This window comes from Hemicordylus capensis, chromosome 1, assembly GCF_027244095.1.
Source record: "Hemicordylus capensis ecotype Gifberg chromosome 1, rHemCap1.1.pri, whole genome shotgun sequence".
Classification (NCBI taxonomy): Eukaryota; Metazoa; Chordata; class Lepidosauria; order Squamata; family Cordylidae; genus Hemicordylus; species Hemicordylus capensis.
This window is the reverse complement of record NC_069657.1, coordinates 425,034,740-425,106,828: the sequence shown is the minus strand read 5'-3', so window position 1 is coordinate 425,106,828 and position 72,089 is coordinate 425,034,740. Positions and strand designations below refer to the sequence as shown.

The following is a 72,089-nucleotide window of genomic DNA, read 5'->3' as shown; positions in this document are numbered from 1 at the left end:
CACATGTGCATCAGCCATTTCTGTGGCGATGCTGACCGGGGCCACAGGGAGGCACGCTGCAGCCCACTCCCCTGCTTTTTATGAGAGCACCGGCGGGGGCAAAGTTGCAGGGGCTGGCAGGTAGGCAGCATCTCCCCTGCCCCTTAAAGAAACCCCCCGCCCTTCGAACAGCTTGAATGCTTGTTCACGGAACTGGTTTGGCGCACCTAGTATGGCGCGCCAAACAGTTCTGTGTACATCCCTACACGGGTGGGGTTGCACTCCCCTTGAAGGAGCAAGTACGCAGCTTGGGGGTACTACTGGACCCGGCTCTGCTTTTGGAAGCTCAGGTGGAGGCGGTGGCCAGGGGTGCCTTTGCACGGCTTCGGCTAGTGCGCCAACTGCGTCCCTTTCTTGAGAAGGCAGATCTGACCACGGTTACCCATGCCTTAGTCACGTCATGGCTGGATTACTGTAACGTGCTCTACGTGGGGCTGCCCTTGAAGAATATCCGGAAACTGCTAGTGCAGAATGCGGCAGCTAGGGTTTTGTTCAGAGCTGCCCAGTGGGATCACATCACACCCATCCTGAAAGAGCTGCACTGGCTGCCAGTTCATTTCCGGGTCCAATTCAAGGTGCTGGTTTTGACCTTTAAAGCCCTTAACGGTTTGGGCGGGGTATCTGAGGGACCGCCTGCTCCCAAGGGTTGCTGCCCGCTTGACAAGGTCTTCTGAGGGGGCTCTGCTCTGGGTGCCTACAATGAAGGAGGCTCGTCTGTCGTGCACTCGGGACAGGGCCTTCTCTGTTGCTGCCCCCAGACTTTGGAATGCTCTCCCAGTGGCCATTCACTCCTCAGACTCCATCACAGTTTTTAGTAAGCTACTTAAATCTTGGCTTTTTACCCAGGCTTTTACATGACCATTTCTATGCTGCTTCTATGTGTTTTTATTCTTGTGTCTATGTGTTTTTATGCTTGTATTTTATAGTTTTTAAATTAGATTTGTTTTATATTTTTAGCTTAATATTTTAATTGTCATTTTAATTGTATGTTTTTAACTTTTGTATACCGCCTTGGGGTTGTTATTAATGAAAGGCGGTATAGAAATTCAACAATAAATAAAATAAATAAATTGACAGCTGCCTCACAGGTCATTCAGAAGCTGGAGGCCCCATTCCTGGAGGAATGAGGTCTCCAGCTTCTGACTGACCCGTGAGCTGGCTGGCAAGGGGCAGCAGGAGTGGCAGCTTGGACAGCAGGAGTGGCAGTGGCAGCAAAAAATTGTGGGGCAGGCAGAGGCAGCCAGGGCAGCAGCAGGGGTGGGGTGGGGGGCTGGTATATGACAGGGCCCTGGTGGCTCCAAGGGGCCCCGACGGCCCATGTTCTGTGAACACTGATGGCTATATGCCCTTGCCTGTACTCCTAGCTGGACCTGTATTCTGTTGCTAAAAAGATCCCTTGTTGAATGGGGTATGTGGTGTGCAGCTATACATGTGAGATGTATAGCAGTGACTGAGATCCAAACCTTGAAAATTGCATATCCAGTGTATGGGGAGACTGAAGTATCCATAATACAGGGCAGGTTTCACATACTTTTATGCAACCCTATTTCTTAAGGGTGAGGAAAGAGAGGGCTTCATCCTTATGAAGCCCAAACATCAGGCAAAGGAGAGATTTGACAAAGCTATTGATGCTGCATAATGGACTACGGAAAAGGAAGATCAGCTGTGCATTTTCAAGATTTCCCCTTGCTAATTCCCAGAAGGCTAACCCTTTGCCAAGCGGTGCTTATCTTGTGCAACTCCTTTGTAACCCTCTGCTGAGTCCTGGCCCAGCCTGTGATGTTCTGATTACTGTAATTATTCTGTCTTTTTAACTTACGAGTTACATAAGATGTTTTCAAAGCATTCATCAAGAGAGAAACACAATTATGACTCGGGAGCTTAAGGCGTGCTTTTCTGGTTGGCGTAGCTGGCTGCTGTGGGGCAATTGTAACCTTCTGTTTCTGCCTAGGATGAGCACACACAGAGGATGTTTGGAGGGGAAAAATTACAGAGAATTATCCTGCACCTCCTTGGCCAACTATGCTGGAAAAAAAGAGACCTTTGTCCTGCATTCCATTATTTAATTAGGTAATGACAACATGGCGAGAGCGCGGTGTTTTACATCATTTGACCTTTTATATTCTACACAGCCCTCCACTATCATTAGAAGCCTGTTTCTGCTTCACAGGCCCAACATGTCTTTAAGCATCTGTCTAAATATCATCTCCCTCCTCAAGCTTTGGAACTAATTTAGGCACTCTCTAAAGTTTCATTGCATTTCTGCCAGAAAGATGACACAGGTTTACCACATAAACACAGTTATAAGGTTCCCTCCATGGTTCCCAGTGACCACATGCTCTCCAGATAGTGCATTTAGTTTTTCCACTTTTAGACAATTTGAGAATAAGAGTTCATGATCTATTAATTGTTCATTGCTTAATTGGAGGGCCATTTTACAGAAATCATTGCATGTAAAACATGCTGATGTTAACTGGACATACAGCTAAGGTCAGCATCCAGAATGGAAATTAATTTGGATTTTAAAAGGTGGTGGTGGGGAGAAATCTCAGGCAGAGCTTCATAACTTGCACTTGTTTGCAAACATTTGAATGTGCATCTCTTTAATTTGAATATTGACACTGCTATTTATATATCTGTTTAATTATTACATAGTACCCTGCCTCATCCAAAGAGCTCACAAAAGGATGCTGGCTGACATCTTAAAGCACCATTGGTGCAACAGGAGAAACAGTGGTGCTTCTAAAAAGTTCAACTAACTCTGCTCCACTGCGGGTTCAGTGCTGGGGGCAAATTTCAATAACCTCCCCTTCCCCATGAAGTGCTCTATGCCACTGGGGGGAAAAGGTCCCTAAGGGCCATGTAGCCCTCAGAGACATATTTTCAGGTGACACAGATGGCTTCCAGAATAAGGGGGAATTCCCTTCATTGACATTCCCTCACACACATTACACATCCTGACATTGTTAGGATGTCAGCCACTGACTTCAACCCCTCCCACTTTCTCTGAGGGATTTTCAAAAATGGGGCCCTTCCCCTTCCATGAGTAGAAACATCTTCTACTTGTGCAAGAACACCTTCATTCATTCATTCATTCATTCACTGCATTTCTACACCATGCCAACATCAGTCTCTAGGCAGTAGACCTTAAGATCCAAGCCACTGTAGATAAAGGAAAGAGCCACTGCAAATCCTCAAAGCTGTGCTCTTTTTTTAAATAGCTACAAAGACAGATGTGTGTGGTAGCAATGTGCACAAAACTGATTGTGCATTTTGTTTCAAGCTTGAATAGAACACTAGCAACCAAAACATTTCATTGAAGCAGTGTTTCTTTCTTTCTACAGAAGAAGACTCAAAATGTTTTGAGTTTTTTGGCCATAGGGCAAAAACAAAACTCGAAATACACCATTGTTCCCTAGGGACACCAAACTCCTATGGGGGTTTTGGGGAAGGGTTAACCCCCTTTAATGGGTTGGAGAGTAGGTAGCATCCATCATGCCCTTCCACCCAGCTCACTTTGGTGTCCCCAGGAGCTACCTGTGGGGAACAATCGGGTGTTTTGAGTTTCCCCATTATTCTCTGCGGCCAAAACAAGCTACAGTACACTCACAGAGTGCACTCAAGTTTTGCACTGCAATTTGCAATGCATTTTGCAACCCTGCGTTGAAAAAGAAAAACACTGAGGCGGGTCTCACAATCAAGGAGACCCGCCTCCATAGGGTTTGCGGGGAGAGCGGGCTAAGCCCGCAGATGACCAGGGATGTTACAGAGCTGGCATGGGCTGGGAGGATCGGGGGCGAGTGTGCAGGGCACACTGGAGAGACCCCCGAGCCGAGAGGCTGTTTTTAATCCTCCCGGTCAGGGGTCTCCTCATGAGTAGCAGCAGCAACTCAAGATTTCAAAACCCGGGTTTGCGGAGCGCTCGCTCCGCAAACCCGGTTTAAGCATCAGGCTACAAAAGTGGGTGACCCACTTAAGAACCACTGGGCTTGTAGCCGAGCCTGGTGGTTCTCGCGGTTGTAGAAAATTGGGCTAGCAGAGGCTAGCCCGATTTTATACAATCGTGTGAATAGCCTCACTGCATAAGCATACAGTAAAAGGGAATCTGTCCCTCACAACACAGAACACACATTGTTCTGACCCATAATTGACCTAGAATCCACTGCCAAGCACAGTGCCTGTGCTAGAGGGACATAGGAAGCTGCCAAAAACTGAGTCAGGTCCATCTTGCTCAGTATTGTCTACACAAACTGCTAGCAGCTTCTCCAAGGTTGCAGGCAGGCATCTCTCTCAGCCCTATCTAGGAGATGCCAGGAAGGGAACTTGGAATATTCTGCTCTTCCCAGAATGGCTGGAATAGTGCTCACATGTAGTCTCCCATTCATATGCAACCAGGGCAGACCCTGCTTAGCTAAGGGGACAAGTCATGCTTGCTACCACAAGACCAGCTCTCCTCCCACAAGTTGCTCTCTCTCACACAATTATGACTCCTTGCTTCCTAGTATTGTAACAGCTGCCACAGTAGCACCCTTAGCAGCAAGTATAGCCATAAGCTCAACTAGAGCAATGTTAGCCACATTTTGACTGAGTACACCCTGCAATGCAGATTGCAGAGCTGACCAGAGCAGTGAGTGAAGCACAAGTTAGTCTCGAGGCCAGACATGGAGCTTATCACAGCAGTCACCAGGAAATATTACACACACACACACACACACACACACAGCTGCCACTGTCCATTTCTCACCACCACGTTATCTCACAAACAAAACAAACCACAACTCAAGGAAGGCAGGCACCCAAGTTCTGCCTTTGAGATCCAGCAAAACCAGATAGTTACAGCAGCAATAGCTCAGCAACTCAGTGCTGAGAAAAGAAAACCACACAATCAAACCTTCCTTCCTCAAGTCCTGATATAGCCTCTTCATCAAGAGAGGCACACAATAAGGGCTCTCTCTGCCTCCCCAGTCCCTTTGAATACATTTTGAAACTTGTTCCTTTTGGGCTCCTTCCTCCCGCCCTCCAGTCAATGTGGGCACAGTTGCCCATGACAACACTTGATTTGTATGATACCAAGCCAACCAAGAAGCAAGATCACAAGCCAGTCAGCAGCCAGTGCCAGAAAACCAGTCAGCAATGGAAAAACAGGCCTCCAAAATGGTGCTCAAAATGTCGAAACACTTAGACTCAAAATGGGTTCTTTTGTTCTGAGCTCAAAACAGGCCCTTTATTTAAAGAGCATTTTGTTTCAAGCTTGAAACACTCAAAACAGTCCATTTCAAGCAGAAACGTTTCAACATTGAAACCTTTTGCACATCCCTAGTGTGTGGTTGTTACTAGAATGATTAGCATGTAAAATGCAGGTGTGCATTGTTGAGTGACATTTCTATAGCATGGAATTTGCAGAGTCCTCCCTAATCCTTATCGTTACAACAAACCTACAATATCCAACTTTAATATTTCCATTTTATAATGGGGGGACTATAATGAAAGTGATGAAAACATAATTTGCCCCAAAGTCACTTAATAAATCCATGCCAGAAGTGAGACTTCAAAGAAAACCCAATTCATAGGCAACATACCACTTACTAGACTATGCTGATTCTACACATAATTTAAAACAATCCAGTCACTGTGAATGAACTGAATATCCAAATAAGAATGAAGATAACATTTCTTTTCACTAATCTTCATTTCAGTCCTTCAAACACGCACAAAGTTGGAAACACCGAAAAATGTGTGCATACACATTTGTATAACCTTAGACCTGGATGTGTCAGTCACAAAAGTTAAAATAATAATAATAAAAAATTGGCACCAGTAATAATTTTTTTTTCTGTTATCATGCATGTCTGGACAAGGGAAATTCTTCTTTCCCACAACTGATTAGCACTTATTGCGAAGGTTGATGGAGGTTTGTTTGTTTTTTAATGTGAAGGTTTGCTCTGCATTAATGAGATTAGTGGGGTTCTGAGTAGTGCATAAAGTATTCACTGAAGAGGAAGAAAGCCTCCCCCCCCCTTTTGAATGTATTGCCTTGAATAATCAGTCTATGAAATCATAGCTGCAGCTTGATCCTACTCACCACCTTAAAACAAGATTGTTTTAAGGATTTCTGACACGATATGTAGATTAATATTAATATCATTATTGTTGCATTTTACAGGGTACAAGAAGATAAGTCCCTGCCCCAAGGAACTTGCAATCTAGAGTTCAGCACAGTGAGACAGTGGGTGGGGGAAGATGAAGGTTGAGAAAATAGGAGATAATGTGATAATTTCAGTCACATGCACTTAGAGGCATGTGAAAATCTGATTTATATTTTTGTTATATTATTCATTTGTTTTTACTTACATTTGATTCAGGGCCAGTATTCCCTATAACAGGGAATCCCAGCTGTAGCTGACTACAACTCCCAGTATGCACAGCTGCAAATTGCCTTTGGCTGAGGATTCTGGGAGTTGTAGTCAACACACCTCGGATTCCCTGTTACAGAGAACACTGCTCAGGACACATTCATAGTTTTATGCTCATTTCTATGGATGTGCACGAACCGGTTTGGAGGCCCTGTTACTGACCTCTGAATCAGTTCGAAGGACCAGCGGATCAGCTGGTTTGACAGTAGGGCCAGATACCTTTAAGGAGCAGGGAGGATGCTCCCCCCGCTGTGTTCCCCCACTGGTGCTGTCTTTAAAAATGGTCCCTCAGGGCAGCAGCGTACCTCCTTGCCATTGACTGGAAGTGCCCAGTGTGCATACGAGTGAGCGTGATGTGTGCGTGCACGTGTGTAAGTGTGATGTGCACACATGCATGCAACGTGCGCACGTGCACCAGGCACTTCTGGTCCGATGTACACCGGGGCAGCAATACACTGGTGGGGAAAATGTGGTGTGTGTGTGTGGGGGGGGGTTAAGAGCACCCTCCCTGCTCCTTAAAGTCCCCCCCCCCCCGCACAGTCGAACTGGCCACTGCCAGTTCCATGCACATCCCTACTCATTTCTGGCTCCTATCCATTAATTTATTTCTTTTATAGCTGTTTTAACAACAGTGCCTATAGGGCAGGGCTTCCCCAGAGGCATATCTAGGGAAAATAGCACCTAGGGCAAGCACTGAAATTGCGCCCCCTGTCCAAACATCTGACACCCATCTTTCAGATAACCATAATATCAGCTGAAAAATACAAGACAAGCTCGTTAATCTTTTAATATTTCAAAAACTATTTAGCAGTGGACGTAGCCAGACAAAAAAAGGCTGGAAAACGACAAATTTCAGTATGCTGGGGCTCATGAAATACCCCAAATACTATGTGGAGGTGTACTTGGAAAACTAAACAGAAGTGCCTGTCTAATTCTCTACTATGCATTGTAGCATCAATATTACATAAGTTTTAAAAATCAATGGAGAATTTGACTTTTCCCAGATATTCTGAAAATAATTAAAGGATATGCAGAGTAAACTGTGTCACTGCTTGGAATGTATTCAGGTATTTCAGAAAGACAGTTAAAATGAGAGAAAGAGATCAAGAAACTCCCAGTGGGCCTTAATACTAAGGATTTCACACTGATTCAAAGACAAACTCACCATTATTAGCCATATTATTAAGACATCACATTTAACTCACTTATCACAAGAAGTAAAGTAAGAGCAAATGAATACAATCCTAGCTCATCAGCTTCAGCTCAGTATTCACAAGCCCTGATTCTCTGTACATAGTGCCAAACTGAATATTTGTACAGTGACTTATATTATATTAATTAAAAAAAAAAAAAATACATGTAGCCCCTTTAGGGGGCTTCCTAAAGGCCATGGTGGAGGTCTGCAAAGGTCCCTCCTCCCCCCGCTGGCCTCTAGGGCCTCACAGGGACCATTTGAGCATGTCAGTGGCCATTTTTTAATTATTATTTTTTAAAAATGTCCGCTGAAAACAAAATGGCCACCGTGCATGCTCAAATGGCCTCTGCAAGGCCTGGCATGGCCTAGGGCCTCACAGAGGCCATTTGAGCATGTGCGGTGGCCATTTTGTTTTCGGTGGCCATTTAAAAAAATGTTTAATTTTTAAAAATAGCACCCCCTTCAAGTGGTGCCCGAGGCATGTGCCTTACCTGCCCCATGCTAGATATGCCCCTGCCTGTGTTACCTCCAGATATTGCTGAACAACAACTCCCATCATCCCTGACCACAATAAATTGTAGCTGGGGATGATAGAAGTTGTAGTTCAACAACATCTGGAGTACCACAGATTGGGAACCCCTGCTCTAGCATACCATAGCTCTCCAACACAGTTGCCTAATGGTGGGTGCCATGTTGAATATGGGATGTAGTTTCATTCCATGACAGTGTGGGTAAACAGAGAGCATCTTTTTCACTACGAGAGCGTCTTCTTCACTATGAGCCCCACCGCCCATTGAGGTCATCTGAGGAGGTCCGTCTCCAGTTACCGCCAACACGTTTGGTGGCTACACAGAGACGGGCCTTCTCAGTCGCTGTCCTGAGATTATGGAATGCGCTCCCTGCTGAGATATGATCCTCCCCATATCTGGCAATTTTCAAAAAACACCTGAAAACCATCTTTTTGCCCAAGCTTTCTCGGTTTCCTAAATTTTTTAGGTTTTAATCTCCAGTTTATTTTTAAATTTTTAAATTGTTTTTAGTTTTTGTATATGTTTTTAACGTGTTTTATGCTACTGTTAACCGCCCAGAGACTAAAGTTTGGGGCAGTGTACAAACCTGATAAATAGATAGATAGATAGATAGATAGATAGATAGATAGATAAAACCAGTGACCAGAATAAAAATAAATGGTGGCCCCTACTCATGGCCCCCATTTTTATGGCAGCCACCATTTTTTACCCACAATGCCTTAGGATTAGAATGCCTATCCTGTGGTTGTAGGTGTATTCAGCATGGCACCTGCCAGAAAGCACCTGCCCTGAAAAGATCCTGCCACTGGAAAGGTAACCACTCTGTTTCAAGGGAGTTATGAATGGAACAAATGCAGTTCTGAAAAGGAGCACTGTTCATACCCATTCATAGCTCATCCAGGACAAAATGCGAGTACTGGGAAAATGGAATTGGATTTATTCAGTGTTTATTTGTCCTTCATTTCCCCTGTAGTTGAATACAAAAGTTGCTTGCTAGTAAATTAAGACTGCAGTTCTATACCTGGAGGTAAATGCTTTTAAAATCAGTATGAAACCAGAATGCCACTGAAATCAGATTAATGATATCATTCTGGGTCAGCGTGCATAGAATTGGGCTCTAAGTTGTTGCGAGGGCCATTATTTTTCCAGTGAAAACTTACCTCATGGAGTAGAATATTTCTTACAGGCAGTCTGGGATTTGTCACTCCTGCAGCTAGGAAGAAGGGCTAACACTCCGACTAACGAAGCGCTGGTGCTTTGTGAGATGCACCAGTACTGTAGATGCAATCAATTCACTCAGCACTAGCATTCACTGGGAAGGAGAACTTCAACAGCCTCCCCTTTCCCTTGAAGTGCTCTGTGCCACCTGAAAATATATCCCTGAGGGTTGCATGGCCATTGGGGACATCTTTTCAGGTGGCACAGGGGGCTTCTCAGGGATAAATACTGGTTACTCTTGATACCGACATTGTATTTTAACTGATTAGTCTTACTGCCTTGAATGAAAAGGATCAATCTGATCATTTCAAATACTGAGCCATACTTTGAATGCACATACACACACACCATGCATGTGAGGGGCTTGTGGCAATTGCCATCTTCCATTCCTCTGAAAAAGATCCTGACAGTGGTCATTTTTACACCCACGTTGGCCTGTAACAACGCAGTTGTCATAAGAATCTGAGTTGTCATCCACTAGGAGGCTGATATAGTCAGGAACTGTATGAAGCTTCAGGCAACTATTTGGGTTTGATCTGCTTCAACCCACTTTGACCCACTTCAGCCCAAAGCCAAGTGCCATCTGGTGGGAGCCAAAGTGGTATGGAAGAAAGCAAACCAGGCTGAGCCCTTCTCCCCACCCTGATCCCTCAGCACTAAAACTACTTACTGGGACCAGCAGGGAACAAGAAACAAACCTCTATTCTACCTCTCTGCTCTTCGCCACAAGGGATCAAGCAGCCGTCTTCTGCAGCTTGACTTTTAAAAGGACATTTTTTATCTTCTTTCCTCATGGAGTCCAGGGAATGGCATACATGCTCCTGGGATCTAAAGTCTTTTCTGAGGCAACGGCCATTGCACACTGCCTGATATAACAAGGAGCAAAAGCATGTGCTGTCCTCATCCTGGGGCAGACATATGCCACTCCAGTCCTTGCTGTATCAGACTGCATGCACTGCCTCCAGTTTCACCAGCCCCTGTAGCCCTATTCAGACGCTATACTGTACAAGTATACAGATGTCGGTACACTTATACATGCTTTTGTGTAAATGACTATACCTGCATTCTTTTTAAAAGTGAACCTGGGTGATTGATTGATTAAGTGCCGTCAAGTTGGTGTCGACTCTTAGTGACCACATAGATAGATTCTCTCCAGAATGATCTGTATTCAACTTGGCCTTTAAGCTCTTTCAGTGGTACATTCATTGCTGTCATAATCGAATCCATCCATCTTGCTGCTAGTTGTCCTCTTCTTCACTTTCCTTTAACTCTTCCCAGCATTATAGACTTCTCAAGGAAGCTGGGTCTTCACATGTGTCCAAAGTATGATAGTTTGAGCCTGGTCATTTGTGCCTGGAGTGAACATTCTGGATTGATTTGTTCTGTGATCCATTCGTTTGTTTTCCTGGCTGTCCATGGTATCCTCAAAAGTCTTCTCTAGCACCAAAGTTCAAAAGCGTCAATGCTTTTTCTGTCTTGCTGCTTCAAAGTCCAACTTTCGTATCCATAGAGTGTCACGGGAAAAACCATGGTCTGAACTATTCTAATCTTTGTAGGTGTAGACACATCACTGAATCTAAATATCCTTTCCAAGGCCTTCATTGCAACCCTACCAAGTGCTTGTCTGAAGTGTATTTCTTGACTTCTGGATCCTTTACCATTGATGGTGGATCCTAAAAGGCAGAGGCTATCCACCACTTCACTGTCTTCATTGTCAGTTCTGAGGCTGGTTGCTGTACCCATTGTCATTAGTTTAGTCTTCTTTACATTTAGTTGTAGTCCCATTTTTTCACTGTGCTCCTTGACTTTCATTACTAGGACTTGCAGATCATCCACATTCTCAGCTATCAGAGTGGTGTCATCCGCGTAGCGCAGGTTATTGATGGTTCTGGGTGAACCTGGGGACAGAACCCTCAAATGCATGGTACAGATCAGTGGTATAGCAAGGACAACAGTGGCCTCTGTCCAGGCTGCCACTGGTGGCCCCCACCACCCCAGCCACGCTCCCTGCATCTGATGTCAGACGCAGGAGCCCTGTTTGCTGATATTGCCACACCAGCTCTCCCTGCCTTTGCAAGCATCCCAGCCATGCATGGAGCCCAGTGCTCGACAGATTTTACATCTAAATGGGGGGCACTGCCCCATTTGGTAATGTTGCCATGCCCCCTGCATCTGATGTCAGATGCAGGGGTGTGGCTGGGGCATCAGGTGCAGCCCCAGGACATGGTAATCCAGGTTTTTTTAACCTGTTCACGCAATAGAGGCTACACCATCCATTCCATTACAAGAGGAGAGCTGGTCTTGTGGTAGCAAGCATGACTTGTCCCCTAAGCTAAGCAGGGTCCACCCTGGTTGAATATGGATAGGAGACTAGAAGTGTGAGCACTGTAAGATATTCCCCTCAAGGAATGAAGGTGCTCTGGGAAGAGCAGAAGGTTCCATGTTCCCTCCCTGGCTTCTCCAAGATAGGGCCGAGAGAGATTCCTGCCTGCAACCTTAGAGAAGCTGCTACCAGTCTGTGTAGACAATACTGAGCTAGATAGACCAATGGTCTGACTGAGTATATGGCAGCTTCCTATGTTCCTACCCCTGGTACATATAGGAAGTGCACTGCTGTACCTTTGTTCAGCAAAATATGTAAATAACTGTACCTGTGTACAGATCTGTAGCCATGTACACTTGGCTCTTGCTGTATGTGAACAGGGCATGTGTATTGCTCCTGCCATTTTCTTCTTTTCAGCACCAGACTTGTCCATTTTTGGTGCTGGAGAAAGCACATGGCAGTGAGAGACAGAGGCCAGTGAAACTGTGTGTGCCCAGAAGATGAGGGAGAAGAGCGGGGGCATCAACGCCAGTCCTTGACTCAGGAGCAGGGCAACAGAAGAGAGGGCAGGGCTGTGACAGCTTGCCCAAAAGTGGTACATTATGACTCATCTTAAATGGCAGGAAGCAATGAGCTGTCTCTGAGTTAGTGTGGCCAGATATTCTGTATGGATGACAAAGCGGTCCTTGGTGGTCCATTTGGTCATCCCTGCAGGAGGTATGAGGGGGATGGCTTCTACATTTCAAGGGAAGCTGAGGGAAGGCAGTAAACCTATGTGTGCAGAGGTAGATCTGACCCTCCACAGAACCCCAGCAGTGAAGGGCAGGTTGTGCCATCACTACAACAGTGTTCCCAATCGCAGCACTAGATGTCCCCAAAGGAATGAATGGCAGATGTTGTCTTACATCTGGGGCTACTCAGGAAGGAGCCTTCTACATTGCTGCCCCGAGGTTTTGGAATGCGCTCCCTGCTGAAATAAGAGTCTCCCCATCTCTGACAGCTTTTAAAAGAGCTGTTAAGACACATTCATTCATTCATTCATTCATCCATCCAAATAAATTGTATAACACCCACGACTGAGGTCTCTAGGCAGTTTACAGCATAAAATAAACCAAGATTTTAACAGTTAAAACATAAAACCAGATTAAAATATCAATTAGAACACCAACTAAAACGCTAACTAATTAGACATAGAATTTGTTATGATTTCAAATTGTTTTAATGCTTTAATGTTTGTTTTATCGATGTGTTTTATTGTACACTGCTCAGAGATCAGAATTTTGGGTGGTATAAATATATTACATTCATACATACTAAAATATAGGGATGCATTGAAGGACATCACCAGGGTGGTTAAACTTGCTTCCTTGCTTTGGCAGCTCCAACCATCAAACATAGCCTTGCTTTGGGTTATATTTCTCATCGTATTTCTCTTGAGTGGCTAGCCGCTCCTGGGCAGACATGGACATGGACAGCTGATCTCAGTGTAGCTAGCCAATCAGCAACCTTACCTTTGCAACTCTGACTCCAATGTCCTGCTGTGGCAGCAAGCAGTTCCTACTAATGAATTATTCCACCTGCCGCTGGGAATCAGTAATGGACCTCTCAAAATCTCCAGGTCATGGCAAATATATCAGCCCCTCAACTACTGGCTCCAGCCAAGGCACAAGGTCACAGGTTCTTCATGTCATCACAAGAAAGAAAAAGAAAAGAACCTGTTTCCATGAATCCAGCAGTTCTGAGAATCGACCCTAAATGGAGTCAGAATGGTTCTTACTGAAATCCACTCCCCGCAAAAAACTGTTTTGTGTTTTAAAGAGCGGAACATTAAATTAATGTGGTTCAAGTTGGCTCTAAATAGGGAGCAGGAAGCAAACAGTGAACAAAGGACTTTTTTTTCTAGGAAAAGAAAATCTGATTCATTCACAAAACATAAATTGGCCTTCAGTTAAAAGCAGTAATTAACAAGGGCATTTATGCTGAACAGGTTGAGAGGAAAGAGCTGTAAGACAAGACAATGCAGTGCTTTTTAAAAAAGGAAGATGAATGAGTACTTAAAATGCACTCGGAAATGTTTATTTTAGCAACATGTGGTAAAATGCAGCAAGACTCAATTAGCACAGTGGCTTCTTCAGCCACAGACTACATTTCTCCTTCCTTATGTTTCCTTGTGCCTTCTCTTCCCCCCACCCCCGCAAAGCATGAATCACATTAAACAACATTTTGTCGAGTATAGCCCTGTGATTAAGATGCATAATGCTGTATTACAACTTGAGATTCCTTAAATAAAATGGTACGGACTCAACATGAGTACGATTCCTCCCTTCGTATATCATCTACAAGTTCTTGCTGATAGAACTAATCCTGCTGTCAATATATGTATCGTTTTGATTTCCAAAAGTCAGTCATTTCAGGTTTGGAGAAGGTCTGCTGTGCCATATGGTAGATATTGATTTGCAGTGTAAAATAGACCCTGGACTTCTCCTCATATCTTCTTTCTTGCCAGCAAGTGAGCCAATAGCCATCCTTTTGATGTGCATCCATATGAAAACTTGCCAAACTTTAATGAATACACTGAGGGCTACTCCACAGCGCTGGAACAAAGAACAAATAGTTTTGATTCTGAACTATCATGTCCCAGCATGCTCTGCTCCTCAAGTAAAAATTAGGGTTGATTCTTGATGTACTTCTTTTCCTTGGATTGATGCAATTATCCACTTGCAAGTAAAGTTATCTAGGAGATAACTTCCATTAGATTTTATAGAAATTCAGAAACATGCAGTGGTATGTGTATATATATTGTATATCAGCATGATGTTGAATTATACAACCAGACCATTGGTCCAGCTAATATAGTATTGAAGGAGCAGCTATTCAAGACCATTTGACTTGAGGATATCAGGAACAGATATCAGGGACTTTTACACACAGCAGGCTTTACCACGAGTTTACTGGGAGGCTTTACTGCAAACTCGAAGTTGTTGTAATGCAAATATTGGACTTTTAAACCCTGGATATAAATTGGGCTACAATCTAATATGCAGTGAAAACCCCAAATTGTGTGTGAACTGCTCCCCGATAACTTGCAGGGACTTAGGGGTAAATCTGGCCGATATGTGGATGCACCCCCTCCATTCTGGAGGAGATGGGAGTTAAAGGCTTTTAAAAGCCCCATGTGAAAAACTTCCTGGTGGATCATAGGAAGCCGCATATACTGAGCCAGATCCTAGGTCTATCTAGCTTAGTATTGTCTACACAGACTGGCAGCGGCTTCTCCAATGTTGCAGGCAGGAATCTCTCTCAGCCCTATCTTGGAGAAGCCAGGGAGGGAACTTGGAACCTTCTGTTCTTCCCAGAGCAGCTCCATCCCCTGAGGGGAAGATCTTGCAGTGCTCACACATCAAGTCTCCCATTCATATGCAACCAGAGCAGACCCTGCTTGGCTAAAGGGACAAGTCCTACTTGCTACTACAAGACCAGCTCTCCTCTCTAGCAGCATTGTGAGGCAAGCTGTGCCCCAGGCAAGTAGATAACACCCCTGCTACTAGGGATGTTCACAAAGAGTTTTGTGCAGATCTGGAGCAGCGGAGAGTGGGCACTTTAAAGGGAGGAAGGCAGGTTTTGCCTGCCCCTCTGTTACGCCTTCGTTGCCCCTTGCCACCCTAGAGCAGCGCTGTTTGCATTAATAGCAATAGCACTTACATTTATATACTGCTCTATAGCCGGAGCTCTCTAAGCAGTTTACAATGATTTAGCATATTGCCCCCAACATTCTGGGTACTCATTTTACCGACCTGGGAAGGATGGAAGGCTGAGTCAACCTTGAGCCCCTGGTCAGGATCGAACTTGTAACCTTCTGGTTACAGGGCGGCAGTTTTACCACTGCGCCACCAGGGGCTCTTTAAGCAGCCAGGCTCTCCGTTTGCCCTGCTGCATTTGCTTAGAAAAAGATCTGACCACTCAAGATGGCATCCACACATGCTCAGATGGCATTTCCTGCTCGGAACAGGAACTTCCTGTTTCTAAGCAAATGCAGCCAGGCAAACAGAGAGCCTGGCTGCTTAATGCAAACAGCACCACTCTGGGATGGCGGGGGGGGGGGGCAGCAAAGGTGTAATGGAGGGGCAGGTGAGACCTGTCTCCCTCCCTGTAAAGTGCCTGTTGGTCCCCCACTGAATGATTTGGCTGAGGTAGCTTGAAGCATTTTGGTACCTGGGCGCTTTCCAGATTTACCCGCTACAACAGTGTCACTACTGTCCACTAAGTGTGCTTCTGTACTGCCTGTGTTTCGACATCGCAGTCACTGCGCTATCAGCAAGGTGCCATTCACATTTCCGATGCCTTCTTTTGGATTTTATCCTTCCACTTTAGTCCTACAATGTTGCAAGTGTATTGCAAAAAAACCCAAAGCGATCATGTGTGTTGCATTTTCAAAACAATCCTGCCAAGCCGAAGCATTTTACTGCTAAACAGTGTGTCATCTGGAAGGCGCCCTGGAAATAGAGGTGTCGAAACACTTCATGCACACCCCTACCTGCTACTCCCCACTCCTGGACGTCTGTGGTAACTTGAAGGTAAGACATTTCTAGCCTGCTTTCCAAAGGGAAGAAGACTAATGCGACCGCTATGGCAGTGTGTGTCCTCTACTAGTGCTGCTGCTATCACTACGAACATTTATATACCGCTCTTCGAGCAAAGTTCTCAAAGCGGTTTACATAGAAAAATAAATCATACTTAAATAAGATGGTCCCCTGTCCCCAAAGGGCTCACAATCTAAAAAGAAACATAAGGTTGACCCCAAGCAACAGCCACTGGAGGGATGCTGTGCTAGGGCTGGATAGGGCCAGTTGCTCTCCCTCTGCTAAATAAAGAGAATCACCACTTTTAAAAGATGCCTTTTTGCTCAGTTAGCAGGGGTTAATATCTTTTGAATTTGTATCCTCTAATATCTTTTGTATTTACAGTCAAATACAAAACAAATCCACAGCATATTGGAGGGAGTGCCCCAGGGGACCCCAATGTGTTTTGTTTTGTTTTGTTTGCTGATCCAGAATGTTCTTTCAAGATGATGACCACTCATAGACAACAGCGCTTTGTAACCCATGCTGACAATCAGATACAACCCAAATCCAAACACATGGGAGGTGTCCTAGGAAGGAGTTAAAAGAAACAGAAAGTAGGCTTCATTATTTCTACTTAGAACTACTTGTTTACATGCTCAGATGCTTTCTTTATTTGGGCTCACTTCTGTATATTAAGCCTGTGCTTGGCCATCATTATCAGGACTGAGATCAGTATCAACCCCATGCTGGTAATTATTGAATTGTGCACTTGATCCCAGGGGTGGTTCAATGAACTGAGGTGCAGGGGCTTACCTGTACTTGAGATGCAGCTACTCTGAAGAAATTGGCTGCCTTCCAGTTTCAAATCATTGTGTTTCCTTCCGAAATCTCACTCTACAATGCACCAGGAAAGAAGCGACAAAAGCATGAGGAGAAAAGCCTGTATACTTCCCCTTTGCTTTGTGTAGTTTTTTCTCAGGCTGCAGTGATGGTCACAGCATCAGAAAAAAAAAACCCTACTTATTCCAGGAACACCTGTAAAATGCCTGAGAATACATCTTGGGTGGGGGGTCATTTTAAAAGTAAAGCTGCAGAAGGAGAATAAATGTCGCAAATCGGAATACATGCAATAGCACTATTTCTGCAATCACTGGGTGTTGTTTTTTTAGGTGTTGGAGGTTGATTAGGGACTCCTAAATATAAGAGCACCACCACTTTAACAGATCCCTGTTGGCCCAGTTAGTAGGGGAAAATCCAATGAGTTAACTGAGCAAAGGAGGCACCTCTTAAAAGTGGTGATTCTCTTTATTTAGCAAGGGGAGAGCAATTGGCCCTGTCCATCTCCAGGACAGCATCCTCCTAGTGGCTGTTGCTGGTGTCTATATTATCTTTCTTTTTTTAGATTGTGAGCCCTTTGGGGAACAGGGAGCCATTTTATTTATTTTTATCTATGTAAGCCACTTTGGGGACTTTGCTTGAAAAGTGGTATATAAATATTCGCTGTATTCATTATCTAGATTTGAGGGTGGTAGTATACCTAATGAGGGTGTCAGCAGTACTATACCCAATAAGTTCCAGAAATACACCCAATGAGTTATTTAGAATTGAAGGCAGTGGCTTGTCAGTTGCTGTATTATCACAGACTGGACATCTCTTTGGCATAGCTATCTGAACTGGATGTAAACACAGCCAGGCCAGACATAACAAAGTGTTCTGCATCCTTGGAGCACACCTCAATCTCCAACATAAGGGGGTGGATAACAGGGACTGAAAAGGAGGATGACAAAGAGAAGAGATGGAAGACAAACATACTTGATACAACTGTCATTGGACTTGGTGAACATCGCTCTTGACTCCATCTTGCCTTTGGAGATAGACACCCATAGGGTACACTGGCTTAGGTTAAAAACAACAACCTGCCCCTGCTGTTAGAAGACCGACTGAAGAGTTAGGCTGGAAGGACCAGGTTCCAAGAATGAGACGACTGCTTAGCTTTAAAGGTTGTGAAATGCTGGCACAGTCAACCAGACTAATGAAGCACTGGTGCAGAAGACGGGCCGCATGCACTTTGGGAAAGGGGTAAGGCTGGTCTCAAGCACAGGCAAAACTGGTCAAAACCGGTTTCGCCTGCACATGAGAACCTCAGGGAGCCATGTGGCTTGTGGCAGCAGCAAACCTGTCCAAGGGCTGGTTAGCCAGAGTTAGCCTAGAGCCTGTTAGTCTGGGTTAAGGGCACAGGCATGCCTTTAGCCCGGGCTAAATGATTGTGTGTCAGTGCTGCACGGCTTCGGGCAGCGTCGACACAGCAGTAGCCTCCCAACCAGTGCTGGAAGCATCCCCATAATGCACCTCACACTTGTGTGGTGTATTATGGGAGTTCTGGGGGTTGGGGCGATGAATCCCGGCCCTGACCCTCCATGCTGCCAGAGGAAACAGCTGCACATCTGGGTGCATGAGATCTGTGTACAACACATATAGAGATATCGTCTGCGGGGGAGGTAAGCTTTTCAAGGCTTCCTCCCCGCACACCCCGAGCCCTTTCTCGCTGATCGTGAGAAAGGGCTCAGTGAGTTTTCCCAATCTCCCCTTCCCTCTGAAACCCACTATGCCCTCAACAATATGTCCCTGAGGGTCACACAGCCCTCAGGGACATATTTTCTGGGCTCACAGTTGGCTTTAGAAGGAAGAGGAGATAGTTTTTAAAAATCACCTCTCTGAAGCACGTGTTGCATGTTTGCTTCATCAGCTAGCACCTCCTGATAATTTTGGGGATAGGGAATGCTTAGGACTGGGGATGTGACCTCTGAGGTTTGAGGTCCAGAGGCCCCAAATTCAGGAAAGATTCCACAGGCACAATTACACAAACTCTCAGCAACACTGATCTATACACTACTAGGCCTGCCTGATCACCCTGTCATAAAGCTTAAGGAAAGGAATGTATGGCATATCTGCTGTTGAAAGCAGACTAGCATATCTATCTTAATGTGTGTTCTGAAGTGACATGTTTGAAGGCAGAGACCTAAGGGGTCAGTTAATGGAACAGAATCAGAACCAGCAACTGAAAACAGAGGCCTGCTTTCTGGCATGCAGGGGGAAAAATAATAATAAATCTGGCTTTCTGCCAGGGCGCCTGTAAAGGCTTCAAGTGGACTGTTTGTTTGCAGACCCCCTCATTCACGGTTCCCAGTACTGACAGCCTCCAGCTGTGTGAAATATTTCTGCGCCGACGACCATACCAATTGAAAGGTATGCCATGACTTCAAACCAGTCCAATAAAAATAATAGCAATAAACCTTTAAAGACTGCTTCTCGTGCCAAAAGCCAGGCTGAAACTCAAAGGCCTGCTGCACGACTTTAAAAAGAAACCAAACAATCTGGCAAAATTCTTACTAAAGCAGACATGTGGACGTGAGGAAGTGAGTTACTTCTCTCTTATGCATCTCTCCACTTTGCTTATGAAATAGGAAGACTGCAAACCTTCCACGATTTAACAGATTCTCAGGGACACAGAACCGGAGCACCTGTAGGGGAGAAGGAGATACTGGCAGACTCAGAGTAGCCCGCAGATACATGCTTGCAACACTGCTATTTTTATCCCAGAGATCATTACCTGATGACTCCCCATTTGTTCATCATTTGTCTGCTTGCTGTATGCTATCTTTATTTTACTCTGCAATTCACTGTCCTCCGCTGAGAACCAAACTTCATGTGAGCGTTAAATGCATTCATTAAACTCTGTCTTTTGTTTGGTTTCAGGAGTTTTTTCAAAACAAGTGTAGACCTTGTATATCCTCAGTGTGGATGTATATCCACAGTAAAACCTCAGAGTGGATATCCTCCTTGTATATCCTCAGTGTGGATGTGTTACCTGAACCTGTGCCTGAGCAAGGTTAAAGTTTTAGATACCTTTTCCCCTCAGAAGCAGAAGGAGTGGTTACTGACTTAAGAAAGTAGTCTGCAAGCTGGGAAGTCACCCACATTTATCTTTTATTTTTATTTTATTTTATTGTTACATTTATATACCGCCTTCCATTAAAAACAATCCCAAGGCGGTTGTTGTTGTTGTTGTTATTTACATTTTATATCCTGCTCTTCCTCCAAGGAGCCCAGAGTGGTGTACTACATACTTAAGTTTTTGCTCACAACAACCCTGTGAAGTAAGTTATGCCAATAACAAGCCTTCAAGGCCTTGTTCAAGCCTTCCTTCCCTGCTCCTTGCCACTGAGTTCCATTAGCTCTGCCCACTTGGTTGTCTGTGAACTTCCCTCTGAGCTCACGGACATTCTGTTCCATTGAGTTACATTGGAACAGTTTTGGAGGTTGGTTTTTTAATTTCCCCCTTAGGTTTTTTCCCCTTCAGATTTTTGAGAAACCAACGTATTTGCAGATACCTAGTCAGCTGGTATCTCCATCTTGTCCACAGATTCTCCAGGTCTATGTTCATAAGAATCCTAACATTTCCATTTCTTTCAGAAATAGATATAAGATACAATTTGTGGGGTGAGGGGATATGAATTGTAACCAAGGCTGGTCCCAGGATAAATTGTGCCTGGGGCAAGCATGCACACACACACACACAAGGTTTATCAGTGTTGCCATTATTTTCTCCAAAGCTCACTGCAGACAATGGCTGACATCCTGACTAACACAGCAAGGATATAATGGGAGCTGCATCCTAACTTTTAAAGCCCTATACAGCTTAGGGCCAAGTTACATGAAGGACAGTCTTCTCCCATTTGAATCTGCCTGCCCTATGACACCTTTCAAAGACATTCCCTTGTGTGACATTCCCTTCCCAAAGACATTGCCTTCTGAGCACAATTGGCTAGAATGCATGAGAAAGCCTTCTTGCTAATAGCTCCTTCTCCCTAGAACTCCTTACCATGTGATCTTTTAGATGGCACTTTCCTTTGCCATTTTTGTTTGAAAACATTTTTATCTTGGCAGGCCTTGCCCAGTGTTTTGTTTTGTTTTAGTTACTCCTGTTTTTTTATAGTTTACTTGGTTTTTACCTCTCTCTGCTTTTATGATATTTTATTGCTGTTGGCTGTAGGCTACAGTTATGTGTTGTTTTTTCAATAGCATTGTATTTTAATTTTGTGCGAGTGTGCTTTGAACTCTGCCTTGAGTTCCATTGGGGGGGGGGACAAGATCTATTTTAAAAAAAAACAAACTATAGCCACTTAGTGACCTTCATAACAGAGAGGAATTGGAACTGAGGTCTCTGTGATAGGGATGTGCATGGTACTCGTGACTGCCAGTTCAAAGGTGGGGGGGATAGCTTTAAAGACTGGGGATGGTGCTCTTACACACACAGACACACACATTTCCCATCAGCACTGTGTGTAAAATTGGTCCCGCAGGGCAGCAGCATACCTCCTTGTTTGCCCCGGTGCGTTGCAGACCAGAAGTGGCTGGAAGTGCCCGGTGTGTGTGTGCACGTTGGGACCAATTTTGCACACCGTTGCCAATGGGGGAAATGCGGCAGGGAGGGAACACCCTCCCCAGTCCTTAAAGCTACACTCCCCTCACCTTCAAACAGGGGGGAAACAGCGGACTTTTGAACCGGTTTGGAGATCTGTAGAAGGGCCTCCGAACCGGTTCCGTGCACATCCCTACTCTGTGCTCCAAAGCTAACACACCACAATGCCAAAAGAAAGAAACCCAGTCAAATCTATTCCCTTTTTACCTCTGTTGTTCTCAGACATCAGCAGCAATTTGGGAGGGGGGAGAAAAATGACGCAGCACTGGCAATAGGAAATGAAAAGCGGCGGGAAGGACTCTTAAAGGTACTGGTTGATTGTTGGAGATGGAGTTCCAGTGCATTGACTTTTTGCACCAACTATCCTAATGACCACTAGGGGCATTAAGAGGTAGTTAGTGAGGGTCTCTTTACCTGTCCCTGCTTTATCCCTACTCTATGACCCCTGCCTTGAACATAGGAACATAGGAAACTGCCATATACTGAGTCAGACCATTGGTCTATCTAGCTCAGTATTGTATTCACAGACTGGCAGCGGCTTCTCCAAGGTTGCAGGCAGGAATCTCTCTCAGCTCTATCTTGGAGAAGCCAGGGAGGGAACTTGAAACCTTCTGCTCTTCCCAGAGCAGCTTCATCCCCTGAGGGGAATATCTTGCAGTGCTCACACATCAAGTCTCCCATTCAGATGCAACCAGGGCAGACCCTGCTTAGCTACGGGGACAAGTCACGCTTGCTACCACAAGACCAGCTCTCCTCTCCTTGACTCCTCAGGCATTTCCTGTGGGGAGTCAGTCCACTTCCTTTTCTCTTGGCAAGTAGATGGAAACATCTCTCTCTCCCCATCTATCCATTATGGAGCTCTTAGATAGGGCTAGGTTTTTACAATCCGGAATGGACTTCCCCAATAAACTTATTTAGTTTAGATTATACTACAGTCTCTAAATGCATGTTCTTTAGATGACTACAGCAACAAAAACTCTGCACTCTACTCTGTAACTGGAGTAGGTAGCTTCCTATGTTGGCACTTTGAAAAATAATTACAAACTCCAACACAAATTTCAATGAATTTATTTAATATATCCTTTAACTGATGCCTTTCATATGAATAAGTTTAGCGTTTTGTGTTGAAATGCTCTTCCTCAGAAGCAATTCTTAAGTAAATAAAGTTGACTGCAATAGGTTGTGTTTGTTTCCAGAGGAAGAGCATTTCAGCTCGAAATATGTAAGGCAATATTGAACTTATTCATATGAAATGCATCAGTAAAAAGATATATTAAATAAATTCATTGAAATCTGCCTGCACCCTTGGGAGTAACCCCCCCCCCGGCATTCCTCTGACATCAGCCCCACAATGCTATGTTTTCCTCACAGGCCCAAACCCCTCCCTGGGTATTCTGACTGAACTCACTTTGCCCCTTCATCCCTGCCCCCCTTGCAAACTGTCAACTTTTGGCTCTCTTCTTTTGTACAAGGATAATTGCTGCACAAATAAAATGCCTATTGTTTTGACTTGGGTTAATGGCTAACCCATTTTAAAGCAAGGATTGGTAGATGTCTTGATAAAAAATGAGAAGGGCCCAGCCATATAACAGGCGGTTGCAAGGGCGGCCCTGTTAGCTTCCTTTGTTTAACAACCTTGACGCGCTTGTGGCAACAAACCCCTCACCCACCAGTGTGATGGTTTAATGAATGAACGAAGGCTGAGCATATCTGCTCGAGGAGATAAGTTCTATATTGAGCGGTCCTTTTAAAAAAATTGTTTTAATGCCAGTCATCCTTTTGTCCTGAGAATTCTTTAAAACTCTTAACTCACACACAGGAGGGGGAGAAACCTGATTAATTAATCTTTGGGTGAAGTCTCAGAAGAGAAGTAATTTCTCTTTCAATTTAATTTGTTCTTCTGTTAAAAAATTTCATTACCTTTTTTCAGACCTGACTATTCTACTTGTGGGTGTGAATCCACAAGTAGAAGCAAGGGTGGTTGCTCTATGGGGAAATGATCTTTTTCTTGTCATTGATAGAACTGTCAACATTTTTTCTTGATTTCTCCTGTTAATATTTCATAAAATTCTGCACAAAGGGGAAATAAGGCAAGTTGCAATTGTGCATAATTTTATGGAATATTAACGGGAGATCAAGAAAAAATGTTGACAGTTCTATCCATAAGAAAAAGAGAGCAGAAAAAGAGCATACTGGGGGGTCTACTCACTCTTGAGTTTAGGAAAAGCAGTTATAACACTATTTTAAATAATTTAATTGCTGAATAGGTTTGCTAGCTTGGCTCTTTCATGAGCAGGCAGTTCTGTCCATGGTCACCCATGCCTTAGTCATGTCATGTCTGGATTACAGCAATATGTTCTATGTGGATCTGCCCTCAAAGAATATCCAGAAATTTCAGCCAGTGCAAAATGCAGTGGATTGGGTCCTTTTCAGAACCACTTGTTGAGAGCATATTACTCCTATTCTAAAAGGGCTGAACTGACTGCCAATGTGTTTCTAGTCATAAGAACATATGAAAAGTCCTGCTGGATCAGGCCCCAAGGCCTATCTAGTTCAGCATCCTGTTTCACACAGTGTGGCCTACCAGATACCTCTGGGAAACCCACAGACTTCCCACAGGCCCACAGACCACATATGCTAGTTTTTAGTTTTAAAGTCTAACACTTTGGGCCCTCAGTATCTCAGAGACTATCTTCTCTCATATGTTTCTGCCTGCCCAACAGAATAATTGAGGGACCCTGATCTATGTGCCAATACTTAAAGAGACTTGGCTGGCATGTAAACAGGAAAGGGCCTCCTCAGGTTTGGCCCCCAGATGCTGGAATGCCTTTCCTGCAGCTGTGTGCTTGTTGCTCTCCCTCACTACCTTTGGCAGGTGGAAGAAGATGGTTTTGTTTTCTCAAGCTTGTGGTCTTTAGAAGATCGGTGCAGCTTGATTGGATCTTATTGGTATTTTAATGAATGCTTTATTTTTTTTAATATTGTTTTGCATTTTTCTGTAAATGGCCACAGTGAGCTAGATGGAGCAATAATCTTTCTTGGTATAAGACAGCTTCCTCTATTTCTATAGGAATGATGGAAAGGATAGAAAGAGAAAAAGAGAGAAAGGGTGGGGGAGAGAAAGGGAGATAAGAACATAAGAACAGCCCTGCTGGATCGGGCCCAAGGCCCATCTAGTCCAGCATCCTGTTCCACACAGTGGCCCACCAGATGCCGCTGGAAGCCTACAGGCAGGAGTTGAGGCCATGCCCTCTCTCCTGCTGTTACTCCCCTGCAACTGGTACTCAGAGGCATCCTGCCTTTGAGGCTGGAGGTGGCCCACAGCCCTCTGACTAGTAGCCGTTGATAGACCTCTCCTCCATGAAGTTATCCAAACCCTTCTTAGAGCCATCCAGGTTGTTGGCTGTCACCACCTCTCGTGGCAGAGAATTCCACAGGTGGGTTATGTGTTGTGTGAAAAAGTACTTCCGAGATTGATGAGAGAAATATAAATTCACAAATTACAGTAGCATCTGAGGTTGGGGCAATTCCCCACAAGTGCACACTTCTTGTGAGAGCGGCTACTTCCACTCCAGTTTTTGATATGCCAAGATTGGTCATGTCAGGTGAACCCATCAGTCTTGCCATATCCTGCCCTACTTGCATCAGGGAACCCGGCATCTGAGATTGGTGGGTTCACATGAAATAGCCAGTCTTGGAATAGTAGAAACTGGAGTGGAAGTGGTGGCTTATGTGGGAGCCAGGGAACCAGCAGCTCACTCCAACCTCAAGTGCGACTGTATGCGTGAACTTGACCTATATCAGGCTGAGGGGCTTTCAAGGTGGCCTTCAACCTGCCCTTCTCAATTACGGGCTGCTTAGAAGAAAGTGGGGAGGGAGGGGAGGAGAGAGCAGATGCCATAACCTAGAACAGTTTTTTTCCTCTCAGAAGTTCACTCAGCCTTCCATCTCTCTTTCCTTCCAAGCTGTCTTCTAAGAAGCTAGTTGACTTCTGTAAAGTGTCACCCAAAAATGTACTCTGCTTTTCTGATTTAAAAAACCCCACAGACACGGTTTGTAAGGTGAAGTGACTTACAAAATTTAAAAGCAAACAGAATAAAACTACAATTAAAAATTAAAGACAGCAGAAAAACACAAAACAAATAAAGCAGTAGACCATAGGTTAGCAGGTCACTGGGATAGAAATATTTGTCAAAGCTGCTAAAAAGCAAAATGAAATGGGTCCAGATGGATCTCAATGGAGAGGGCGTTCTACATAAAAAGGACAGTTTCTTTGGCTTGAGAAGCCAACAAAAAAAAATTGGGTATAATATTTATACTTTGGGCAGGTTGACACACCATGAGAAAAGTTTAAACTCTTATTCCTGGAGTTTGGCAGCAAGCCTGACTTCTGATGGCTGTGGGGTGGGAAACTGGCATTAGCTTTGTCATCTGAACCCACCAATGTTGGTTCTGTCCACCCTAATTAAGGTCCCAGGGCTGACATCTGTAAGTAACTTCAACTCTTGTTTACAGCTCCAGAAATGTAAGTAGGGTTGGCAGGTTCAGATGACATGGACAAGGTCAGCTTCTCCCTCCCCGACCTCCACAAAAGTTGGGCTCTCCAGCTTTTCCTGTTGTATGAATTGACCCCCGCCTCCCATATTGTGGTCCAAAACCATTAGGGCAATAATGTTCTACACCAAACAGTTTGAACAGTTAGGATTCAAAAACCAAGGACCATAGATTCACATCCACAGCACTTTGCCTTTATATTGCAAACCCCAGAAGTAACTTACCATACGCACACACCTCACAATGCTGCATGCATGCCTTTCAACAACCCACTGTGCCAGCTTTTCAGTGTGGACATGTTATTACAGCTTCTGCTTTCAACTTGGGCCCTCTACAAAAGGTTACAAACTTCTGATTCCAGGCAATCACATGAACATGTGATTCAATTTACATTACAGGACAGCATCGTGTCCAGCTGACCCTCATCAAAGTCTAAGCCGTCTATAGATACGTATCAGCAGCTCGCCAAGAAGGTACACTCGCTGCCCATTTAGTACTAGACTTCTGTTTGTTCATGCTACATTGATTTTTGTAATGAAGCATTAAAGAAATCTAAAACATTACGCCCGGAAATGATTCTGCTCAGAAATGGTAATTAACTTCTCAAGGCAAATTGAAAGATGCCTGCATCCAGTTGTATAGATTGTTTTTGAGCTTTTATGTCTGACACGGTGGAAATCAGGTACATGTTGCTTTTATTTTCTTCTCAGATAATCAGCAGTAATAATCTTTATTGACTCCAGGCCAAGTTGCAGAAGACATTACTAGTAACCAGTAGCCAAAGAAAGAAACAGAAGTGATTGCCTTCAATGGCTATCAACCATGGTAGCTAAATGGAATTTTATATTCAGAAGCAGCTTGCTTTGTAGACCAGTAAACCCTGCTCACTGGGCAAAGCACCTTTAAAAGTGATGATTCTCTTTCCATTTAGCAGGTGGGGAGCAACCATCCCTATCCAGCTCTAGCATATCATCCCTGCAGTGATGGCTCCTTGTGTTTCTATTTAGATTGTGAGCCCTCGAAGAACAGAGAGCCAACTTCTTATTTTTCTTTTTCTGTGGGTGGCTACACATGACTAGCAGAAAGTTGTTGTTTTGTTTTTTTAAAATTTAATTTTTATTAATTTTTAACAATAATCATAACATCCATAATAAACACAATTGGACTTCCCGCGCACCTCTTTTCGTGAAATAAAAACTATAAAGTTTACCTTATTATAATATTAATTTTAAAAAACACCAATTTAAAGCTTAAAGAAAAAAGAAAAAACCATTAGTCTACCCAACCTGCATTTCAAACTTCAAATCCAGCTGTAAGATCCATTTTAGGAAAATAATTCTTTAAATACAACAAAAAAGGTTTCCAATCTTCCCTGAAACGTTCTAAGCTTTGATCTTTTATCAGTGTTGTAATGACTAGCAGAAAGTTGGCAAAAACTGCTGGTTTCAGGCAAGTGTGCATTCTTGGGTTGAACAGCTACTTCCATTCATTTCCATGTTGTCTGAACCTAACAACGTCCAGTTCCCCTGCTGCACTAGGGGTGTGCCGAACCAATCCGCAGCAAACCGGGCTGGTTTGATTGTGGACTGGACCAGCCCCAGAGAAAGATGTCCAAACCTGGTTCATCCACAGACCGGTTCGCCAGTTTGATTGCCTGTAAAGAGGAATCCAGTGATGATGCCCCTTTGTTTCCAAAGGTAATAAAAGGTGTTGGGTGGGGGGGAGCAGTGAGAGAGAAACATCTTTAAAACTGAAAGAGAAGGCACTTACCAGCAGGCCTGTGTGGTGCTGCCCCCACCCTCTCAGTGGTGGCAACACACAAATATCCTCTGCGCATATGTGGAGGCTGCTTGCGTGCTGCCGCCACCGCCACTGGGTGTGTGTGTGTGTGCACAGAGCAGGCTTGTTGGTAAGCACCTTCTCTTTCAGTTGTAAAGGCTACTCTCTCTCCCCACTCCCCCCCACCCCGTGCCTTTTACTACTTTGGAAGCAAAGGGGAAACCTCACTGGATCCTCCTTTACAGGTGCTTGAACCAGTTTGAGTCGGTGCAGTCGGATGGACCAGACCAGCCAGTCGGTTCAGTCAAACCAGTTCACAGACGGCAGTCCAGTCCAAATGTGGACTGAACCGCTCAAATCGGTTCCGCACACACCCCTAAGCTGCACTTTTCTCTCAGCCCTACCTTTGAGATGCCAAGGAGGGAATTTGGAACCTCAGATGCTCTTCCCTGAGGGGAATCTCTTACAGTGCTCCCATGTGGTCCCTCATTCGAATGCAACCAGGGTGGACTCTGCTTCGCAAAGGGGACAAGTCATGCTTGCTACTACAAGATTGTTTGTGGGCGCTTGGAGGTAGCTCTCCATTGGAAACAGGATCGTGGATTAAATATATCCTTAGTCAGATTCTTACTTTCTCCTATTACATTTTTATCACACCCATCTTCAAAGAAGCTCAGGGTAGCATACAAGTCCCCCCACCCCTTGTTATCCTTATAGAATCCTGAGAGGCAGTTTAGGCCAGGAATTCAGAGTGTCATCCTGATCAAAATCTAAGTCTGGCCACAATTAATTAATTAATTAATTATTCGCTACATTTACTGTATACCCCACTCTTCCTCCAAGGAACCCAGAATGGTATATATTTTTCCTCACGATTATATTTATCCTCACAGCAACCATGTGAGATAGGCTAGAATGAAAGAGAAGTGTCTGTCTCAGAATCACCCAGTGAGTTTCATGGCCGAACAGGGATTTGAACTCAGGTTTCTCCAGTCCTAGGCCAACTCTCTCTAACCACTACACCGCACTGCAGCACACTGTATCTGAGAAAGCTGTTCTTTTCTTTTGTTCCTAAACTTTGTGTGGAAAAGGCTGCGGATACATATTAAGGGACAGAATACGGTCAGATGAGTTGCTTCTTCTTCCTTAGGCCGACATGGTACAGAAGAGGATCTTTTTCTATGTTGCAAGTTTGCTTGTGAATTCCGAAGTCACCCTTACGGAACCCAGCTCCATTTGTTAAAATAATATATTTCTGCTTGGTTGGAGGACATTCAACAGGCGTACAGTGTGTGCCTTGGGAGAAGAACTGAAATGAAGGATGGGTACTGAAAAGAGTAAACAAATGGTCTGAAAGGAGACATTTGGCTTTGATGGATGAAAGCAGGCTTTGCTATGATTAAAAATATATTGCAAATACTGTACAGAACGTGAAAACAAATACATAGCATAACATGGAGATTGCATCACTAAAATGTTTGCAGGTGGTTAATGGGATGGTACATGGCAGATTCCTTCCATGTGTCCGGGAAAGGGTTGTTGAATACAGGGGACTTAGTGTAGTGAGAGTGAGGTTGTTCTGATACATTAATTCCTTTTCCTAGCTGCTAGCCTCCCAATGTATGGAACAGTGCTCCGTTTCAGGGGAATTCAAGAAAGCAAGCTGAAGTTTGTGATACCAAGACTAGCATGCTTAAACCCCCAGCATGAGCACATGGGGGTTTGGGACAAGAACCTAACCTTTTGGATCTTGTCCCAAAAGGAAACCTTTTGGATGCTTTACAAAGAGTGATGCTGAATAACAAAGGCTGTGGGTGAAATGGAGGGCAGATCAACACTACAAACATATATTGGTTTTCAACCTCCAACATTAATGGCTTCCCCCCTTGTTTATGGGAGTTCTTTAGCTGGGATTTATCTAAAGCAGTTCATTAATCTGCTTTCCACTGATCCACTACCAGCATATTGGGGGCATGAGCACTTTGTGCAGCTTGCTTTAGAGCCATTTAATTACAAAATAGGTGACGTTTGCCCCTCCACAACCATTTTTTATTTCTTTTCACATATCTCAGAGATACCGGCTGACATCCTAATGAAGTCCAAGTGCTATGTGTAAGAATGCCAGCGTGGCTACTGGGTCCCCAAATTATGCAGCATGGCGCTCAAGGGAGGGGGAGAATTGTGATGACCTCAAAGGAAGGACCCATGGTTCCACTCCCTCCCCCCTCCACTCTCCTGTGCACATTTGCACATAACAGACTGGAGGCTGACTGCGGAGAGGAAAGGGAACCAGCTGCATGGGCTTCCTTCTTGACAGAAGGACAGCCCCGGCAGTCAATCACAGCTGGAGCAAGGGAGGAGCTTCCTCCATCAACTCTGGTTTCAGCAGAGTGGGAATGTGGTGGTAACACTGGCACCGCCAAAATGCAGGTAGGGGCGATGAAACCCATTACAAACCAAAGGTTCAAACTGCAGTCTCAGGAGGGAAGCCTTGGGTCACTTTGGGGTCCAAAATGCGATTGCATGCATTTGGCCATACAAAAATTTCAACCTGAGGCCCCTTCAACTCTGGTTTTGTGTTAGGTGCGAATGGGGCCAATAAAAGACAGACAGAAGTTTCATGGAGGATAGGTCTATCAATAGCTACTAGTCTGAGGGCTATAGGCTACCTCCAGCCTCAGAGGCACAATGCCTCTGAATACCAGTTGCAGGGGAGCAACAGCAAGAGATAGGGCATGCCCTCACCTCTTGCCTGTGGGCTTCTCAGGGGCGTCTGGTTAGCCACTGTGGGAAACAGGATGCTGGACTAGATAGGCCTTAGGCCTAATCCATCAGGGCTTTTCTTCTATGTTATTATGTTCTGTAAGCTGAAGAATGGTAGGTTCCTTACTCTGACCACTGACACGGTGGATAGAGGCAAAGGTGGATAGAGGCAAAGGGAGGCATCAATGGGCTAAGGGAGAGAACAGAACCACTCTGTGCCACCTGAAAATATGTCTTAAAGGACTTTGCAGCCAACGAGAGTTGTGCAGCCTTTAAGGACACTTTTTCAGGTGGCAGAGGTCTTCCAGGCAAAGGGGAGGTCATGGACATTTTCCTTCTGTGATCACTGGTGCTGCATTAGTCACATCCATCAGTAGCACTGGAACTTCTCGCATAGCTCTGGTGCTTCATTAGTCAGGATGTCAGCCACTGCTTATATTTTAATTCAGGAGGTCTGGGTTCCCTGGATATTTTTTACTTGCAAAACAAGTATACCACTTCCCATCTAAGCCCCCTAGTATGCCTTCCAGTCTATTTCTTGTTTCTTCTTACATATTTAAGGGTCCTATTTGTTTGTTCAGGGGGGCAAATTTGGAAACTTGAGACATTATGTTCAGGAAAGTTGGAGCAGAGTTTCTCACTGGAAACCAGTGAAAGTTTCTTGAGAGTGTGTCTATTTCAATATCTATTTCAATACATGCTCCCCCTCGGTGCTAACTGCCTGAAATTTGGCAAGCCTTATTCTTTCAAGAGCCCCTCAAGTGCCTGAAAATGTAATGCAGCTTGGCTGGGGAAAGGGTTAAATTATGAGTAAAAATAATTGAGGTGGTTTCTCCCTTGAAATCAACGAGAATGAAAACAGACAAATCAGGTGATTTTCTTGATGGAAATTGCAATTCCCATGAATGCACATGAACAAGATAGTCAGATTTTTAAAAATGTACTACTTCAATGCTTTGGTTTTCCCTGCTTAAGAGACACATAGGGGAAATGGCTTTGTGAGATGAGCAGTAATATACCAAACACGACACACCTCCATTGAATATCAAGCAACAACATAGGGCACACAGAGGTGGGGGGCAAAAACTGCTATGATCAGCCCAGCTAATGTCTGGGACACAACTTATTAGGGAATTAGGGAAGAAGAGACATAGGGTGGATCCATACATAATGCAGAATCGACATACAATGATAGTAACTAACTTATCTGTGATTGTCTGAACCTCAGATTCACCTGGGGGCCATAAACTGATTTCTGTAAGTAGGTACAGCTCAATCTCAGATGGGTTTTAAGTCTGAACCTATGCTCTTCATGAAGCTCAGGTTTTTTCCAGGTGAGCGTTCCCCCTTTGCCATTGGGACCAGTGTTCCCTCTAAGGCATGCGTGTGCGCGCACACTCACATGGTTTTTAATCTCCACTCAGTTAATTTTAGATCCTGCTCAGGTTTAATCAAGAAGGTCTCATTCTGAATGCCTGTGTGCACACACTGCCTGGATACTGCTGCACAGAACAAAACTCATTCTGCACACAGATGGAAAAAAATTAGAGAAAACAATGATCCGGACCCATGGCTGTGAGGTGGCAGAGGGCAGGCTGCAATAGCATCCAGGGCCTCACTAGGAAGCCTGGCCAGGGGTCAAAGCTCTAGTTCAGTTCAGCTGCTTACAACAAACTAAGATATGTGACTGTCTGCAGTGACACTTTCAGCTTCCCTCCATATCTCAGGCTCAGGGAACCCTTCGGTCCCATGTCATGTATGAGCCATTGTTTGTCCCATTCCTAGAAAAGGAAGTTGTAACTTATCTACAGCCCTTTTTTATGGTCACATTTCTGCACACATTATGCTCACTATTTGGTGGGCATTCTGTTGTAGTGGAAACCATGTGATAAAAAGGAACACAATTCTTCCTAGGAGAAGATGTCTGGAAAGACCCGAGTCTCTCAGATGTCCAGGCTGCTAAATATCCTGTTTTGTCAAAGGCAGTGGTTAAAGATGCACATGTTATATACACAACAACTACAACTCGATACCTAGAGGGGGAAAAAATCCCTGTTAAAGTCATCAGATGTCAAAATGCCCATCATACACCTCTGGGCACAAATGTTAATGCCGTGGAAAAAATGCAAGCAACCCCAAAGAAAGCATTCAACCCTCCTCTACAGTTAATCTGAAAACTTTTGTTTTTAATTGCAACGTGTCTTTCTACATTCCAAAGCTGTGACCTGCTAAAACATGTCTTTTCTAAATGAAAGAAAATGATCATGTTGCTCACACAATATAGAACTGAAATTTTTAACAAGCTCGGTTTAAAAAAAAAAAAAATCAGTCTTGACAAGCATTTTTCGTCAACAGGATCTCAACTTCTTTTTAGATTGTGAGCCCTTTGGAGACAGGGAGCCATCTTATTCCTTTATTATTTCTCCGTGTAAACTGTTTTAGAAACTTTTGTTGAAAAGCGGTATATAAATTGTTGTTGTTGTTGTTATTGTTGTTGTCAAAGCTCTCTAGAAGTCAAGAATGCTAAAAAAAAATGTTGCTTTCCCCCTGATGCTAACCAGTCTTGGCTTAAAAAAAAAAAAATCTGTCATAATTTACACATATGTTTGGTAGTGTTGCAGTGGTTACATTCAACATCACATTCCCTGTAAGTCTCATGTTTTTAAGTCATAAGTTACTTAAAGCTGTACTCTTATAGACTAGGTTTAGAGGCAGTATGCTACCGAATACCAGTTACTGGAACATAGGTAGCTGCCTTATACTGAGTCAGACCATTGGCATTGCCCACTCTGACTGGTAGCGGCTGTCCAAGATTTCAGGCAGGAGTCTTTCCCAGCCCTACTTGGAGATGCCAGAGACTGAACCTCAGACCTTCTGCCTGCAGAACAGATGAGCTATGGCCCCATCCCTTAAGGGGAATATCTTACAGCAGACAGCACTCATATGTCATTTCCCATTCAAATTAGGGGTGTGCAATTCGGATTTTCTGTGTTTTGATTTGTAACTGAATCAAAACAACCCTGATTCGATTTGGATCCAAATCTGACCCATCCGAATCACCCCAAATTCGATTCGGATCCGAATCGCGGCTGATCTGAATCAAATCGATTCAGGTTTTGGATCTGTCCTATTAATTTCCCAAGATTCCCAGCTTTCGTTTTTTAAAAAAAAGCTAAGCTCCAGTCCTTATAGAAGTGGAGTTATGGAGCAAAATGTGTGGTCACTATTTTTCAAGTGTTCGGATTCTTTGGTGTATAATAACTTTCACTCAATGAATCCTTATGAGGATTCATTACAAACCTTCATTTCTTCTATTCATTTTGACTGTCTTTTCAACAGTGCCAATTGTCAACTGCCATGTGCCAATTACACCCCACTCCCAGCTGCAAGGCAGTGAGGTACTACTCAGTTTATGTTAAGTGCCTAATGGGTAGAGGCTACCACCCAAATTGCAGAGGGATTGGGCAAAGGGCTGGTTTCTGGTGAATTGTTGAAGTTTCCCATAGGAAATCATGTAGGTTTCAGCAGCCCTATAACTGCACTTGGGGGGTGCTGCGGTGGCCCAGAGTGAGTGGTGGTGTAGTGAATAGAGGGTGCCAGCCACGCCAAGTTTTAAGTTTTACTTTAGAGAGTGGGCGGCGGGAGAACTCCCTGCCGTCCGCTCGCTTCGCCGGCTGGGCTGCAAATGGCTTCTAGGAAGCCTTTTGCGCAGGCGCACAAAAAGCTTCCTAGAAGCCATTTGCAGCCCAGCCGGCGAAGGGGACGGGGTCGGCAGGGGAGTTCTCCTGCTGACCGCTTGAGTATGGGAAGGGAAGGGGCGGCAGGGGTCCTGGGGCTGCGGGGGGCGGCCTCCAGCCGAGCCGGGGGAATTGAAGAGCCGGGCAGCAGGGACTAGGAGATACCCTGCTGCCCGATTGAGTATTCAAAAGGAGGAGGATTGGCCGCGCCGAGAGGAGGGGGAATGAAGCGGGCGGCAGGGAGGTATGCCGCCCGCTTACTCAATGAAATACGGCACCATTCTTGAGGAGGTAAGTAAAGCCCCCCCGTACTCTTTTGGAACCCCCCACCCCAGTGCCGGAATGCAGCTCTGCGGTTCCGTGCACACCCCTAATCTTTAAGGTTTTTCCCTATAAGGTATAATGGAGGTTTGAGCAGCCCCATAAGTGCACTTGGAGGGCACTGTGGTGGCCCAGAGTGAGTGGTGGTGTAGTGCCAGCCACTCCCATGGGGTTGCTAACCGATGGGGTACAGGGTTCTGTTGTTTCTGAGGTGGTCTGAGTGTAGATTCTATGGTAGCAAATGAAAGTGGATTCATGGTTTGTATGGAAAATCTCATTTGCTACCAGACACTCTACTCTCAGAACACCTCAGAAACAACAGAACCCTGAACCCCATGGGCTAGAAACCCATGGGGGTGGCTGGCACCCTATGTTCACTACACCACCACTCACTCTGGGCCACTGCACCACCCCCCAAGTGCAGTTATGGGGCTGCTGAAACCTACATGATTTCCTATGGAAAACTTCAACAATTCACCAAAAACCAGCCCTTTGCCCAATCCCTCTGCAATTTGGGTGGTAGCCTCTACCCATTAGGCATTTAACTTAAACTGAGTAGTACCTCACTGCCTTGCAGGTGGGAGTGGGGTGTAATTGGCACATGGCAGTTGACAATTGGCACTGTCTAAATGACAGTCAAAATGAATAGAAGAAATGAAGGTGTGTAATGAATCCTCATAAGGATTCATTGAGTGAAAGTTATTACACACCAAAGAATCCGAACACTTGAAAAATAGTGACCACACATTTTGCTCCATAACTCCACTTCTATAAGGGCTAGAGCTTAGCTTTTTTTTTTTAATGAAAGCTGGGAATCTTGGGAAATTAATAGGACAGATCCGAAACCCGAATCGATTCGAATCAAATCAGCCGCGATTCGATTTGTACCCGAATCTAGCCAATGGACCACAGGGGTGATTCGTTTTGTCTCCGAATCACCCGAATCAGCTAGATTCGAGTACAAATCATTTTGTATCCGAATCAGTTTGTACATCCCTAATTCAAATACAAACCAGGCCAGACTCTGCTTAGCAAAGGGGGACAATCATACTCACTACTGCAAGACTGGCTTCATCAGATGCTGGGGAGCAATTTCAAAGGAGGGCTGTTGCTTTCGTGTCCTGCTAATGGGCTTCTCAGGCATCTGATCTGCCATTGCGAGGAGCAGAATACTGAACTAGATGGATCTAGATCAGGTTTGCTCAGCTTAGGGCCCCTAGATGGTTTTGGACTACAACTCCCATAATCCCGTCATAATGGCCAATAGCCAGGGATTCTGGGAGGTGTAGGCCAACATCTGCCGGAGGACTGATGTTGAGCAGCCCTGATCTAGATGGACTTTTCATTCAAGTGAAACCACATCCCTAGAATGATAGAATTTTAGTGTTACAAGGGATCTTGGAGGTCTTCCCTTCCAACCTCCTGTCCAGTGCATTAATATGCTGCAACACTGCTGACAGTTGTACAGTTTGCCATGCTATGGCCAGCAACTGTGGAGCCCCAATATTATGCACCCCCAATATTACACTGCTGCATGCATCACAGCCATTATTTCCAGTTTCTGTAAAGGTACCACATTACAAAAAAGGTACTTTTTTCTCAATTGGTAGGACCCTTGGTGAACCATTTCATACATTACTCTTCGCCCAGCCCATGTACATCTATTGTGGGGAAGCTGCATGAGTGTTCAGTTTCCCCTGCCTATACACACCCATGATGCACCCTTATGCACCTAGCTGTCAGCTGGATAGCTGGATAGTTATAGTATGGGGAGAAGCCATTATATGGCTTCCCAATAATATGGGGAGTTGATCTATGAATCAGATTGCAATCAAGGGTCTGATTCTGACATGGGGAGATGAGGATCAAAGGGGCCAGAGGTTGACCAGATGTAGCTTAAGACAAAGGGATAGTCAAGGATGAGTGGGTCAAGTATTAGATCAGGAAAAGAATGGTCTAAAAGGTAGAGGCAGAAGGTGTGGTTGAGGACAGGCTGATAGTCAAATCAGGCAAAGTGAACCAAGGCAAGGCAGTGGCCAAGTTTAGGTGTCCCTTTAAACCATGGTTTAAAAATTGTTTAGTATGATGATTATCAGCCTTGGGCCCATGGACTCCTGCTTACCCATCATGCATGTGAAGAGGTTCTCTACTTCTCTAGATAGCTTAGAAAAAGCTGGGATTTGTTGAACCAACATTTGAGCTTGTTCTAACCATAGTCAGCAAACAAACTAGGATAAGGAATTGGTTCAATCCCAATTTCAAATCAAGGAAGAACGGTGGCCCAGTGGTAGAGCATCTTTAGAAGGTCCCAAGTTCCATCCATGGCATCTCAAGCAGGGCTGGGAAATCCCACCTGAAACCCTGGAGAGCAGCTACCAGTCCTTGTAGACAATACTGAGCTAGATGGACCAACGGTCTGACTCAGAAGAAGCCAGGATTTGCCTAGTTTTGGCATCACAACAGATACTAACTTGCTCTTTTTACAGCCTGCCTATTATTATTTTTTTAAGACCTTAGTCTTAGTACATTAAAAGTGGTGGTTTTTTAAAAAAAGGTTTTAATCTCTCTAGTTCCTTGGGGACCAATAGGCAATAGCACCTTGTAACCAGTTATCAACCATTTACTTTGTCTTTGTACACTCCTTTGTATACACAACCTTACAATCTAAACACTTTTAGCCGCACTATTCTGCTCTTTGTATGGGGCGGTATAAGCATAGCTGCGCTTTCATTTAGCTTCATTGGAAGAAAGAATTGCCATAATCTCTCACTTATCTCCCTCCATTGTTTGCCTTCTCAGAAAAGGAGCAGTTGTTAGAACAGGTGGAGCTTGACCTTTAACTTCTTAACTCTTTGATTTCTTCTCTGCTGGTAATTAAGCAGGAATCGGAAAAGAGGAAAGGAGACACTGTGAGAAAGAGCTTGATTTCTGAAAAAAGAACACCCTGGTATGCACCTTGACAACAACACAAAATGGCAGGGAAATGCCACTCTTGGCCTATTCCCACATCTTCTATTGGAAATATTGGTGGGGATCCATAGAACCGTGAGTGGAAGGAGAAAAGGACTGTAGTGCTATTCTGTGAATGCTTGAACATGTGCTAGGGGAAGATTTCCATAGCACAGTGTAACAATGTACTGAGGTTTCCATTACACTTCAAGAAATATGGGAGAAAAAGGAAGACAAAGGCCGTATCCTATAATCTCTAGTGGGCATCACAACAGTTTCTGCAAGTCATGAGCAAAAGCGTGTGCAAATGGAGGAACTCTTCTATATTTGGGGTCACAGTTCTCACACAACACTCTTCCACTAAGTTGCATTTATGCTCATGACACGTTTGGATCCAACCCATTATGTTTTTTTAAAGGTATCTGATAAGATGTTATGTCTCATCTTCCAACAGGCCATCTCCATCCACAAATGGTGTGGTGATGGACAGGCTGTTTTTGGAACTGGGATCAATGCAGTCCCCCCAGTGCGATTTGTGTATGTTGAGTGTGTTGAAAACCCCGGCACATCATCCTTCCAGTGGCTATTGCTGGTGTCTGCCTTATGTTTCTTTTTAGGAACATAGGAAGCTCACATTTACTGAATCAGACCATTGGTCCATCTAGCTCAGTATTGTCTACACAGACTGGCAGTGGCTTCTCCAAGGTTGCAGGCAGGAGTCTCTCTCGGACCTATCTTGCAGATGCCAGGGAGGGAACCTGGAACTTAGATGCTCTTTCCAGAGTGGCTCCATCCATTAAGGGGAATATCTTACAGTGCTCACACATGTAGTCTCCTATGGTGGACCCTGCTTAGTTATGGAGACAAGTCATGCTTGCTACCACAAGACCAGCTCGCCTCTGTTTTAGATTATAAGATCTTTGGGGATAGGGGACCATCTTATTTATGTATTTATTTTTCTATGTAAACCGCTGTGAGAACTTTGGTTGAATAAAGTAAAGTGTGCCGTCGAGTCAGTGTTGACTCTCGGCAACCACAGAGCCATGTGGTTTTCTTTGGTAGAATACAGGAGGGATTTACCACTGCCATCTTCCAGGCAGTATGAGATAATGTCTTTCAGCATCTTCCTATATCACTGCTGCCTGATATAGGTGTTTCCCATAGTCTGAGAAACATAACAGTGGGTATTTGAACCGGCAATCTCTGGCTTGCTAGTCAAGTCATTTCCCCGCTGTGCCATTAAGTGGCTTTGGTTGAATAGCGGTATAGAAATATTCATAGTAGTAGTTCATAGTAGTCGTTGATTCAGCACTTCTTTATTGCTTGGATTTATGGGCTGACATGCCGTACAACCTGACCACGCAAATAGTGCCTGTGCATGTGTGGACAGCTTGCTGGTGCTGCACGGGGCTTTTGGGGAGGAAACTGCATGGGCAGGCAGAGAGCAGGTAAGGCCTGTTCTCCTCTTGCTTAAAACTCCCAAACTCTAATCCTGAACTGTGTTCGAACCGTGGGTTGAACTGTGGTTCGTGCACATCCCTTGTGGCAGCGCAGTGGCAGACTTCAGTCCAACAGATGTGAATCTAAGCCAGGGCTATACAACTGTACAGCTAAGCCAGGGCTGGATAACTACAACTCCCATCATTCCCAGCCACAGCAGCCAATAGTCAAGGATGATGAGAGTTGTAGTCTGACAACAGCTGGCGGGCCAAAGTTGTGCAACCCTGTAGCACTATTGCTTCAATCCAACCATGATGCCAAAATCAACCCAGATCACAAAACATCTCACTACTGACATCATAGAGGTCTTTTAGAATCCTAACAGTCCCCATAAGCCAGGTTTAAAAAAAAAAAAGATCTCTGGCTCTCTAGTGTTTTAAAACTTACTCTACATATGTAAAAAACTTTTAAAGCATTTTTTGCCCAGTGCAAGGATTGGAATGTCATCGTTCATACTAGCCCCTGAGTCAAGGAAAAGATAATTATTTAATTTTCATCTGTCAAGATTAAGCACACCAAGTTGCTGATCTGCCACAAACATAAGTTGATTATTATTTATTTATTCATTTTAATTGATAACGGGTGGCTGAATGTTGTGACTTAATCTGTGCTTCTTTCCCATCTTCAATGTGAGCAAGGGAATACAGTGTTGAAATGATGAGCATTCCAGAAAAAGCTGACAACCTGATGAGAAGGAAAGTGGAGCAGAGTTCCCATTAATACAAGCTATTACCGATACTGTGCTGTTAACACAGTCATTGTAGCTTTATTTATGATAGCTTGCTTAATGTGAATGCTTCAGACTTAATGCTGTGATGCTTATAGTGTGAGTCAAAGTTTGTTTGTTTAGGGGTAAACAAGCCAAGATGGACACCCAAGTGGTCTCCCATCTGGGCTCTGATACAACAAATGCTTGCTCACTTTCAACAAGCGTAGCATAGCAGTTTGAACGCTAGGTGGGAGACACCTGTGTTCAGATTCATTTTCAGCCACCAAACTTACTGGGTGATCTTTGGCTAGTCACTCTCATTCAGTTTAACCTACCCTCCAGAGTCATTGTGAGGCCAAACAGGAGAGGAGCATTTATACAATGCCATTCAGGGCTCTTTGGAGGAAGGGTGGGGGAAAATGTAAACATTTTTCTGTAGTTTAGGTTGTAATAAATGTATTACATTTTTAACCCATCCCTTCTCCAAACAGTCCAGTGTGGCATTGTGCATACACTCCCTTCCCGTTTGATCTCAAAACAACCCTGTGAGGTAGGTTAAGCTCAATGAGAGTGTATTAGGCTATAACAGAAAAAACTCCTAATGCTCGTCACTATTCATTTTATGGGGGTAGCACTTACAATAAGTTGTCAGTACTAGAGAGCTACTTACATACAGGAAACCCTCGTTATCCACGGGTTGGCAGATCACATTTCCCTGTATCCATGGATGGGTTTTAGAGACTTGGTTTCTTTATCTGTGGCAGGAAATATAGGTGAATTTTGCCTATCCACGGTTCCTGAGTGGCAGGAAATAACTTACGGTGTCATTTCCAGCTACTATTTTGAAGTGCAGAGCCACTTTGTGACTAAAAAACTTAGCGATTTGAGGAAATTCCTGGAGACCAAGGTGCTGTGCTATACTGCTCTTATTTCTGTCCCATTTTTTACCCCCCCCCAAAAAAGTAAGAAACCTAACCCCTGGATTCCCATAGGGATACGATTTCTTAATTCACAGTTTTTGTATTTGTGCTTATTGACGAGAACAGAACCCTCGCAAATAAAGAGGGAGCCGCCTGTATCCTCTGTCTGCAGGTGAGCACTGTACAGATTGTTGATCCGTATGTGAATTCAGTTCTCCGTACACTGGGCCAGTCTGGATGGTATGTCTGCCGAGTCATGCTAATCACATGGAGAGGGAACATGGGTGTGCAAACTGTTGAGGGGTGTGAGGAGAAACATCAAAACCCTCACACAGTAGCGTATGCTCTGGTGGTAAAGAAGTTCAGCCCAAGAGATTATCTGAAGATAGAAGTTTGAGTTTGAAAAACAAATAAAGACTTATTAAGAAACTAAAATATCACATTCTAAGAGAGAGAGAACAACATACACAAACAGGCTCTAGCAGGAGCGTAGGGAGCTTTGCCAGGGCTGGGGGACAAAGTCTGACCAGGGGCTTTCCTGTCCCTGGGTGTTCTTTTGCACATGCAAAGCATGCATATGCCCCAAACCAAGCCCCCTGAATCTGACATCAGATGCAAGAGGGGCAGAGGCAGTTCAGAGAACTGAGCTATCACTGCCCTGGCATCATTTCATTTCCCCTGCCAGCGGTTGGGGGAATCACTGTAAGGGAGTTCCTTCCCCTGGAAATGAGTTCCCTTTCAGCGATTCCACCAACCACTGACAGGGGAAATGAGGAAATGAAACTATGCCCAGGCTGTGACAGCCATGTTCTCTCCACTGGCCCCGCCCCCTCGATGTCAGACACAAGGGAGGGGCCAATGCCCGGCGGAAGAGGAGAATCCCTTTCTCCCCAGCCAGCATGAAAGCCTTCAGATATCACAGGAAACCTGAGGAAAAGCCACCTCAGGTTGGCCGTCCATGACATCTGAATTATCGGAACTGTGGTTCCCAGACCCAACCACGGTTCTAATTCCTCCCCCAAACCTCTAACTGACTGAACCCATGGTTATAAGTAAGGTACACTTACAAAACCGAGCATCCACAGGTTCCAATGTGTTGTCCCGGCTGGGCAACTTGCCCAAACCAGAGTTAGGAATGGAAGCTCCACCTGCCACTTAAATTTAGTTGGCCGGTGCAGCTTTCCTTCAAGGGATGGAGGATGCCCACACAGCCCATGCCATCCATTTTGCAGTCTCCCAGACTGCAGATCCTGATGGTCTGGGAATATGTCAGGGGACTGGGAAGCAAACTGCAGGTCCATTGGAACCGCAGTTAAAGGTACTTTCTGATCAAAACAGACCTATTAACATCTCATCATGCCTCTAGTGGCCAGAAAAGGATACCATGATGCTAAGAGCAATGCTTTAGGATAGCCACTTCTAACATAAACCTCCCCTCATTTCTCTGCCCTGTTGCCACTTCATTGCAAGAGGGGCAGTTTGTCCAAATCACCTCTCAATGCATGTATGAAATACTAATTTAAAGCAGCATTTCATCTGTACACTGAGGGGAATTTGTGATTATGCAACAGTGAGATGACATGGCAGATGGGAGGGGAAATGTGTGCACCCATAATATTAAGATATTGGAAATATCAACCAAACCAACATGTAGTAGGTAGGAACATAGAAAGCTGCCATATACTGAGTCAGACCATTGGTCCATCTCACTCAATATTGTCCACACAGACTGGCAGCGGCTTCTCAAAGGTTGAAGGCAGGAATTTCTCTCAGCCCTATCTGGGAGATGCTGCCAGGGAAGGAACTTGGAACCTAGATGCTCTTCCCAGAGCATTTCCATTTCCTACGGGGAATATCTTACAGTGCTTACACTTCTAGTCTCACTTTCATATGCAACCAGGGCAGATGCTGCTTAGCTAAGGGTACATGTCATGATTGCTACCACAAGAACAGCTCTCATGTTCACTCAGTGCTTACTCAGTAGAGTGTAGGATCAGTGTTTTCTCAGTGTTTACTCAGTAGAGTGTTGGATCAGGACTAGGGAGACCAGCGTTCAAATCCCCATTCAGATATGAAACTCACTGGGTGACTCAGGACCAGTCACTTATCTCTCAGCCTAATCTAACTCACAGGGTTGTTCTGAGGAGAATATAGCAATATACAGGTACACCACTCTGGGCTCCTTGGAGGAAGAATAGAATATGATTGTACAACTAAATGAATAAATAATAAAATATGGCAGCAATGTTCCATGTAACAGGGATTCTCAGATGTTTATGACTACAATTCCCAGCATCTCCAGCTGCAGTGGCCTTTGCCGGGGGGGTTATGGGAGTCCTGGTCAACAACAACATCTGAGAATCCCTGGTACAAGGAGCATTGTATGGAAGTAGGCTCTGTCTCATGGGTGGGCAAACATAGCCCTCCAGCTGTTGTTAAACTACAACTCCCATCATCCCCAGCCTGATGGGAGTTGTAGTGTAACAACAGCTGGAGGACCACGTTTGCCCACCCCCCTCTATCTTTGCCCTACACTTGAAGGCCCCAGCCCCCAGGTTCACATTTAAAATGAATGCAGGTACAGTTATAGACACAAGCATGCATCTACAGCTGCTTCTTGCTCTTGCACTTCCAGCTTGCCGAAAGAGCACACGGTGCGGACACATCATATTATCATTATTATTATTTCATGAGGGAATGGTGATGTTTTATGTGAGGCTTTAAAAGGCATTGCCAGTGCTGGCTTTCACATTTGTTTCCATTTTAAAATGGAAACATGAGCATTCTAGGTTTTCCAGTGGAGATGTGACCCACTTTCTCTTGTTAATTGACAAGCTGAACATTTGCACTGTCTCTGGCGAGGCCGGTTTGAAAGAAGACATTGTTTCGAAGCCAAGCCAAGCCCTGACCTGACTCAAGCAGTGACCTGACAAAAAACAAACCGGTTACAACTAGCAAATCATGCCACAAACACCTATACAACATGGGAGGGTGGGGTGGAGGGGGGGGACATGGGGAGGAGGGAATGAGGCACAACCCTATCTTTGAATCCTGATCAGCAAGTGCTGAGAGTGTGCTATTTCTGTTTAATTGGTGCTGAACTCTAAGTTATGTATCTCTGTCCCATAGTCACACAGACCTCTGTGGATTGGTAAAATAAGGCTGCATCTTTTGCTTTGATTTAAAACAACCTTTTTTCCTAGAGACATGAGGGAAGTGGTTTTTTTAGTCTGACCTTAAGTAAGTGTGTGTGTGTGTGTGTGTGTGTGTGTGTGTGTAAAACGTATTTATATACTGCCCAAAACGCACGTCTCTGGGCTGTTTACAAGAAAACAGAAATTAAAACAAGGTTAAAACAATTTAATGCCTGAATTTAGAACTTAGAAGTAGGGAAGCAGTCGTATGCAGACTAACCTGGGAGTAGGGATGTGCATGTGCTAGTTTGGTGCCTCCTCTGGAAAGCGCCGAACCGGCTTGGGTGTCGGCATTCGAACCGGTTTTGTGGGGCGGGGAGCAGTTCCGTTAAAAAGCAGGCCAGCAGCTCCTTACCTACTTGTCCGTCACTCCACAGCTTTTCCACCATCGGCACCCGCTCTCTAAAACGCCGCACCTGGCTGTGATGCAGTTTCCTGCAGCCTCGGTGTGTCAATGCTGCACAGAGGCTGCAGGGAAGGGCACTGCAGCCATGCGCGGCCTTTTGGAGAGTGGGTGCTGCCACTGGGAAAGCAGTGGGGTGGCAGACAAGCAGATAAGGAGCTGCTTACCTGCTTTTTAAGGGAACTGCTCCCTGCCTTGCTGGCAGCTGTCTGAGCCATTTGTGCACATCCCTACCTGGGGAGTATGGTTGCCAACATTTCAGCCAAACACTGCAGCTGTGCTTATAACACCTAGCTGTCGAACAATCTTTAGCCAGTGGTAACATTTATTTCAATGTGGTGAGAAGCTTCGTTTACTGATTTCTGCCTGAGGTTAAAAGCCGAGGGGCAAGTCAGGAGAATGATTTTCTTTCCAGTTGACTACCCTGTTAGGGACTTGGTGACACTGGGTGACATACTGCGCTTTGTTCTGCACACATCTTAACATGTGTGCAGTTGTGCAAGTGAACCCTTGCCCAGCTGCAAAAATGTGCAAATGAAGTTGTGCGACTGTAGGAAATAATGGCCTACACAAGCATTTTTGTATTTGTGCAAATGCTTTTGCACACTTTTTGTGCTGATGCTTTAAGGGTTAATTTTATGTATTCATGGTGTCCGGAAATGGCCTCTGAGGTCATTTCTGGCCACCATTTTCAGAAAAGTAGCCATTTTGTGACAGTCTTCAATACAAAACAGAATTTCCCCCCACTATTCTTCATGGGAAAATGGGGAAATTGGGACAGGGGGCATCCTTGGATAGCTGGATACCCATGGAGTATGACAGGACACTTTTTTCCCTTTGCAGGGGTGTTTTTTGCCAAATTTTGCCCATTTTTCCAGTCTCTGGGAACCTAAGCTCCCCCACATTCCCATTGCCTTAATGCCCCGTTATCTGCAGTTCCATTATCCATGGTTGTAACAGAATATGAAACCCCTGTGGATTATGGGATTCACCTGTATTTAAAGCAAAGTATGAAGGTGGGGAGGGGGACCTTTGCCTGCTTCTCTAAAACCCTGGCAATTGTGCATGAAAGTGAGGTGGCATGAAGCCCTAAGAAGGGTCTAACATCAACTCTAAGAGAAGTCAACCATGCCTGAAAGTTTTACCTGATTCCGACGTATACTTTAATGATTTCCCATTCTTTCCAATGGTGGCCAATATATCCTATGATATATTGCATCATAATGCATCAACAATATACAACAATGCATTATCAACAATCAATCAACAATGCATTCAATGATTCCGTCTGGGCTGCTGCATTTATCAGATGCACGATTCAATAATCGCATGTATCCCATTGGAACTGGATCCGATCTGATCATTTTGTTCATGCACAGCCCTAATATATATGAAGCAGTCTTATGTGGGATCCAACCATTCATCCAGTGAGTTCAGTACTAACTGGCAACATTTCTCCAGGGCCTCCGATTGAGATCTTTCTCAGGCTTATTTGAAGATGCCAAGAACTGAACCTGGGCACTCCCACATACAAAGCATGTGCTCTTCCACTGATCAAATAGCTCCTCAGTATCGAAGAAAACCACAGGGTTCTGTGGGCGCCAGGAGTTGAAATCGATTTGACAGCACCCTTTACCTTTTACCAGAGGCATCAGTGGCACTCTTACCCCTGGACTTTGGGGCCCAAGACCAGGGCCTCCAGACCCCCTGGGGGCCTCCAGTTCCTCTTTAGTCTGTCATGGATGGTGTGGTCACCACTGGCCCGCTCAGTGCTCGACGGCTGAGTTTGATTATGACCTGTGCTGGGTGCTTTAGAAACAGAGGAGGGAGTGAGGAAAGAAGTGTGGGATGGGGATATGTTAAGTTGTGTGTTGAAATGTTTCTGCTAATGCATATTTGCATAAATATACCTGTTTTATATTCTTATATTCTTATGAGTTCAGTTGCTGTTTGTGCCCTCAAGAACACGCATGTTAAGAATGCTGTATGTGTCATGGTGTGTATGTGTGTTTAGGGGGATGATGCTTAACTTATGGGGTGGGGGGGCTCCAGCAAGGATGGGGTCTCCAAAGGCCTTTAGGTCCAGGCTCCAAAGTTACCTAGGTGAACCTCGGAGGGGCCTGTGTTTGCCCCTCTCCCCGGTGGCCTGGTGGAGTGAGGGAGACAATGAAGAAAATAGGGAGGTGTGGAGCTGGGGCCCCCTTAGGAGCTGGGGCCCCCAGGTTCTTTGATTCCATCTGCTCAATTATAGCGACACCTCTGCAGTTGGTACATATTTTTCATTTATTTCAATGGTTTTCTGGTCAAGCCATAGCTTAGTTGGTGCATTTTTGTTGCAAACCCCCTTAGTTGGGAATATCTGCATTGCAGCAGTAACTTACACTGCAGTGTGTTTCTGGTTAATGAGGATGGTGCACTGAGTTTTGCTGCAGTTAGTGCTATTAGAAATTAGACCCACATCAAAGGATTTTCTTTATTATCCTAGACTAAGTTTAGAATGTTTAATTTATGACACTAGGAAGCTTGAGGGAGATTGCTGCTTCTTTAATGCCAGGGGAATAATACATATTTTTGAAAAATGAAAAATGAAAGCAGAGACTTTTGAAGTGGTTATCCACATTTTCCCTCTAAACATTGCCAGGAATAATGGGAACACTTCTTCCAGAACCTGGAAGGCAGCTTCAGTTCCCACCAAAAGTCCCAAAGGGACACAAGAAGGAAACATATGCTCTACTCTATTTTGCATTAGAATTCTCTGTCCCACTTTCATCACAAGGCTTCTTTGTTTTATTTTATTTTATTTACATATTAGATTTATAAACCACTTTTCCATCCAAGTGCTCAAAGAGGTGTACAACAAGGGATAAAAGCAAAGCCAAACCAAATCATGGTATGTAAAATACAATTAAAAGGCATAAAATACAATATAAAAGCAACAAAGAACACACCAGCAGCAACCAACAATATCACCGTGAGCAATCAGATGCCTGCCTGAACACAAACGTTTTACTAGGTGATGAAAAGCCATTGTTGAAGGTGCCTGACAGGCCGCCTGGTGGAGGGCATTCTATAACCTAGGAGCCACCACCCAAAAGGCCCTGTTCTGGGTCACCACCAACTATACCTCAGAAGGAAGTCAGCTGAAAATCACAAAGTTCAGGCTAGTTCATATGCAAAGAGGCAGTTTTTAATGGATCCTAGTCCAAAACTGTTTTAGGGCTTTAAAGGTAATGACCAGCACCTTGAATTGTGCCTAGAAGCAAATCTGGAGTCAATGTAGATGATAAAGCAAAGGAGTTACTCAGACCCTCTTGACAACAGCCCAGCTGTTACATTTCAGACTACCAGTCATATCCTAGTGAATAAGAAAAACAAAATAGCAGCCCTGTTGCATATATTATATTTCACTAAAATAAACCATTCCTGTTGCTTTATTTGAGAGCATGATACATTTGCTGTGGCCTGTTACTCACAGCTGCTTTCATAAACCCCTTCTTTTAAATGTAGGTATCAAGCTTAAGCAAGATGGAATCAAAATTGTTCAGACACCCGATGTTGCCTTCACAAAAGTATGGCCAGGCTCTGTTTTTGTTTTGTTTTTTGTCATGCACAGAAAACCTGAAAAATGAATGGGCCCTAAAATTCTTTTCAACAGTACCACTGTATGACAATAGATCCCATTCTTGTTACAGATGTATATAACAGCCATACACACATACACACTGCTTTCAGGTGGGAGATAATTGCTGTTAGTACATATACAGGAGTTTGAGCAAGACTAAGGTACAAGTTTAAGACAACAGACAAAGGTAAGTGTGTATTTGATTGCGAATAGTTATAACATTTTGCCCTGAATACTTCCAGACAGTTGCAGCTCATTGGATTTCAGTTCATACCTGTTGACTGCTCTGAGAACAGCTATTTCCACTGCTCTCACAACACAGTTGTGGCCACCCTACCTATAGATTGGAAATATAGTATAGGAAATTTGGCTTTTTAATAATAACCCTGATTTTGAATGACTGGGAGATTTAAAGGTTTTAAGGAGTACTGATCTTCATTAAAGGATCTGGCATCTGCACCCTGAAAACAGTGGATGACATACCACACAAGGGTACGTCAGCCTAGTAATGTTGTGTGTGCACAAGCTGCACAGACACGAGAATTGCAGGGATGATGCTCCACAAGAGTAAGCCCACTGGAAATAAGTGGCTTACTTTTTGTGTAACGTTATACGCACAATTTTTTGCATTTGCACAACTTGGATGCTCACAACATTATTGTGTTAGTACACCCTTGAATGTAAGCCAGTTTTTTGTTTTTACTGCATCTTTTCTCACAGAAAAGGAAGGATGTGATGGACTGAGCATGTCAGGTGACGGAGGAGAGCTGGAGGGATGTACCTGAACTGCCATTTGAAGAAAGGCTCGAGCACGTTTTGAGAGTGGTGTGGGGAGCTTTAAAAAAGAGGAGACCAGGTCCTTACCTGTTCTTCACCACTCCATGCAGCTTTCTGATGGGGCAGCGCTCAGCCCAAGTACCCCCATGCAGTGCCAGCATGCACATGGTGTCCATGCATGTGTGGGCGTCATTTGCATGGTCAGCAACACCAAGATGACCATACAGATGGTGCCTGTGCATGCACAGACACCTTGTGAATGCTGGCACTGTGCGGGGGTACTTGGACTGAGCACAGTTCCAGCAGGAAGCTGCATGAGATGTTGCAGAGCAAGTAAGGACCTGCTCTCCTTTTTCTTAAAGCTCCCCCATGCCACTCCCAAAGAATGCTCTAGGGACATCCCTAGAGACCTGGTCTTGTGGTAGAAAACATGAATTGTCCCCTTTGCTAAGCAGGGTCTGCCCTGGTTTGTATTTGCATGCAAAACTACATATGCGAGCACTTTAAGATACTCCCCTTAGGGGATGGGGGCACGCTGGGAAGAACACCTGCATGCTTGCACGCAGAAGGTTCCAAGTTCCCTCCCCAGCATCTCCAGTTAGGGCTGGGAGAGACTTCTGCCTTGGAGAAGCCAGTGCCAGTGTACAGACAGTACTGAGCTAGATGGACCAATGGTCTGACTCAGTATAAGGACGTTTTTTAATGTTCCTATATTCACTGAACTGCAAAGCATTTGCAAATGTCAAGGAATCAAGGGAATGGAATTTTCTTGGGACAACTGCAGCCACCTCGAATTTTTGTTTATTTCGAAAATGAAGCAGAGATGAGTGAGCTCTCCCTGCTCTGATATGAGTACACCCCACAAAACTCAGATAAGTTTCCTTTGGTAATTCAAGCCATCAAAAAAAAAAAAAAAGCCTTTTCCCCCATCCACCCTGGCTCTTGCTGTTTCCAAAAGCCCTCCCCAACTCCCCAGACAACTTTCCTTTTCTTCCCTTTATATATCAACTAGCAGTGGGGTTGGCAGGATAACAGCAGCGCATGGAGAGAAAAGTGGGAGTTTGTCCCCCTACCTCCTTCTCCATTGCCCTGATATGCTGGGTAGAGTGCAAAGTCCAGGTTCTCCTCACACCACATATCTTGGCAGGCATAGTACCAAACAGGGAACAGGCTTCACCAGGCAGGGATTTAGTAGGAATGAATCAAAATCTGTGATTCAATTCAGGTCCAATGAAATCACAGACACACAGCCAAACTGATTCACCAAAAGCAGCCAGCTTGGCCAGCTGCCTTGAAGAATCAGCCTCAAATCATCTGAAGTGATTTGGGTGATTTTATGTGCCATTTTGAGGCCCATTTTGCTGGAAAACTGGGCCTCAAAATGATGCCCCCCATCCAGGAGAGCTGTCCTCCGAGTTTGACCAATGCGCCAAGTCCGGAGCAGAGGGTTGGTCTACCCACCATCCCAATTGGTAGTTAGAGGACAGCTCTCCCCAGAGAAGGAAAGCACCATTTTGAGAACACCAATTTTGTTGAGGCATCTGGCCAAGCTGGCTGCTTTTGACAAATCAGTTTGGGAAGTGGGGGCATCTACTATTTGATTCTACCTAATATTGAATCCCAAATTTTGATTCATGCACTCTCCCTGGGAAACAATTTTGAAGCCCGTTTTCCGAGCAAAATTGGCTTCAAAATGGCACTTGAATTGCCTGAATTGATTCTGGTTGAATCAGATTAATTATCCTCAACCTCGAATAAAGCGCTCTATTTTGAGGGTGATTCAATTCATGGTTGAATCTGCAAATCACACCCAATGCAACCCAAATTGATTTGATGGCAAATTTATATGCACACCCCTAGGATTTAGCCCAAATTGATTTGATGGCAAATTTATATGCACACCCCTAGGATTTAGCCTGCCTTCAAGCCACCTTCCTTCCATCCCATCAGTCCTTAATAGTGCTATTTGTAATGTCTGAACAGGGCAGTTTTATGTCATGGAGCATTCCCAAATGGTATCTTCCACCTGCAGACTTATGTGGTATAGTCCACTTTTCACACAGCACATAATTAATCTACGGATTATTTGCTATAGGATGTGGTGACAGTCACCAGCCTGGATGGCTTTAAGAGGGGCTTAGACAACTTCAGGGAGGACAAGTCTATCAATGGCTACTAGTCTGGTGGCTATAGGCCCCTTCCAGCCTCAGAGACAAGTTTCATCTGAATACCAGTTGCAGGGGGAGCAATAGCAGGAGAGAGGGCATGCCTTCATCTCTTGCCTGGTGGGCTTCCTAGGGGCATCTGGTGGGCCTCTGTGTGAAACAGGATGCTGGACTAGATAGGCCTTGGGCCTGATCCAGCAGAACTATTCTTATGTTCACTCTAGTATCTCATTCTTCTGTGTGTGAAGAGTAGACCTGTATGTGGATTTGAGGAGAAGAGGGACAACCATAAGACTTGGGGGTGAAACATTACCAGTTTGTTCTTGCCTAAGGATATCTTCCAGCTCTGAACACTAAATTCTGGCAAGGCCAGAAGGAACCTAGTCAGTTGGCAACCCTAAAACATATCAACAAAGCAAGAGCCTTGCTGGAGTAGGTCCAAGCCTTATCAAGTCCAGAATCCTCTTACCCACAGTAGCCTACCAGATGCCTCTGGGAAGCCCATATGCTGGCGATGAGGAGCAGGATGCCTCCTCTCCTACCATTGCTTCCAAGCAACCACATCCCACTCCATCTTGTCTTCTTTATCAGACTCAACAGATTCTGAGATTAGCTGCAATAGGATATTTAACTTCTGTGATTCCATTTCACAAAATGTAAAATTACCAAAGGAGAATGTGCAAGGTTTGCCAAGCACCTCAGCAGATCATTTTATTGTCATGGAGGCAGAGACAGATGCATTACCAAAATTCAGATGTCTATACTTACAGTATTACATATGGAGTCATTTATATCTAAGCAGTCCACGTCTTGCAAAAGCAAGCCATTCATTATTATTACTTCAGCAAAATGTAGCTACATTAAAGCCCGGAATACTCATGACTGTATCATATATAAAAGTCTCTGGTAATTCCAAAATGAAAAGAAAAGAATGGTTCTTTAATAAACTGGCAACCCGGCTGACCATAAAAACAATTACTAAAGGAAAAGGCATCACTGTTTAATACAGCTTCATCTAGCAAGATCAGAGTCTGAGTGGGTGGTTCTTGGATTGTGTGCTGGCTAAAAAATATGTTTTTGGACTGGTTTTAACAACGGGGATATCGTTCATCATTTCCTTTTGTCCTCATGGGTTTTTCTTTCTGATCTTTCTTATTTTGAAAACCATCCACCCAGGTGCCTCTGAGGTCAGAAATGTGATTCTTCCCTCCTTGCTAGTTGGGAGTTCCTGAGGTTTATGCACCACCAAATTTAGATGTCTTGCTTCTAGGGTGACCAGATGCAATAGAACAGGGGTGGGTAGACTTCCAAGAGCTACTTTTTTTTTTTGCCAGAGCCTTGGGAACTACCACCACGAAACAACAGCTTGGGGAGGGAGAGCCAGATGTGAAACAGTGGTTTGGGGAGGTGGTGCCAGTCGCAAAATGGCAGACTGTATGAAAATTTACACCAACATAATAAGGGATTTTAATATCAAAGCCTCTGACTTCCAGGATAATTTTGCTGCCGGAAAAGAAGGGAGCAAGAGAAGCTGCTTTGTGGGGAAAGAAACTGGACAGAAATGGATGGAAATTAAAAGCAATCCTGAGCACCTGAAGAGAGATTAAAACTGGCACAGCCAGGGTTGTAGCTATAACTGAACAAGGCGGGACAAATGCCTCTGTGCCCTGAGCGACAGATGACTTTGCCATCCCCCCATGCAATTTCTCTGAAAAAAGGAGGTGGGGAGATGAAGGGTCAAGGGTCCATCTTCAGTTTCTGCCCCAGGGCCCCACTCCAAACTTGTAATGCCCTGGATGCAGCCATGCCCCTACTAAATCGGTCAATCTGATTTATAGTACTGGCTGGAAGGGAAGGGAGACAGAATCAAGACCAAATGCCTGGAGAGGTACTTTGAAGAAGCCTGGGAACCATGAGTAGCCCTTGACCTACCTAGCGCCTGCCGTGCAATAGAAGACAATTGCCTCAATCTAGCGAGAGAGGTCCACCCATGTAAACAGCCTTTCCCAAGCATAGTCAGACTTGCAAACACATTGAAGATGCAGATGTGAATCATAATACCCATCCACATTTGCAGGCAGATGCTCATGCAAGCCCCACGGAATTAGCTGGATGTATCTTTTGATGAAATTGGGGACACATCACCCACATCCAAGGCCCCCAGTTGTTATAGATGATGAGTTGCACATGAGTATGCTGAATCCCAAATAGGTGTATTTTTTAAATAGTTGCGTTGAAGAGAGAATTTCAGGAGGTGCAGCTTTTTCCACCTTGCTGAGGTACGAAATGGCAAGCTTTACCTTCCAAAATTCAGTTAAGGATAGTCTCTTGTATGACCATGAAATTAAGAAGACCAACAATTTCACATTTTAATTCTTTCTCTCAAGCAATTCTTGTTAGTCTTTAGTTTTGTAAGTCAGCTCTAAAACTTCACACTTTGTCACCTCTATTTGACATAGCTTCTCAGATGTCTCCCTGAAAATCATGGTTCAGATGTGGGTATCTCTGATGTCTTCCACAGTCAGGACAGACACAGATAATTACTTGAGCTTGTCTGCAACCTCCTTGTCCTCTTTCAACACTCCTTTTCATATATTTGTCATCTGTGACCTCATTGGCTGGTTGCTCACTTCTGATGTGTCTTTTTTTAAAAGGGAGAGTTTGGGCCTCAGATATCTGAAGAATCACCTGATCTTAAATGCTTCTGTCCATCTTATCTTAAATGCTTATTTATCTTCTGTCCATCTTATCTTCTGTCCATCTGATCTTAAATGCTTCTGTCCTTCTGATTATCTTGATAATCAGAAGGGGCTCTGCTATGTGTGCAGATGAGAGAGGCTCAGTTGTCATGTACATGGGATAGGGCTCACTTGGTCATTGCCCCCTGGCTTTGGAATGCTCTCCCAATGGACATCCACTCTTTGGCTTCCCCTGCTGTCTTTAAGAATATGAATATGATGAATATTTATATACTGCTTTTCAACAAAAAGTTCCCGAAGTGGAACTTTGGGAATTTTTTTTTTTTTGAAAAGCGGTATATAAATATTCATCGTATTCATAATCTTAAAGACAGCAAAGGACATAGATATAAATAAAGGTAAAGTAAAGTTGTGCTGTTGAGTCGGTGTCGACTCCTGGCAACCACAGAGGCAGAGCCCTGTGGTTGTCTTTGGTAGAATACAGGAGAGGTTTAGCATTGCCATCTCCCACACAGTATGAGATGATGCCTTTCAGCATCTTCCTATAGTGCTGCTGCCCAATATAGGTGCTTCCCATAGTCTGGGAAATATACCAGCAGGGATTCGAACCAGCAACCTCTTGCTCCCTAGGCAAGTTACTTCCCCACTCCGTCAGTGGCTATAGATATAAATAGATGAATAAAATGGCTCCCTGTCCCCAAAGGGCTCACAATCTAAAAAAGAAAAATAAGATAGACATTAGCAACAGCTACTGGAGAGATGCTGTGCTGGGGATGGATAGGGCCAGTTCTTCTCCCCCCTGCTACATAAAGACAATCACCACTTTTAAAAGGTACCTCTTTGCTCAGTTAGCAGGGGATTAGGAATTAGCAAAGTCCAAGAGGCAGGTAAGACCTGCCTCACTCATCCTTTGACTGTTAAGGGCTGCTGTTTTCTTTTTAGCAGTTGGCACTACTTCTCTGTTGTTATTGTTTCATCTTTTTTAAAAAATAAATTAATAGATTTTATGGTTGCTTTTAATATATAAGTTGTGACCTGCCTTGAGATACCTTGTTATGAAAGGTGGTTTTTAAGTGTTTCTTGTTTGTTTGCATTAGCCTTTTCCAAGCATGATCAAACAGTGGATTCAGCATACCCACAACAAGCCCGACCCAGTGTGCCAGTGCACTCAAAAGCCCAGCCTCCCACTCTTCACAGATACAGTGATGTCTGAAGAGACATAAGAAACTGTCATATACTGAGCCAAACTATTGGTCCATCTAGCTCAACATTGTCTACACTGACTGGCAGCAACTGTTCAGGGTTTCAAGCAGGACTCTTTCCCAGCCCTACCTGAAGATGCTTCCGGGGATTGAACCTGTGACCTTCTGCATGCAACGTTGATGCCCTTCCACTAAGCCAGGGCTCCACCCCCTAAGGGGAAACAGCAGGCAGTGCTCATGTGTAGTCACCCCCCTAAATGCAAACCAAACCTTAGCTTAGCCCTGCTTAGCTAAGGGGACAATTCATGCTTGCTACTGCAAGATCAGCGTAATCAAATGCCAGACCTTTGGAGAGGTCCCTGTGATTAAGAATGCTTAACCATGTACAGCACACACAGTTTGATAATGCCCGAATAGGGCTGAAATGGTCCTCAAATTCCTCCTTGGGTTGTTTTTATCCTCCGCTTACATTTGCTTCACCAGAGTTTGTGTTCTTTTGTTAGTTTCTTCAAATAAAAGAGCTCTCCACTTTTTAAAGGAACTTCTTGCCTTTTACAGCTTCCTCGACACCGCTATTTAACCACTCTGGCATCCTCTTCCACTTCTTCACACTCTTCCTAATTTGCTCTAGACTGTACATTGTATCTGAGCCTCTACTGTAGTGGTTTTAAATAACTTCCAAGCTTCCTGAAAGGATTTGACCTTCCTGACTCTCCCCATCGACTCCCTTTTAACTAATCCCCTCATTTTGGAGCAATTCCCTGTTCTGAAATTAAACTGACTTTGCTGGATTTTCTAGGCAATATGCCGCTCACATGTATGTTGAATACTAGGTGGTAGAATGCTTTCATAATCACAGGAGAGCAAAGTGCATGAAGAGATGAGGGACTTCTTCTGGTTAAAAGTGTCCCTTGGATCAGCAATTAGGAAGCCCCGGGTCTCCTTTTTTGTTGTTGTTGTTGAACTACAACTCCCATCACCTCCAGCCACAATGTATTATACATGAGGATGATGGGAGTTGCAGTTCAACAGCTGGAGAGTCAAGGTTGTCTACCCCATCTTAGATTCTTCTGGTATGCCTGACCAGTATCATCAATGTCCTGAGAGGGACATTGATACTGGAATGGGTTCAGATGACGGCAATGAAGTTGGTGAGGGGACTGGAAACCAAGACCTATGAGGAACCATTAAAGGAACTGGGTATCTTTAGCTGAAGAAGAGAAGATTAAAAGGAGCTACCACTGCCATCTTCAAATACATACTGTCACAGAGAAGAAGTGGATTTGTATTTTGTTGTTGTTGTTGTTGCTCCTGAGGTCAGGACTAGAACCAATGGGATGAAATTACAAGGAAGCAGATTCAGGTCAAACTTTGGAGGAATATCCTAACTTTTGACAATGAAACTCTCTGTCTCATACACTGGTAGATTCTACTCTGCTAGAGGTTTCCAGAGGCTGGGTGGCCATCTTTGAGGGATGCTGTAGCCGCTTCTTGTTTTGAGCAGTTGGTTGGACCAGGACCTTCAGGATCCCATCTAGCTCTACAATGCTGTGATTCTATGAAAGCAACCTACTTTGAGTTTCTCTGTTTTAGAAGCAGAGCCAAGGTACAATTGCATGGCATAGGTACCCTGAAACAATCTATTTGGTTCTAAAAATTCCCAAATCTATGCTCCCCATTGAGAATGTATAATTTCTATGCAGAATCTTTAGTTAAGGAACATGCTCACACCCTAGAAGTTAGAGGATCTGAATACTCAATAGCACATTATAATCTTCTTGGTGGCCTGAAATTATAGTTCCAGGTTCCAATTCCAAGTTCTTAACACCTCTTCCCAAAGAGCCTAAGGCCATATTTCCCCAGCTTTTTGTCTTCTAATGTCTGTGAGTATTATAATGGCAAAGTGAGACATGCATCCGTGAATTTTGATTCCATGTGCAATAAAGATAAGGTGCACAAACATAATGAAGGAAAGAGACTGCACATTTCCCTCCTACCACTACCCTTTTAAGTATCTCTAAAAATAATTTTGTTTTCCTTTGAGAGATAAGCTCTCCAGGCTCATTAAGAAGGGTGTGGACAGTACATCATTCTCTGGAGAGATCCCATTAATATCATTCCATTATGCACATTCAGATTTTGTTAATGTTCTTTTTGTTAATTGTACTCTGGACTTCTTGCCATTGAGGAAATAGCAGAACACTAGGTTATGAAGATTATCACTAATAGTCGTATGGGCTATTAATAAGAGAAAGAGTCTAGATTTGAAAATAAGATATAAATTCTGTGGAATATATCATTTTCTATTTTAAATTTATAGTCATGGCTTGCTGGACCAAAAATACAGCAACCCCATGTCCTGCAGACTACAGAGAACTTGGGCACTTAAGCAACATCTTTGTCCAAACTTCACAGTTACGTATGATGTAGATCAGCATTAATGTAGTTGGAAAAGGGACTGTTGATGAGATATTTGGATCATCTTAGAATAACAGGAGAGGCATTGCCTCTGAATACAATGGGGATGAAAAAATGCTCCTCAAGTACCACTGAACCATCTATGCTTTTACATCTTGAAGCTTGACCATTGTAATGTGCTCTGCACTGGCCTGCCCTTAGTTTGGAAGCATCAACTTGTCTTTTAACAGTCATGGAATAATGGACCATATCCAACCCACACTGGCTGTACAGACCCATGTGAATGGGTTTACAAACATCAGTATCCTCATAATGTCCAATATAGTGTCATGGTAACCTTATGAAGCAAGGTTACAGCATCTGGGGCTTTTTCGTTTGGAAAAGAGACAACTACAGAGAGACATGGTAGGGATGTAAAATTATGCATGGAGTAGAGAGTGGACAGAGAGAAATGTTTCTCCCTCTCTCACACCAAGGGTCATCCCATGAAACTGATGGCCAGGAAATTTAGGACAAACCAAAGGAAGTAATTGTCCCCACACCCAAGTCCCAAGGAAGACACACACACAAATAGATTGGATGAAAGGGCCACAACTTTATTGATAGATTGGATTAGCAAACTGTTTGTGGGTCAATAACTCCACCTCTCAACAGTGTGGGCCTAACAAAGGCTGGGTTCAAACATCGTTGTTCTCCCCCATGCCTTTAAATGGACGACACACCCTGACTCAGGATAGAAGCAGTCAAGACCTTCATCCCCTTCATAGTCAACCAAATGGGTCAAGGCAACTTCTAGGGCTTCACACCCCACACGCTGCACAGCCATTAAGGTTTGTGAAGCCCTGAAGCAAGTTTCATGGCAAATCAAAATCCCTGAGCCGCAAAGCCTCTTAAGGATCGATTGACCAATTCCCCTTTAAACAGCGCAAGGGTGCTCACCGATTTTAACCCAACTATACCTCTACCCAGCCCTCCAAGGGAGGTCAGTCAGCCTAATCTGGCCTCCCTGCCCCACCACCCTCCAAGACTGCAGCAAGCCCCCTCTGAAGGCTAGCCAAATAAACATCACACCCAGTTGACGACAGTTGTACCCCACTGGGGCAAAAAAAGATGAGGCAAAGAGTGCAAAATACCCAGTTGCGGAATAAAAGCAACCCCTCAAGCCACCACATGCTTCCCCATGGCAGCATTGACCTTCTGCCTGGCCCTCTTAACTCCCTGCAAATTCTGAACCCTTCTCCAAACCCTGCGCTGAAGCCAGTTGGCCCAAATTATAATCACCCCTAGAATCCATGAACTAATGGTGGCGAAGTCGGAGGTGGCTTGCTGAATCAAGGAGAGACCAGTTCACATCCCCAGATCGTTTCCCCCCCAGATGAACTACCAAAACCTTGGGAGTGGCACTAACTGCTAAATAATCCCATAGTGCTGGAAGCAACTGGCTCCACAGCATCCCTCAAAACCTCAGCCAGCGCATGCTGGCATGCTTCCCAAACCAAGTCGGGAACCAAGATGTGAAGTGATGGCCTGCTTGAAAGCCCAGAGGAGCAGGCAGTGGCCACTGATGAGCACCTACACCAGAGCTGGTGCTCCTCCAGCACCTGCCAAAAGAACAACAATGGTGAACACCCAGCAAAAGGCTGGTCGTAACAAAACAGTGCTTAATGGACATCACGCAAAAAACATTTTGGACTTCGAGTGCCCAATACGCTTAACATCTGTGTCTGCAAAACCCAGCTGACGGGCTGTCACGGCAGCACCAATGAGAAAAGAGTGGAGGCTGAAAACGTGGGCCGGCTCACCCTGCTTTATGCACACATCCCAGAGTTGGTATTGAGTCATGCCATCTGCATGCCATCTGCCTGAACAAACAAGCACCCCGCCGACCTAGATTGAAACGTGATGTAAAGCCACAAGGCCTGCACTGGGCATAAGGTGGCACTCACTTGATCACCTGGCCTCTACCCCTCTGATTGGTCTTAGAACAATGTACATTCTGCACAGTCGCCCCAGAGAAAGAGAGGTCCGGATATTGCAGGCACCGATCACGAGGTGCCCAGTTGTTATGTGGAAGCAATTCACTGGGCCGAAAATCCCCAAAGAAAGCCACTACTACCACCGCCTTAAAAAGCGCTGCCTCCCATAGAGAGCTACATAGAGATTGAACATTTATCAATATCTTCAGTGGCAATTACTGCTCTGTGAAAAGTTCAAGTCACAACAGGACACAGTATGTCCTTGCCAGCATTGATCTATGTGTTAGCGCTACTGCACAGCAACAACATAGGTTCAGGCTCTTAGGCAACTAGAAGTCCAGGAGCATATTTAAAACAAGACTGTGTTCCTCTCCATCCACACATACACAACAGAAACAGCCTCCTCTCTCTCTCTCTCTCTCTCTCTCTCTCTCTCTCTCTCTCTCTCTCTCTCTCTCTCTCTCTCTCACACACACACACACACACACACACACACCCCTACCTTTCTCTCCAGAGAAGTACAAGCATTACAGACAGACACAGACCCAATTCCCTCCCCTCCCCCCAACGAACCCAGACAATCAATCAATCAATATGTTGTGTTGTCAAGTAAGTTCTATGATTATAATTTGTCAGTCAACATCAACAGTAACCATAATCAACATGAGAATTCATTCAGCAAGCATTAAAAAGATATTAAACACATTTTAAATGAAAAACAACCCTACATATGATTTCTTTGATAACATATTTTTAAAAAAATACATCTTGGAGTCATCATTTGTGTACAAGTATGATTTTCTATATGTTTGGAGTGTTGATTAACAGAAAAATTTTGGAAATTATTATTTACATATTTACAGAACGTGTACCCACTGCCACCGGTGCTAGTCTGGTGGTATTATTGTGGGGCTGTACTACTTTTAGGTGTGTCTGCCATGCCTACGCCAGGCCCCCGAATGCTGACAGGTGGAGATAAGGGCTTGTTGTGGTCAGCATCGGGTTTATTACGTGGGCTTGGGCGGGGGTGTGTGTGTATAAACATGTGGCCAGTCGCAGCACCAGTAGTAGGCACACTGCAACTTGGCTGGCACAGCTCAGCATCTGTCACATCAGCTCAGCTAGAAGTGGAAGGGGGAGGGTAGGGATGAGCAGAGGATGAGCTAGGGAGGTGACTAACCATGGGGCAACCATGGTAATCACTCACCCAGCTCAAGCTCAAGCTCGGGGTAGCCCAGAAGGGGGACGCTGACCTTAAGGAAGACCAACTGCTCCACCAGACCAGCATCCAACCGGGAGCGAGAGGGTGTCACCATGTCCCCGGCACGTGAAAACACCCACGCACTCTGGACACTGGTTGGGGAGGCAGGAGAGGAGGCGCACAGCAACCACCACCAGGTCCGGCCAAACTTGGCGGCGGGTCACCCAGAACTGTGCGCAGTCCATCGAGCTGTCTTCCTCCACAGGCTCCTCCAAGTACTAGGCAACACATTGCTCAGCACTGGAGTGCCTGGCAGGTCGAGCCTCCTGCACACCAGGCAAGGCGCCAAGGCACACCCGCTGAAACCACTGGGTAGATTTCGCGGCGGGAGCATGTGCCTGCTGCATTGGCGCTGCCTGGGATGCCACGCTGCTGGACTGGGAAGAGAAAGGGGAAGGGCAAGCTGACGACGCTGCACTGCCGCTGGATGTGGGTCGCTCGGGGGGAGACGCACCTGCACCACTGCCACCCTCCTGGTCTCTCCTGGTCCTAGCGACCTCCTCCTCCCTAACTTTCTGGACCAGGAGGGCCCTCCACCCGGGAAAGTTGCCGGCACTCATGACATTGCCCTTGATGGTCGAGTCACATAGACAAGCGAGGACATACTCCTCCCTGTTACCCAACTCACCAACAAGCCGCTTGGCCACCCCAGACTTCAGCCTTCCAGCCAGAGCATGACCCTCCAATGTGGTCAGAGACGTCTGGAGCTCGCCCATCAGCTTCTCCAGGCCCAGAGCTGTGGGCAGCACCTGGCTCAAGGGAGTGGTGTCACCACACAAGCCCTTCGTGGAAAGCTGGAAGGGCTCGAGTGCCGACACCGCCTCAGACACCTGCTTCCACTCTGCATTTGAGAGGTCGCAGACAGCCAAGGACTCGTCCTCACCAGGGTGCCAAGGGCTCTCTCCTGCTCCAGAAGGTGCTAGAAAAGGAGGAATGTGGAGTTCCACCATGTCTCTACATCCGTTGGGATGAGATGACTAGGAAGCCCAAGGTCATCCTGCTTCTTGCAAAGCAGGCACCTGGACTTCTCACTGCAGTGGAAGTGGCCGGCCAGCTTGCGAGCCTTCTCAACAACCGTGGCCGTGGCAGCAGCAGCACCTTGAAGGGGGCGGACCTGGGAGGACGCCTTCAGCTCCCTAAGGCCGAGGGCGTCCCTAACAGCCAGATGAAGCATGTGTGCCATACACCATATGTTCACACAGCCCAGGACTGTCTTGATGGCGGCGGTAACGTTGGCCCCATTGTCTGTGACAACGAAGCCACGGGAGAAGTGTGGACACCCACCAATCCACTCTTCAATCCAGCGGCCGAGTACGGCCACCACCTCATCCACAGTGTATCTAATGTCCATCGTCTCTACATGCAGAACGGCCCACCTGTGCCATAATGCAGCAGGAGACATGCTGGACCCAGAGGCAGCGCCCACAGATGTCCCCTCTCTCTCCGGGCCCCACCAGTGGGCAGTGAGGGCCAGGAAAGCAGCGTGCATCCCACTGACACTGGTCCAGAGGTCGGTCATGAAGTGCACGCTGGTGCCTGCCGGGGCCGCACGCAGCCCTGCAGACGTGAGCTCCCTGCAGTGGCGGTACAGGGAGGGGACCACGTTCTGGCTGAACGTGGTCCTTGAGGGGATGATGTAGTCAGGAGCATGGAACTGGATTATCCGGCAGAAGCCGGAGTTCTCGACCACCTGAAACGGCTGGTCATCGGTGGAAATCGTCTCCCCTATGAGGTGAGGTGATGATGGTCCACACAAACAGTACGCTTAGTGCCCGACACCTGTGTCCACTGCTGGACTGGCAGTGTAGCCTGCTTTTTGGCTGGTGCAGGCACACTGCCCTTGTCTGCTCTAGTGGCAGGAGCACAAGGCACACTAGCGCTGCCAGTGGGGCCAAGGAGAGCTGGGTGATGACGGTCGATGTGTCTCCACATGGGCATCGTATCCAGGTGCTTGGGATCCTTGCCTCGACTGACCTGCTCCCTGCAGTGGACACAGTGGGCATGGTTCAGGGCATTTTCAAGGATCTCAAAATGCACCAGACACCGCTGCCCTTGGCCTCTTGCACCCTGGGCGCTATCTTAGGCCTCTTTCTTCTGGGTGGCTGCAGTCCCGGGGGGGGGGGTGTGCCGCTGCATGCCCTCTGCTGCCACCCAACCCCCTTCTGCCCTGCACGGAAGAGGAAAGGCTCGGCTCCACTGGCAGAGGAGAGGCAGGCCTCTCCACTACCTCAGCAGCAGACCTTTCCTCGTTGGAGCCAGAGTGGTGGGACCCACCACCGCTGGATGCCGCCACAACTGCCCAGGGTTCAAGGGGGGGCACTGAGTGGCGAAATGATAGGGGGAAGGGCCCCAAGAGGGAGGGAGAACCTGGCTACTTCGCTGCCAGCCATAACATCCTCCCTGCCCTCTGCCTGCTCCCCCGCACCAGCAGTCTCCACCACCACCACCACTGGTGGTGCCCCAGCAGCACCTGGTGCTGATAGACAAACCCCTCAGCTGGGACAAAGAATTCTGCAATGGGGAGGACCAGGGTATCGTCAGGCTCGTCCCCACGTCCTCTCCCTCTCTGCCCCACAGCCACAGGCACAGCCCGCCCCCGGCCTCTCCCACCTCTGCCTGCCAACCTTAGGTGAGGCCTGGCATGAACACGGCGCTCGTGTTGCTCAGACATAGTAAAAGTGGGAGACTATATGAGAAAGGCCAGAAAGGGGCAAAAAAAAGTTTGGAAGGGGGGAAGGGGCAAAAAAGGCCAATTACTTTGGAGCTGGGAGGGAATTTTTTAGAAAAAAGCCAATTGGGGCAAAGGGGAGATTTTTAGGGGGGGGGGGAGACCAATTAAGGTGAGGTGAGGGGAACCTTTTGGCTAAGTTTGAAAAATCCAATCGGGTAGGGGGTGTTAAAATTTAAGTAAAGGGGGGGAACCCTGGGTGGGTGGCACAGGCAGTTAGGTGGAGTAGTTTCAGGGGGGGCAAGTTTTTTTATTATGGGGAAAATAGATGGGGGGGATTAGGACACAGCACCTACCAGGGAGGGACAGAGTCAAACTTGGGGAACCTGATAATCAAACGAAACCCTTCTTTAGTGAAAAGTGTAGTTTAAAATTGGGTGGGAGGGGTCAACAATTTAATTGCTAAGCCCCTATTTAGAACCACAAATAGGGAAGGGGACAACAAAAGGTGCACACATGCGCATGCGTACACTCACCCCTCTTCTTCTGGTCCTTCTCCTGCCGCACACTGCTGGTCAGACGTGCAAACCAGCCCACCCAGGCTGGTACACAGACAGGGCGGCATAGGCAGCCAGGGTAGTCAAGGACGGTTGAGAGGGGCAGAATGAGCAGCCACTATTTGTGACTCTCCCACCCCCAAGCAGCGACAAATAAAATGAAATACTTGTAAAAAATATATAATCCAATGGCAGGTGCTGTGGGCTGCAGCTGTGGGAATGAAAGAAGGAAAGGAGACAGGAAGAGAGACTAGAGCAGAGCAGACAGAGTCAGAGAGTGAAGGAGGAGAGAGCAGAGCAGGAGTTTGGGGGCGAGAGAGAGAGAGAGAGAGAGAGAGCAGCACAGAGAGAGGGGGGTGAGTGGGGGTGCTGCTGCTGATGTAGGAGGGAGTGGGGGGTGTTAGGAGGAAGGGGGCAGCAGGCCCAAGGGGCAGAGAAAGGGAGGTGAGTGGGGGTGATGTAGCAGGGAGTGGGGGTGTTAGGAGGAAGGGGGCAGCAGCATCAGGCCCAAGGGGGCAGAGAGAAACTAGCTGGGAGGGCGGGTTTCAGGAGGAAGGGGGCAGCAGCCCCAAGGGGGGGTGAGTGGAGGGGGTGAGTGGAGGGGGGAACACAGGGGGCGAGTGGAGGGGAGAACCTGGATGGGAGGGGGAGATTAGCAGAGCAGGAGCAGGAGTGGGGGGGCACCAGGCCCCAAGGGGCACAAAATAAATCAATGTCAACAACAAAAACCACGAGTGATCCAACAAAAGCAAAAGTGCAAAAAACCCAGGAAATAATGGACAACAGATCAAACAAACTCTTCAATAATGTTAATAAGAGAAATCAATCAAATCAGAGCATACACACAGCAGAAATATTTATTTATTTATTTATTTATTTATTTATTTAAAACCCAAAAATCTTCAAAAACCAACCCAGGCAGGCAGGAACAGACTAGGAGGGAGGGGGCAGTGGGAGGGAATCTGGATAGGTGGGGATACTCTGGATAGGAGGGGGGATGGCAGGAGGAAGGGGGCAGCAGGCCCAGAAGAGGCACACAAAAATCAATAATTAAATTCACACAGCAATAATAAATATATAACAGGAAACAATAATCAGGAATCAACAATAATCAATAAAAATGAACCCAGCAGAAATCAATCAAATGCAAAGCAAAGCCCAAACAGAGAGGGAGGGGGACAGGTTGCAGAGGGGGGAGGATGGCACAGGAGGAGGTCGGGGAGACCAGGCCTGGCTGCAGGGCCTAGGTCTCAGGTCAGCCAGGGGACTGGCCTGGGATGGGACCCAGGCAGGGGATGGGATGGCAGGGAGGGAGGCAGGAACAACAAGAAGACTTTTTAATAGCACACTAAACAAAGAACAAAATCAAGAGATGAACAAGAAGAAAGGCAGGGTATGAAATTAATGCAGATGGGTGGTGGGTGGAAGGGCCAAGGCCTAGGGCCCTGGCCAAATAATAGAGGAATGAAAGAATGAATGGATGAGAGAAAGAAAACACAACAACAATAATAGATGGGAAAAGAATCTGTAAAGTAACACAGTCACAGACACAGGGCAGAGAATGGACAAAAGAAAGAGCAGGAGGACAGACACAGTCAAGGACACACTCAGACACCAGCTAGTCAGCACAGCAAGGTCCAGATGATCCCAAAACTGCAGCCAAAGAGAATTTTCCAGGCCAGAGGCTTGGCTTAAATAGATTTGAAACTCCCTCCTTTGGGAGCCCCCACCTTTGCACTCCCCAACCCCACCCCACCAGCCAACAGGGTGCAAGCTCTCCAACAGTGGCACACTCAACAGCCTACCAGAGCGCAAGACTCATTCTGGCCAATCAAACGATCAATAGCACAGCCAATGCAAAGTCTGAAAAATAGGCTCACAAAATGGAGGCCAGGAGCAAAAGTGAAGATGGAGGACAGACACACACAAAGTCTTAAACAGACCCTAGGCACTCCATGGCACATCCAAACCAGTTCAAACTGAACTGGTTCAGATTCGGTTCAAACTTGGACCAGAAGGGCAAAACCAGAAGCCTTTCTGGTCTGAGTTCGAACTGTTGAACCGAGCCGGTTCGAACTCTAGCCAGTTTGCACATCCCTACCCCAGTCCTAGTCCAGCACTCTAACCACTACACCATGCTGGATGGTTTTCTTGACTGATCTTAAGGACCCAATCAGCTCCCTCAAGCCCTCCAATTTCTCCCTAGGGAGGCAACTATACTCCGTCACAGTATCAAGCCCAATCCCAAGGAATGATAGTCAATTAGCCAGCCCTACGGTCTTATCCTTAGCTAGTGGCATGCCCAAATCCTTGGCTAACTGTATAAAGCTCCCCAGCAGTTGATGGTAGACTGAAGAATCCCCAGGGCCGGCAAAAGGAAAATCATCAAGAAGTGCACGGTGGACCAGAAGCCTTCCTTCCTCCAAAGTGCCCATTCCAAAAAAGTGCTGAACGCCTAAAAGGCCGTACATGAAACAGAGCAACCCATAGGGAGCACCCTATGGTACTTCTGAGGGATGACTAGATTGGTGAAAATTACTCTCCCCCTTGCGTTATCACCGCTGCAGAGCTAAGGAAGCTCTCCATAGCAGGGATGACACACGATTAATCGGGATGTTGGCCACTAAAAACACAAAACCAAGTAAGTTATTCTGTCACAAATATACTAAGTTCTGCATAGATTAGGGCATAACTAGAAAGGAACAGTCAACATCGGAAACTGCCTTATGCTGAGTCAGAGCATCGGTCCTGCTAGCTCAGTATTGCCCACACTGACTGGCAGTGACTCTCCAAGCTTTCCAGCAGGAGTCTTTACCAGCCCCATCTGGGCGCTTTCCAGACTAGCTGCTCGAACAGCAGGAAAATGCTTCCATTGGGACAAGTCGCCTTCAGAACTTAAACAGCAGGCGGAGCAGTCACACAGCAACTAACAACCTGAAAAACCAGCATCTTTTTCACGCCGGATATACAACGTCCTTGCTCTATATCGCAGCAGTTAAATTTGCAACAAGGCATTGGAAATGTGAATGGCACCCTGCTGTCCACGTAGGGACTGCGGTGTCACAATACAGGAAGTGTGGAAGCACACTTCCGAGATACGTCCTGACCCCGTTGTAGGGTCAAGTCTGGAAAGTGCCCAGGAGATGCCAGGGGTTGAACCTGGAACCTTTTGCATGCAAAGCAGATGCCCTACCACTGAGCTACAGCCACATCCCTTAAAAACTATGGTATACTTCATTAATGTGTGTGTCTCTTAGATGGGCAGGAGCCAGGCAGCAAAGAATGTGTTATTTTGGTAGTGATGAATTGTCCTATTGTTCAGTTACTAAAGGCATTCCAATTCACCTCATATTTCTCTACAATGTTAAGCATCAACAACATCCCACAGGTAATCCATTGTTAAATGTTGCAGCCCTTACTCTCAAAATGAATGTCGCTCCCAGCCAGAGCAACAACAGAAATCCTTTATAATGACCTGCTTGTAGAACGCATTGATTCACAGCCGACTTTGGCTCCCAGCATAGTATCATACTTTTCAGAAGCTTGCCCACTGCAGTATCCTGTTTATACAATGTCCTCCTTTTAATCATTTCAGGAGCGTGCTCGATTTATTTTCACATCATTCTCTGCCATGAAATTTACCATTTATAAACATCTTTAAACTACAGTTGCCCTTTCCAAGGTCAGATAGGGCAAGCGGTCCATCAGCCGCACCTCCAACTATAAAGTAGCTCAGATGTGTCATCTGACTTGAACCAATAAATAATAAAGATGGATGAAAGCAGCTCTTAAGGGAACCTTCACAATATGTTACATTTGCACAGTTGCCTTAATGACTGGCCATTAAGAACAGAAACAAAGAAAATGTATTTTTAGCATGTATTCATCTGCGTCTGGAATCTGCCAAATATTAACTTTCTCTAGGTTTCTCCCCCTATCTGGAGAAGTATATAGGCAGCTGCTGTTTTTGAAACCGCTATAACTTTATGGATTCACTTTGTGACTTCTCCATGAATGCATTCAGAAGCAACTATTGGGCTTATGAATAAGAAATAGAATAAAATCTATTTTTGTTCATATTTATTTTTCAAAGTCTCTGCCCCCAGATGAAGCATCATTCCATGGATTTGGAATCTAAGGGATATATTCTTGATAAGAGGATGACATTCATATTTAACATGTCATCCCAAGGGTTCTCAAACTTGGGTCCCTAGATCTAGAGGCAGGTCTCACAATCATCAGTGAGACTCGCTTTTGCTGCTATTGCGAGGAGAACGAGGTAAGCCTGCTCTCCCCGCAGACGATCGCGGTGGGAGCCCTGGGCAGCCAGATTGGCCACCCACACGATTGCCGGCTCTGTGATGGAGCCGGCGGGGGCTGGGGAGCTCGGGGGCCATGCAGCCCCTGGAAGCACCAGTATGCCCTGCGCGAGTATGCCCTGCTTTTCGCCTCCCCTCCGGGGGTCTACTCACAAGTAGCCGTGGCGTGGAGCTGCGCCGCGGCTACTCACGATCAGATAGCCTGGGTTTGCGGAGTGCTTACTCCACAAACCCGGGCTAAGGGGAGGGCTACAGAAGCAAGTGACCCGCTTGTAAACCACTGGGCTCACCTACGATTGGCAAAAATCGAGCTAGGCTCTCCTAGCTCGATTTTTGCCGATCGTGAGAATAGCCCATAGTTGGACTATAACTCCCATCATCTACAGACACAATGGGCTTGTAGTTGCAAGCTGCAGTCCAACAGCACCTGGGGGTCCAGGTTTGAGAATTTCCTTAAAATCATGAGAGCACATGTAATGGAATCACACTTCTGTGCTCTCTTTTCAGTTGCAAGTTCCTTTGCGGCAGGAGGCTGGAGCTCATCTTTTGGGAAGGGTTTATTCTGCTTTCAAGTGCAAATTGTATTTATTTGTGATATGAATTTAGAATGTATTACTATGCTTTGACAGAAATGCCCGCCAAATGAGATGTGTCGGAATGTGACCAAAAATATGAACTGTGGTTAAGTGGGTGGTTGAGCACTAACCACAACTTCAGGTCTGTTATATCTGTGCTAACAGTTCCTCTAGTCTTCACAGCTAAAGAGACCTTGCTTCTTCAGAGATGAAGAACATCAACAGCTTTTAAAAAAAAACATACTCAAGGATTAACACATATAACATCAGGAGCTTCTGATTCCATCAGCCATCTTGTAGTTCTCATACCGCCAACAACAAAGGGGTTCTTCTTCCCAGACATCTCTGGTGGTAAAAGCAAGAAAGGGTTAGGGTCAGGGTTAGGTTAACAATGAACAAATTGCTGTACTCTATCTCCATAGACTATCTTTGGAGGACAATTCTGCCAATTTCCATTTCCATTTCTCTGACTACATTGATAAAACTTTATAATAGTTTTTAAGGCTATTCTCCCAATCACCCAAAAGCGGGCTAAGAGAGCCTAGCCCATTTTGGGGCGATCGTGTACTGCAACAGGAGCAGCGTGGCTCTCTGCTGGAAGCAAACCTCGCTAGTTACCCCTCCCCTTAGACGAGGTTAACGGAGCGAGGTCTCTGTTAACCTCATCTTTTGGCTCGTGTGTTGCCACGGCATGCAGCATCACACGAGTAGACCCCGACGGGGAGGCTGCAAGCAGCCTCCCAGGCTTGGGGGTCTCTCCAAGATGCCCCACGCACCCATGTGGGGCATCCTGGAACTTCTGGGGGCTGTGCGGCCCCAATCCCCACAGTCCCCCACCGGCTCCGTCACGGAGCCGGCAGTCATGTGGGTGGCCAATCCAGCCACCCAGGGCTCCCTTTTGATTGTCTGTGGGGAGAGTGGGCTAAGTCTGCTCTCCCTGCAAACTCCCTTACGGCTCTTCACACTGATCATGTGAAGAGTCTCTTTGTGTTTTTAAAAGCTTTTAAAACACCATTGCAAATGTGGCTGCTGCAGGCCTGATGGTCAGGACAATAAAAGTGTATACCACACAGAAAGCTGAAAGTATTGCAATGCTATATGGTATTTCCCATCTCTAGGGGTGTAGACATTGTCAAAAATCACAATGAGCATTCATCCCCCAGATGGTACCGTCCAACATAGCTATCTCATGTACTACTAGGGGAGTGGGACATTTGGGGATGTCTCAGCCCAAGTTGAAAGGTCATGGGTTCCGCAAGCAGTCTGCGGCCATGTTCAGATGAAATAGGAAACTGGAGGTCCCTTCACCTCCGGTTTCCTAACCCGAATGTCTGAACTCAGGGAAATGGAATTTGCAGGGGAAAGAGAACCGCAGTTTCCCTTGCCAAATTCCACTTGGATCTTTCGGTGCCAGTGCTGCGTTCTATGGTGCCAGTGCTACATTCAAACACTGGCACTGCAGTTTGGGTCTGACAGGCCTGGAGTTGAGGGAGGAAACTCCTACCTCACTCCAGCCCAATTGGCTGTGCGGGCTGCCCTTCTGTCAAGTCTTGCTGCCTGCAGAGAAGCCCCTCTCCTCAGCATACAAACACGGATAGGAGAGTGGGGAGATGGAAGTGCAGAACCATGGGTCCATTGGTGCATTTGAACCCGGCCTGTGGCTGACAGCCTGACCAATGGAGCACTTGTGGTAGGATATTGCACTAGTGCAAAGCTGGTGTGTAGGCTACTTCTGCTAGGGTTAGTGCTTGAATTCCAGACTAGTATTGCACAACCTGCAGCACACCTCATTTATTTTAAAGGAAAATTTGTGCAAGAGCACAAATATCAAGGTGTTTATTTTAAATGTGCAATCTTCTTCCGCACTTCATCATTACACAAGCACTTCACTTTTCAGGGTATCAGCTTGTAAACCCACCCTCATTTTTGCAGTGCTGCTCAGCTTTGTGGGAATGGAGAGGGGAAAGTTAAGGCCTGGATTCATTCCACCAACTTTCTCACCAATAATTGATGTTTTCAAAGCTGATTACACAAACCTTCTGCAAATGCATAGGCCTGGTCTTTCATGTGCAATCCCGGTGGTAAACAAGCCAGTTTAAAACAATTCAGTGCCCTTTTATGCACCTGGATCTCATCCCATAAGAGAGTGCATGCAGTGATTGCCTTTATGAAATGAGGATGATTGTTGCCATATGTAGCTTAAAACTCAACAGGGCACGGCTAATGGATTTGGTAAATGATATTGATGGTCATACTCTGTGTTTAACTAGATGCATGCTTTTTTGCTTTAATTTTCAACAACAACAACATTGTAATTTCCCCCACCCCAGAATAATGTAGGCATAGAAGTTAAGATCATTAAACAAACAAACAAACAAACAAACAAAAAACCTGGCCTTGTGGTACATAGTATTAACATATGCGTTTTTTTCTCCAGAACTAAATCTCTGCATACATTACTAGCACTGTACTGATAACACAAGATATTGATCTTGTTCTTAATTTAAAAAAACTTCTCCCTGTTGCAGTGTTTAGAATAGCATTATTATTCTAGAAGTTATTCTAGGATCAGCCCTGGTTCCAGAAACGTGATCAGAGAACAAACAAGAAGAGAGGAATGGGTTAGAAATAAACCCAGGGAAGAGGAAAGCCGTGGATGATGGGGAAAGGTACAGTCCACATTCTCATTAAAAAATCTTTATTCATTCCAATGGGACTTGTGTGGGAGATGACTCTGCCTGGAAGGAACAGAGGACCTTCACTCCAAAGAATTTTAAGTGTAGTAAACCACTTGCCAATTCCCTATAAATCAGTGCAAATCGCTCCTAGGTCTCCCATTCCTGAATGTGATTCTGTAAGTGGGATGAACTTGTTATGCCACTAATTTCCCTTTACCACCTTCTGTCAACACCCTTCCACCACCATCACTTGCATAGACAAGTAAAATCTAAGTACATCTCAATCACATGCTGGGACTTACAGTACCACCTACATAAAAGAGTATTAATTAACACCATGATCCAGTAAAATGTATTCTCCTGAAGAATGGATAAATCTGTTTCCAGGCCTACTGAACTAGCAGTGATAGGAAAGAGAAATTGAGCTGGTTCAGATGATCACTAGGCTCATCACATGTTAAGGGCAAAGCTGTGCTGAGAATGTGTCAGCCCTGATGTCTGGAGATAGTTTAATTTACGAGAGAGGTGATAATCTGAATTGTCCCTCTAAATGAGCTACAAAACCCTGTTTAAACAGGATT

General features: G+C 45.4%; 1 long non-coding RNA gene across 1 annotated transcript; it reads right to left on the bottom strand.

The window, feature by feature from the left end:
- Positions 1-13,768: 13,768 nt before the first annotated feature.
- On the bottom strand, positions 13,769-64,052 carry LOC128351746 (uncharacterized). The gene is made up of 3 exons (XR_008320016.1): positions 63,916-64,052; positions 17,094-17,174; positions 13,769-14,452 (listed from the first exon to the last, which is right to left on the bottom strand). It is a non-coding gene; the product is annotated as an uncharacterized LOC128351746 (long non-coding RNA).
- Between the last annotated feature and the right edge of the window lie 8,037 nt (positions 64,053-72,089).